Here is a 72,089-nt window from a genome sequence, read left to right on the forward strand (position 1 = left end):
CTGATGTGAGATCACAACCTGAGCTGAAATAAAAAATTGGATGCATAACCAAGTTTCTTGCTCTTTAAAACAGCTGGCTTCTTGGGATCCCATGGTGGCTCAGTTGGTTAAGCATCCATCCAGCCCTTGATTTCTCCCTAGGTCATGACCTCGTGGCTATGGAACTGAGCCCTGCATCTGGCTCCATGCTGAGTGTGAAGTCTACTTAAGATTCTCTCTCTCTCCCTCTGTCTCTCTTCCCTATGTGCTCTCTTTCTCTCTCTCTAAAATAAAAAAAATAAAAACTAAAAATAAATAAACAGCTGGCTTCTCATCTTTATAAAAAGAGCATGGTATAAAGATCATGGCATATATTTACAATGGAATACCATGCAACTGTTTTTAAAATATGAGCTAAATCTATATTTACCAATATGGAAAAATATTCAGTGTATTTTAGATTGCTAAGTGAAAAAAAAGCAAGTTGCAGAATATCATGTTAAAAGAATATGGATAGCATGATTCCATGCATTTTGTAAAAAAAAAATCTATCAAAGGTCTAAATGTTTATATGCTAAATTTTTAAGTGGGAGAGAGTGAGGGGTGAAACTGGGAAAGAAAGGGGTAGGGGAAACCGGAATTTTCACTTTTTACATTGCACACTTATGATTTGAGGGTTTTTTTTTTTTTAATCTTCAGCCTGTATTGTTTATATAATAAGAATTCTAAGACAGAGGCGCCTGCATGGTTCAGTCAGTTAAGCATCCAACTTCCACTCAGGTCATGATCTCATGGTTCATGAGTTCGAGCTTGGGATTCTCTCTCTCCCTCTCCTTCTGTCCCTCCACTACTCACACACGTGTGCTCTCTTACTCTCTCTCAAAAATAAAAAATACACATAAAAAAAGAATTCTAATACAAACATTTTCTTTGTATGTTAAATGTCTGAGTTCTAAATTTTGTTATTTTGGTATTCTAATTTTTGCTACCTTTATTTCTTTCCCAGATTTCTCTAGATAGCTGGAGAAGGTCTCTAATTATTTTATTTTTTAAGCTGACTTTTTGTTTAGTGCTCAGGACACTCCAAAGTGATTGGTTACTTCACCACAGTTATTTATATTATACAGCCATAGTCATCACAGTAAGTGTTTCGTAATTTCCTCTCAGTTCTAAACTGGTTCATGAAAATCTGCCTTAACTAAGTCTCCAAGTTTTGACTTGCACATTCATGTTTCTAAGCAACAGACAGGCGTTGAGTCATTTAATCTACTATTAGTTCTCCGAGGACATCCCCACATCACTCCTTTAAGGATCTTGCTTATTCAATGTAAGTTTTCTGTGACCATCGCTATACTGGTAATTCCAGGTCTGTATATTCTACCCAGATCTCCTCTGAGTCCCAGGTTGCTATAACCAGTACTCACTGGGCATCTTTGTTTGGATGTCCCAGCAATACCTCATTTTCTACATGTCTCAAACTGAACTCATCATTCTGCCCACTTGACCTTATTTTCCTTCCTAATGACACCATTGTCCTTCCACCTTGTCACCCACGCTAAACCTAAAAGTTGGTGTAGCTTTTCTCTTGCCTTCACTTCCACGCCCCAGCAGAATTTTAGGGGACCACTCCTGGGAGCACTTCTGAATCAGTCAGGGTCTAATGAGGAGATATAAACCACATGGTAACATGAACAGGGAATTTTTTGTTTGTGTGTGGTTCTCAAACAACTTTTAATGACCAGAGTCACTCTCTAGTAGGTGTTCATTTCCTAGAAGGACGGTCTTTGTCCAGCAATACGGCCATGATATCCATCTGGCTACATCTGACCTTCTTCCTGATACAAGAATAAGGCAATTTCAAACATTTCCCATGGAATTGTATGCTGTGTTTTTCTTCTTTATAGGGAATTTATCTTTTCTGATTATAAAAGCTTTTGGGTTTTGTAAACTTCCCAGTTTCAGATACATGCAAGTGAGACCAGTAAGAATTCCTGAGTCACACTCCAGGGCAGACTTTCCACAGTTTGTGCCCCTGAGTCACGCCGAGCCCTGAAACCATGGGGTTTGAGGTAGGAAAGCAGCAAGCCTTACTTGCTGACTTCCTATCTGTTCGAGAAGATTCTTTTCCAGTTCTAGAGGCCACTCATGTTCCTTGGCTTATGGCCCCTTCCTCCATCTACAAAGCCAGCAGGATGACATCTTCTGACACCATTTCACTCTGATCTCAAACTTTTAATATAAATAATTATTAACTATAACTGGGGATAGAGGCAATGAGAAAATAACTAGTAAGAAGTAAAGGGATCTCTGAAGAACATAGGAACAGCAGATATAAGGAGAAGCCTTACCCCTAGGTCTGTCAGAGTCCCCTCAAAAGACCCTCTTCTCCTCAAGAGCTGAAGTCCAGACTGTTTCACAGAGAGCACAGCTGTGGCTCACTGGATGTCAGAGAAGTTGCTGAGGTGCCATCCTGGCAGAACTTAACAGAAATTTGCCCTCTAGAATTTTTCAGAAATTGGCTCTCTAATGCCAGAGAAAGCTGTTCAGGGGACAGTGTCTCACCCACAAAACCACCTGATGGTGGTGCCAGGGCAAGCCACCAGCTTCTGGAAGCCTCTGGGTGCTGCTGTGTGCTATGTACTATGGAGGCAGGGCACTGGAGAAGCTGCAAATGCTGCAGGAGCCAGAGGCCTCTGCTACAAGACCTGCTTAGGGGTGGGAGTGGGTGCTTGAAAGGAAGCTGCTGGCTGCTACGAGCTGCTTAAAGCCATGCACTGCAGGAGCTGGGATCTGGAGACGCTGCCAACACACTGCAGAAATTCAGGGCTGAAGAGAGCTGAATGTCTGTAGGAGCTGGTCACCAGGGAAGCTTCATGTGCTGCAGGAGCCTGCGGAACACTCTAGAACATAGTAAACCCTTTCCTCCTATAACACCTGCATAATGCCTTATACTGACAAAGCTTCAGTGCCAGCTGGCAAAAAGAATATATATATTTAAAGGGCCCATATCTATTTTCACGGGAGCAGGCAAGAAGGATGAATTTGGGGCAACTAGTACAGGAAGGCATGTCCATTCTTTCTTCTCTAACACCATTACCACCGCTTTGGTTCAGGTTTACTCACTTTCTCACTCTTTTTATTCCTCATCTGGAACATTGGAAGAGTCTAGAAACTGGTCTCCTGGCTTGGCTGCCCCTGGCCAAAATGATGATGTTGTGTGAATTTGCAAAAGTAGGGCCTTCCTTTGGGTGAACAAAGCACACTGCCTGGGTCTCAGCTTTCACAGACCCTTGCTAGGTATGCCCTGCACAGCTGACAGCAGAGATCTTGTTCCTCATCTGTCCCTAGACTCCAGTCTTTCTTGGCCACATCACTCCTCAAATCCATGCTCCAAACTGCCAACATTTTTCTAGAACCTAACCATGACAATATAACTCACCTCTTAACACTTCAATACTTCCCTATTCCCTACTAAATAAAATCTAAACTCCTTAAAAAGGCATACAAGGTCCTGTGTGATCTGCCCCTTGCTTTCTTCTCTAGTTTACTGAATGACTAAACGAATAAAAACAAAACAATAAATCAAAGAAAGAATGAATGCATGAATTCCAGGACAGAAGTTGAATATCAACAACAACAAAAAAATATGTTGAGGAAGAGGGTCTAGTCTCTAAGGAGAAACAATAATCAAATTTGGGGGCAGCTTCTTGCTTTTCTCTATGCTATGAGATTAAGCCTCAGTTAAGAGGGCACCCCCAAGCAGGCACATTATTTCCTCTTGCATGTACTTCCCCTACCGAGACAAAGTTTTTATGGTCATTTTCCCCATCTCTTTGTCTTTTCTCCACATATTCCCATCATCAAGACCAGTCAGGTCTACCGTCTCAGTCTACTCACTTACTGTTTCCTCTCTGTTCTTTCTGTCACTGGAGTCCAGTCCTTTCCACCTTGTATTTGCAGTACAGGAACCACATCCCACAGGGCCCCTCATTCAACAGCCTGGCCCTTTACTAGATGCTGGAGATATAGACATGAATGGCACATAAGCCCTCCATTGACTGACCTCAATGTCTTTGCCAGGACAATATTCCCCCCTTTCAGTAAGTCAGTCCCATGCTCAGGGACCTAAAAAGATATTCGTTGCCTTCCCAATCATTTCTAAATTCACACTTTGCTGTCTTTCATTCACTCAACAAGGGTTACTAAAGGCTTACTACATGCCAAGTGCTGGTACTAGGTATAAAGCAGGGGATAATATAGGCATAGGCCTTGTCCTCAAGGAATCTAGTCTAATGAAGAAGAGATATAAAAGCCAAAATCACAAAAGTAATTATATAATTGTTGTTTAATTGCAACTGCTATGAATGATATGAGGGGTGCTTATAAGCGTATGTAAACAAGAGATCTAATCTAATCTAAACCAGGAAGCAAGGCAAGGTCTGAGATCTGAGTAGGAGCCCAGCTTTAGGGGAGTGTTGGGAGAAAGAGCTGTTGTTGAATGTCCCAGGAAGGACATTCAAAGGTCTAAGATTGAGAATACAAAGAGTGTGAGAAACTGTGTCTACAGCATAGCAAACAAGGGGGAGAGTGGCAGATAAGGAACAGATCTTGAGAGAATTGCAACTTGTATTAAGGTTTTTGGAAGTTAAGAGAATCCATTGATAGTTCCAGAACATGTGGTTACCATGACCTGACTTACTTTTTTTCCCCTCAACATTTTATTATGAAAATGTTCAAACATAGTGAAGAGAATTGTACAATGAACACTTATAACATTTTGCTACTGACCTAATTTTTAAGTTACATCACAGTGACAAGTATCTAGGTGTTAAAAAAGGGAGAAAGAAATTTAACCTCTTCCTCCCAGGGAGAATACAGGAAGTTTAGAAATGGTATAGGCTAGCCAATAAAATGACTAGAAATTAATAACTGCACAAAAACACAAGGGCTATCTGCAAAATTTGAAATAATTATTGGGGGGAAATGTACTAGAATTTTTTTCTCAGGTACACCCTATATCATTTCAAATTGGTGAACTATGACTCCAGCTCCAAGGTAATGGTTGGAATCTTTTTGTAACTCTTTTCTCTTATTAGAATTAGAAATAAAGTGTTTAAAGCTGTGAAAACGCCCAAACACCAACTCACTTTTAAGATAATTAGAAATTCTCCGGGCACTTGAGTGGCTCAGTTGGTTGGGCGTCCGACTTCGGCTCAAGTCATGATCTCACGGTCTGTGAGTTTGAGCCCCGCGTTGGGCTCTGTGCTGACAGCTCAGAGCCTGGAGCCTGTTTCAGATTCTGTGTCTCCCTCTCTCTCTGCCCCTCCCCTACTCATGCTCTGTCTCTGTCTCTCTTAAAAATAAATAAACATTTAAAAAAATTAAAAAAAAAACAAACTCTCTAGCTAACTGAGTTGATGAGGCCCTGATAAATGGTGGCAAGGGACCTGGAGAAGAAAAGAAAATTTTTTAAATTATACAGGAAGTAGAATTGACAAACTATGTTAACTAAATAAGGAGGGGAAGAGAGAAGAAAGTTTTAGCAGGGACATTTAGATGGCAGAGGAGGAACAGATTATTAAAATGATTAGTTTTGGGCATGGTAATTTTTATAAGCTTCTGAAATATCCAGGTAAAAATTCAAGCAGGCAACAAGAATTTAAGCACAAGACTGAGGAGGGCGTTCAAAGGTGTAAATTTAAAATCGGAAACCATCAGCATGTAGGTCGCCAATTGAAACTATGAAAGCAGATGAGGGTGACCCTGGAGACTATGTAAAAAGAGGACAATTGTCACCTTGAGTCATCACCAAACCCCTGGGTCTCAGGTGCCTTAAATACTGATGCTGTACCAAGCAAGAATCAAATTGCCAATTCTTACAACTCAATAACAAAAATATTAATAATCCAACTAAAAAAACGGGCAAGGTATATGAATAGACACTTCTCCAGAGACAATCTACACATGATTGATAAACACATGAAAAGATGCTTAACGTCATAATTAGGGAAATGCGAATCAAAACCATAAAGAGATACCATTTCACACTCATTAGAGTGGCTAGAATTAAATGGCATCTTCCTTTCCACCCTCCTCCTGCATCCCTCCCAGCTCTAAGGAATCTGAAATCTACTTTGTCTCTATACTTTTGCTTATTCTGGACACTTCATATAAATAGAACCATATAATATGAAGTCTTTTGTGACTGGCTTCCTTAACTTAGTGTAATGTTTTCAAGGTTCATCCATGTTGTAGCTCAAAAAGTTAAACATAGAGTTACCATACAACCTAGCAATTCCACCCCTAGGTGTATTCCCCAAATAATTGAAAATTATGTTCGGACAAAACTTGTACATGAATATTCATAGCAGCAGCTATTACTATTCACAATGGCTAAAAAGTGGAAAAGTGCACTTTTGGATGCAAAAGTCTATCAAATGATGAATGGATAAAAAAAACATGATTATGTCTATATAATAAAATATTATTCACTAATAAAAAGGAATGAAATACTGATATGCTACAACATGGATGAACCTTGAAAACATTACACTAAGTTAAGGAAGCCAGTCACAAAGGACTTCATATTATATGGTTCTATTTATATGAAATGTCCAGAATAAACAAATGTATAGAGGCAAAATAGATTTCAGATTCCTTAGAGCTGGGAGGGATGCAGGAGGATGGAGAGGAAGATGTGCAATGACTATTAGTGAGTACAGGTTTTTTTCCAGGGGTGATGAAACTGTTCTAAAATTGTGGTGATGATTGCACAGTTCTGTAAATACAATAAAAAACATTTGAATTGTGCACAGGTCTTACAGGTATCAAAATGCATCACCAGCCAGGTACCATACTTCTTTTTTAATGGGTGGGGAAATGACAGGTGCAGTGAGTAAGGTCTGAACAGTACAGTACTGTTTATATTTATATTTATACTTACTTATATTTATATGCACTTGGGTGGCTCAGTTAGTTAAGCGTTGGACCATAGCTCAGGTGATGATCTCATGGTTCATGGGTTCCAGCCCTGCTTAGGGCTCTGTGCTGACAGCTCAGAGCCTGGAGCCTGCTCTGGATTCTGTCTCTCTCTCTCTCTCTCTCTCTCTGCCCCTCCCCTGTCCATGCTCTGTCTCTCTCTCTCTCTCAAAAAAGAATATTTAAAAAAATTAAAAAAACAAAATCCCAGTTAGGAGTGCACCCGAGCAGTTCAAACCCATGTTGTTCAAGAATTAACTGTAGGAATTAGCTGAGCACCGGGTGGCTCAGTCAGTTAATTGTCAGTCCCTTGGTCTCAGCTCAGGTCATGGTCTCATGGTTTGAGAATTCAAGGCCCACATCTGACTCTTCACTAGCATCACAGAGCCTGCTTGGGATTCTCTGTCTCTCTCTCTGCCCCTCCTCTGCTCCCTCTCTCTCAAAACAAATAAACGTAGGGTTTTTTTTTTTTAAAGTTTATTCATTTTGAGACAGAGAGAGCAAGTGGGGGAGGGGCAGAGAGAGAATCCCAAGCAGGCTCCGCACTGTCAGCATGGAGCTCAATGCCTGCTGGAACTCATGAAACATGAGCTCGTGACCTGAGCTGAAACCAAGAGTCACTTAAACCATTGAGCCACCCAGGCACCCTAAGACGAATAAACTTAAAAAAAAAAAAAAAAAAAAAAAGAATCAACTGTAGATCATGCTGTTGGGGGGTAGCAGAATTAATCTTCCCTCCTGTTACATCATTATAGCAGTACATGCTTCTAGCACTTAAAATCATAGTTTACAAACGTGTTTAACGGTTCTCCCTCACTAGACCACTAACTTCTGCAGAATAGAGAGATTGTGCCTGATTTCATCACATCAAGATGTGATAAAGTCCTTTGGCATTTAATAGGTGCTCAAATGAAAGTTTACTCAGGAAGAAAACATCTACAATTGAAGCTAAATAAATGCAAAGTAAAGCAAGGAACCTAGCATACGGATATCCACCCTCTCCAACCAAAGGAAGGCAGAATAAAAGACAAAAACTCATAAAGCAGAAGAAAGGACTCAAGGATGGGCGAAAAGGAGGGCATCTCCTCCCTCCCACCGCCACGACAGTTTCCCTGGTAGGTTCCAGAACATTCAGGCGTGGCTGGTGTCACTGCGCCCCTTGGCGACCACCTCTTGGTCAGACCATCCAGCGCGCTCACTTTCCCGCCTCATTGAGACCCAAAGATAGGGGTAGGGCCGCGCGAGGTGCGGGACTTACGTCACGTCCGATTCCGGACGCGGCACGCTAGAAAGAGGAGGCAGAGCGCGGAGGGGCGGAGCCAAGAAAGCGCGCGTTCTGAAAGGGGGAGGGGCCGGGTTAAGGAGCGCCGCGTCACGTCCGGCAGGCTTAGAGCCCGTGCGGAGGCGGTGCGGAGCGCTTCGATACTCAGCGGCTCGGGAACTTGTGCGTTCTACGAGGCTGCGGCGGAGCCTCTATATAGAAGGCGCAAGAGGTTGGCAGCTTCGATTGAAGCACGTCGAGCGGCGATAGCAGCTAGGAGTCATGAGCGACAGCGGCGAGCAGAATTACGGCGAGCGGGTACGTAGAGATGGTGCAGGGGGCGGCTGTGTGGTCCCAGCTTGCTTCTCTTCCAGGCCCGTCGGCCTCAGACCTGGAGACAGAGGCGATTTAGGCTCCGAAGTCTGAGGCTGGGGAGGAAGGGAGTTGGGTCTAAAAAACCCTTGCGGGGAGTGTCTTTAGTCGTGAAGGAGGCCGCCGTGGGGGGTTATGTAGCTCCTTACCCAAGACGGCGGTTTTTTTCCGTTACGAGAGGGGGAAAGCTTAAAAATGGCCGCTGCGTCCCCTCGGTGTTGGGGGAGGGGAGCGGTATCTCATTTCGCCGTTGCTCTCCTGCGAAGCCTCGCTGCCGCCATCTTGGGCTGGCGGGCCGGGCGGGCTGCCAGAGGCACAAAATGGCGGAGAAGCCGCGCGTCCAAGGCGGGCCCGCGCCTCAGTGGGCCGTGTGGGGCGGGGAGAAAGAGGGGCAACCTACTCAGAGGGTTTTCGCCCGGCGTTTAGGTTAAGAAAGGATCGTCTGTGGACCCCGAAGTGATGGAATCTAGGAAGTTCTTGGGACCTCTCTTACGGTGGGGGAAACTAATCCGAGGTAGTCAAGTTCTGGGCCCGATAGAGGTGGTTTCGCGCGCGCTTTGTGTTCGGCCTAAATGGAGTGTTTCTCTTTGATACCGAAAGTGCTTTCAAACGAAAAGTCGTTATCGGAGTATCCGAATAGACTAGACCCCGAGGCCGCTGAGATTTTCTTCTTAAATGGAGTAGGTATTTTTCACGGGATTGTGTAGGAGAAACTGGCGGGCAACTTGCGGCGCCGTTATTTCCTTTTGTTTTGAGGCATTCTAAATCTGTGAACCACTACTCTGTTGGTACACTTTTTTTTTCTTTTTCTTTTTTTTTTTTTTAAAGCCTCCACCTCTCATGTGGAGTTGGGTGAATGTTAACTGGAGGAGTAAGACCGTTTCCGGGCTTAAAAAACGTGATGTAAAGCTGGTTGCGAGGCTGTGGGTACTAACAATGATGCAAAAATAGAAAACTTGCCAGAATCTTAACGTTCGAGGTTGTGGAGAACTTTATTGAAGAAGGAAGTTGATTTTTTACTTGGTAGGAATACGTGGGGGTGCTTTTACAGTTTGGTAGGTTTTCTTTTTCTTCTAGGGCCATCGTAAGACCTCCGTAACAGTCGTCAGGTAAATCTATTCAAGTATCTTAGCAAACTCTTGTAAAAAGATTTGGGGCCTTTCATTAGAAAGGCATTTCTAGAAACCTCTATCATAGCTCCTGGAACGTTGTCGAAATTACTGTTTAACTTGGGAGCTAAATCTGATTGATTTTGGTCTGAGATAATCAGGCTTGACCCCCTATTCAGAGGAATATTAGCTTTTTTCATTTTTCCCTAAGGCTTTTGATCCCAACATTACCAAAACGTGTACGATTATTTTTATACCTTTGCTTTCTTATGGTTAGAAAGTTTGGAGTGAGCGCACAAAGGGTTAAAGCTGTGATTTCTGATTTCTGCCGGTTGACTACACTGTTGAACTGTATTTGGACTGGAAAGCAAATGATGACTTTAAGTCTTTTGTTTTCTGAACAATTATTGGGTACTATTTGCACTATTGAGAGGATGCAAAATGGCCGGTTTCTGAGAAGAGCTCTCAGTTGAACATACCTTAATGTTACTTGTAATCATGTGCTTGTGAAGACGAAACTTGCCCCAAAATAATATTTGAGCATATTTTACATATGGGAGGAAACAATTGTTGGAAGTAGGTTCCTGGCTTGAGACCGTTCAAGAGAGGTTGTCATCCAAATAATTTGACATTTTTGAACATCTGTTTTCTTCCATAATCTTATTTATGTAGATTTATTCACCAAAATCTTATGGAAGGAAAGTTACAAAATAATTTCAAGCTGTATGTTAGAAATTGATGTATTTCTTACGTAAGAGTCTTGGATCCTGGAAAGGTTTCTAAACTTTCAAGTTGTGGCATACTTCTATGTTGTTTTGTTTGGCATTTGTTTTGTGTGTAGATTGCTTTGCAATTGGTGAATTGGAAACTGAAGAGGTTAGAATAGGCCTAAAAAAAAAGTTTGGATTCGTAGAGTGCCTGGCAAAAACCCTGAAGCTTAATGGAACAGATTAGATATAATGCTGTAAAAATGATGATGTATATAGTAGGTCTGACTGGCTATAAAAAAAAAACAAAAAACCCTTCTTTTGACAGTGCCTGAAAGCAGTGAAAAAGTTGCATTCAGGGTAATAATCTTGGACATGTTTGGTATGAATAGCTTCTCTGAAGCCTGAAAAATTAATTCAGCTCTAGGCCCTCAAACATTTCAAACTGTTAATGTAAATCATTAAAACAAGCCTAATCTGTATTGTTAATGTAATCGCTTAAAATACAAATCTCTTCAGTTTGGCTGGAACCCCACCCATCCCCAGCCTGTCCCTTCATTTAGCTATCCAGAATCCAGACACTCCCATATCCCCAGCATAATTCTGGAAGTTTTTTTTCCCCCAGTCCTTTAGACTTCAGAAGTTTCTTTCCTAAACAGACTGTAGGCGTGTGATAAATTGTCCTCCATCTGGTCACCCATAGGGTTTTACTTCTTGGGTGAATGAATATACGAACAGAACTGTTGTTCAGTGTGTCCTTTTATCTTCTTTTAAATGCATAGTTAGGGTATGTTGCAGAATTTTTGTGGTTCATGTCACACTATTATAGCAGAGTGGCTTTTACCTTTATTGTGAGATTTTTTTCATGTGATCGATTTAACTCAAAGTCTGTTTCTATCTAGAGTTAACTTATTTGATGTAGGCAAACCCGTGCAAAATAAAATACTTTTCATCTCCAAATTCACTTCTCCCAGTACTTTCCAAAAGTTGCTGGCAAATATTTTTGGGAAAAGGGTTGACCAGTCAGCCCCTTTGCAAAAAGTCCTAGCAGTTATGTCATAATATGGACAAATAACATAAAAAGAGTTGTTGGTGGCTAGTTTGTAGGTGCATAGCAATATTGAGGCGGGTAATCTTTAAGGCCTGGTAATGGTCATAGTATTCTATTTAGAGTATGCGATGTTTGTGTGTTTGGTCTTGACACTGGTTTAATGCTCTGCCTTCCTAATGAATGTAATTTCTTTAGTTTCTACAAATAAGTCTATACTTAGAGAATCCAGAAACTAAATAAGGAAACACTATTATATGAACAGGTGGTTTTAATTTCTGCCTTGCTGTCAAGATTACAATAGCAAGCAGTTCAAGAACATATTCTGGTAGAATATTGGCTATAGTTACTGTAGAAATAATGTTTGCACTGTAGGTACATTATCTAGTCTTACTCTTTATGGAGATGAGTAGTATCCAGATACCATCCCATCAAACTGCCTTTCAGCTTTCTGCAGTTTTTCTCTTCTGCTTAATCTTGGGTTGTCTTTCTGTAGTCTTTGTTTTTGGCCCCTAACTCTGAATTCTGATTTCCAAAAACTGAACCATCTGAATCTATTTCTTTCTAAAGAATTGGCAGCCATTGCACCACATTCCTTTAATAAAGGATTGAATTAATGTCAAGTGAAAGGAAATAGTTTGCATTGTTTCACTGCGAGTCTGGTTAGGTATGAGTCTCTTGAAAAAACCAGGTTGAAGAATATTTTTCTTGGTTTTAACTAAGAATGTTTTTAATGTTGTTTGGAACTAGAAGGTGGCATTTTCAAACTGAAATTACAAGTGATAACAAGGTAAGTACTACGGTTTTTTTAAAGAGGAATTCAGATGGTGAGATGTTAATTAATAGCATTCACCTTTCCCCTTTATCTCTAACAAAGCCCAAAACCTAATTGATAAATATTAACATTTTCATAGTTAACATTTTGCCCAAGAGAAGTATTTTTAGAGCCTTAGCATTCTGTGTTATGTTCAGTTTTCATACATAATTGTATGTCATTATTTTTTCTAGAAGGGATAGTGATTAGTGTTTAGGAATTTTAAGTGTTTTATCCAGTTTAGTTTTTTGGGGTATGGATTACATCGAATTTTAGATCTTGTTTTCATTTAGTCTTGTTTTTAAGCAAGCCAAAAAAAGTTGTTCACTATAGCAAATTTGAGTTTCTAAATTCTCAAAAATCTTTTTGGATTGGGTGTGGAGGTTATTTTCAGATTTCTACTTTGATTAATATAGACTGCCCAATACTGCAGAATGCATGAGCCCCTTCTTAGAGTTAATATTATTGATGCAAGAGATGGGCTTAAAACTGATATAGGTAAGTCAGATTTTTTTTTCCCCCTTCCAGAAAATATTCTGTCTTTGGAGTATTTTTCTCCACCCAACCTTCTGGTAGAGTTTACAGAAAAATAAAAACAGTCCATTAGTATGAGCATTAACCTTTATATAGCAGGATCAACCAATTTTTCTTTGTCTCATCCCAATTTTTTAAATATTACCTTGTTAGCAACCTACTGAATTTGTACATGTTTTTAATGTTATTTGAATTCAGTTGTAGTCCCTAGAGTCGTTCTAACAAAAAATTATGTTGATGATGTAAGTTTCTGCTTATTTCTTCACCAAATGGGCAATAACATTAGCCCAGTAGTTGGTTGTCTGGTTTTATTAAAGTGGCCACTTGAGCTCAGTAATTGAGTTAAAATAAACCTAATATTTACATTATCTAGCAACATGTTTTTTGGTCTTTGAATATAAAAGGAGGAAGATGGTTTGGAAGAGGTAATAAAATATAAAAGCAGGAAGGCATCCATATTGAAAAGTTCCAATACATAGAGCTTTGGCCTCCATTCCAGTATTTCGTGCATCTAAAGCCCTGTTTCTGTATGTTATCTTTAGGAGGCCCCAAGAGGAAACCTGCTTGGGCATTCTGATTCCACGATTACATTTGTGCTGCCAGCAAACATATCCCATTACATTTTAGTGATGGATATTAAAAGGAAATCAATTACTGTGATTCCCTTAAAAAGCTATTTAAAATTTTTCCTGGGTTAAACAATAATTGACTTTCAGCGACAAAAAAACTGAAGATTATGCTTACTTTCTCAGGAAAGGCATCACAACACTTGCCACTATAGCCATGGTTGTCTTCATGCCCACATAAGTTATAAAGACTTTGTTTCCTCTCCCTCTCCCTCCCTCCCTCCCTCCCTCCCTCCCTCCCTCCCTCCCTCCCTCCGTCTCTCTCTCTCTTTTTAAAGGAAGCTTTAGCCCCAATCACCCCCAAAGAAAATAAACTAGTAAATTGTTGACAAGTGAGGTACAGGTGAGGTACAGGATAACAGGGAGAAGTAGAATGTTTTTTGAGGCAGTATTTATTTTGTTTAGGGTGTTGAACAGACACTATTACATTTTATTGATCTGTTAAGTGATGATTGAGTTTTTTGGTTTTTGGGTTTGGTTTTTTTTTTTTTTAATAATTTTAGGAGGTGAGCTATAATTTTTTCCTAATATTGCCACCTTAAAAAGTAGGATTTCTCCTTTGGACTGCATAAGATTTTAATACGTTTGTTCATTGAGGGGGAATTCACAAAAAAATTCTTTGAAAACCTCACTGTTGGATTCAAGTTCGTTTGCTTTCTTTCATAACTACTTGGATACAGTAGTTGGTTGATCTGATTTTGTCTTTTTATGGTTCTAGTGCTAAATTTAGTAGTCGGACCATTCATATTTAAAATTTCACTAGAGCAGCTTTCTAGGGGTGGGTTTTGAGCACTTTAGTCCAAATTTTCTGATTCCCTGATACTGTCTTCTACGGAGCTCTTTATGCAGTACAAAAATGTGTGACATTATATATCTTTACCTTATCTATTATCTAGACAAGTCACAATTTGTAAACCTGTCCAGCCCTGAGCTTTGTCATCATTGTACAAATGAATTGTCCGTGCTTTCCTTTCTTGCACTTTTGTATTAATGTGTCACTTTTTGACTAGAGTTGTGCTTTTGACACTTAACATTCTCTTGATGAATACAATAAGTAAGAAGTGTGAAATGTAATTAAAGTTCTTAAATGTTAGATGAACAGCAAATGTTCAGTTGCGCACTTCGCATTCAACTTAAGCATGATAAATCTATCTGAAGTAGACAATGAGAATGAGGTTGGTTACCTAGTATATTTTAGAACCAACAGGAAGCTAGTTCCAGTTTTTTGAGCTGCATATTCTAGGGTTTTTTTGTTTTTGTTTTTTTTTAATCCAAAAAGAGGGATTTTTTTTTTCTAGTTTCAGTTTTGGCACTGGATTTTATCCTGGAGTTTTAAAATATTCTTCATCCTGTTCTTTTTCTATTAAGGTTAATGTTGAAGAAGGAAAATGCGGAAGTCGTCATTTGACAAGTTTTATAAATGAGTATTTGAAGCTCAGGAATAAGTGAAGCTGAAATTTGAAAAAATAAAAGAAAGAATGCATGCTAATTATCAGACCAGAAGTCCCACTTGTAGAATATTGAGCAATTTGTGTGAAGTGGGGAAGATGAAAGAAGTCAGAATTTGAAACGGAAGAATGAAGAAAAGAAATAAAAATGAAGTTAAGATAAGAAGTAATCTGGAATCAGAAAGCACTACGCTAAGTAATTACTAGTCTGTTTATGTGTCCCTGTATATTTTGCTAAACATGCATGCATTATTTGTTTAATAGAAGAAAATATATACAGGGCAAAGAAGTGCCTTCCAGGGGAAACGTTTAAATTAGGTAATTCTAATTTTAACTTCTTAGTCAAATGATTGAAATGCAATTTTAAAAAATAACCCTTTGTAGTCAAATATGAGGCAGGAATGAGCTCTCCAGCATGGGTAACAGTTGGCTTCATGTTGTCTCTCTAGATTTTTTTGTATAATGCTGCTGGTCCTGGGCCATGAGTGAGTACCTCCAGAGTTGGGATTGGTGGTCTGTGCCACCTCCATGGACTCTTAAAATTCATTGACCCCTATCTTTTAGTACTGAGCAATATATAGTAGAATGTTTTCTAAGTTTGTCGTAGTTTTCCCAAAGAATGTCACCAGGATGGTTATAGAAGCAAACCAGTGAAGAGGATAGTTCCTTTTGGCATTTATGAAAATTCTTTCTAGATGGCATAGGGGAAACCTATGACCAATTAGGCCCTAACTTTTAAGATGCAGGTTCTAAATTCACAAGGATGATTCTTTTCTTCTGTTTAATGCCTGTTCCAGTTGAATGACTAGGATTACTGCTAAAAATATATTAGCTTCCCTTACAATGAGGTGGGTCACATAAGTGAACAGGATCTCTAACTCAAAGTGGCAATAGTGGTAGTTCAGAAAACTGCTCTATTTCCTTTTTCTCATTTGCTGCTGTTAAAGTTTAACTGTTACAATGACGTGAGAGGTATAGATTATAAAGTAACTTAGTTTTGGTTCCTCACTCCCACCACTTACTTTGAAAAATAAACCCTAAAGGTCTGTCCTTTCCCCTTCCGTGTGTTTTGTTTTAGTTGAATAAAAGAATACGATGGTTAGCGAAATGTTACTTTCTATTGGATAGGACAAGTGAACTGTCAAAATAATACCCAGTGGTAGCTAACCAGTAGTTGTTTTCTGTTGGGAAAGCCAAGGGTATCACTTCTTCCTGAAATGAAGACAACCTAAAAAAACAGAGTTGTCAGGTCTTCTAGCTCTTGGAAAAAGTGGTTTAAATTACATATCTAAAAGGATCTATCTTCTAGGATTTTAGGGCCAGTTGTCAATATGAAATTTGTGCTTTTTATAATTATTTCTGCCTTGCAAGGAGAAGAAAATTATTCTCAATTCATAGTAGTTTCTAGCATTTGCTTTACTGGTTTGTAAATTTTGCCACGTATAAACTAATAACGTTAATTTTGCGCTCTGAATTACAGATTAGGCAGAGAGCTGAGGTAAAAAAGAGGTGAATTGATACTTTCTGTTCAAGTCCATGAATTCCTGAAAGGCCCTTGGGGTCTAAAAGAGGAAAAACCTATTAATCCTCTAAATGGAAAGAAAGCACTTTGGAATTTGATTATATGGCCTAAGCTTGGATAGATGTATGGCAAAAATAAACGCTGATGCCCATAGACCATTGCATCCATTCAGGGTTTTCTTCTCTTCCCACCCCACCCATCCCCCCCCCTGACCAAGGCATCTTTGAGTCTGACAGTGCCTCCTCTCAGCCCTGCTCTGCCTATTGGGGAAGTAAGAGGGAGACAGGCCTCTTGTCCTGGGGCTGGTGGAGCAGAGAAAATGAGAGAAACAAGGTTCCACGAAGATAATTTCACCAAGAGAAATCAGTAGGTAGGAAGCCTAAAATTTCTGAAATTGAGTAAATCAATGAGACTTAGCATTAAAAACATGTATGGTGCTTTTAACAAATGTAGAAGATGAACTCCAAAGTTATTAGAATAAGCTCTAGTTTAGGGACTTGTATTTTTAAATGCTGTGTAGGTTTACTGTATACCTCTAAGAGCCACTGTTCAAAATCTAATTTACAGCATCCAGTTTCTAATACAGGAGAAACCTAATGATTTGCTGGTTCCAGATCTTCTGGTTTCCTTCATCTCTTTCAAAAGGTTTTTCTAAGATACTGTCATGCTCAGAATAGGAAGATGCAGAAAAAGGTATTTTGTTGAAAGGCTGAGTTAGTTTTTGTGACATGTTCCCTTTAAGTTGTATATTAGAATATGACTAAGATCCAGTCTACAGAAATGATTCCCTGAGCAGAAATTTAGGGAATTTTTTGGCTTTGTTATTTATGCTAATTGTAAGTTCATGATCCTTTTTCTTGAGGTATTGATGTCCAGAGAAGTGTTTTTGGTACGGTTTAAATGTGCTGACACTTAAAACTTTTTAGCCCTAAGAGTGGACTTCAAGTTTTCCTTGTGTGGAGGTTTTCCCAGCTGGGTTTGCAGATTTGCCTGTGGATTAAGGTTTAAAGTTAACTTTGTTTTTAGATTTGGCTAATAATTTTAGGTCTCATTTTTTTTTCTCGAGCTAAATTTCCTTGAATATGTATTTCCAAAATAGCTAATGGCTAACATAACCGTAAAGGGGTTTAAATTCTTTAAGAAATATTCCTGACCAGAAAGGGAGGAGGAGGCATTATTTAGGTGTTAGCCTAACCAGATGTTAGTGTACAAGGGGAAATCTTTGGATTCTGGCTGGTGTTTCCCCTATTCCTGGTCTAAGAAATGATTGCTTACAAAATATGTCTGCAGATAGTTAATTTTAGAGGTTGAGAGAAAAAGCTCATAATTTCGTAGATACTGTATCTTTGACCCTAGAGATTACTAGAAATTCATGAGAAGCTTCATAAGGCTTATGACCTAGGCTAAAAGTGCTGTCTTTTCTCTCAGTGGACCGACTGGTAACGCAGGTTAGAATAAGGCTTTTCTGCTTAATGAAGCCAGAGGCTTAAAAAGAGATCTTGACTTTCCACTCTTTTTTCCTTTGTATTTTGATTCCTAGGCTGATGGATTTAACTATTTGATTGATAATCTTTTAACTGTTACTGTGAGCTATTTGAGCACTCTGCTCTCCTTTCCAGGGTAAATTGTTTTCTTTTGGTTTCCACTAAAAGCTATATAATCATTCCATGAAGTAATTTTTCTAGCATTGAGATAAACAAAGACAGTTAATTTAGGGGGTCTCAATTTATCTCTTTGCTTCTAGATTAGTTTTTGCCTGTGGTAAAGATGTCAGAAACCACACCACTATTTTTGAGAACTTTGTCCAAGAAGAGGAGGGAGGTGGAGTGTCTCTGTGCAGAGTATTAAATGTCTCTCTGCCAGAGAACCCCAAGAGATTAATTGGGGTCGCCTAAGATGCAGTGCACCCTTTAACCATTCCTTGTTAAAGGCAGCTGTTCTCATTAATAACAGTATCCTCTTTTTCCTTGAATTTCTTTATAGTCACTCCAGGGGAAGGAGAGGACGCTGTCACATTCCATGTCCCTTCCATGTTTTATATTGACTAAAGTCTTAACTAGGGAAGTTTCTAGAGTTGTCAGGCCTAATGACCAGAACTCCTTTTACTGGCAAGTTACTCTCTTTCCTGTTCTAAACTTCAAACTCAGTTTCTTCTGTATTGCATATAAATTTTTTCCCATTATGCTGTAGACCACAGAACATATTCCAAAAAGGTTTGATGAACTGTAATTTAAAATAATCCTATTCTATCCTTTCAAGAATGGCCAGAATATTCTGAAAGTCTACCACACAGGGAGGTCTCTGTGATCATTTTTATCCAGTAGCTTCGACATAGATTATTACCCCTATAGTAATGTTGGGTCCTCTTGAATCTGGCCATTTCTGCTCTGTCTTGGGTGGAAAGACTCACCAGACTTTATGCCTTTTAATTTGCATTAAATTGGATAACCTAAAATGAGGGTTGTCTTGCTAGCTGCTGATACCTTAGTTAGCTATCAGACTGAGTGGCTTTGTTCTCTCTCCTCTGAATCCACTGGGTTTTTTTGTCTGTTTCGGTGCGTTGGCAGAACACCTCCTTGGTTCAGTTACTTTAAATGTATGCTTTTTATACTGATAAGTTGGCTGTGCTTTTGCTCATTGATGAGCTAGTCAACCCTTTTTATCCATTCTCTTTGCTGCTTTCTTTAGAGATCTTCCTTACTGTGTCACTTAACTATCAGCTAGTCTAGTTTTGATTGGGAACACTATGGCTATACAGTATATACTTACTTAGACTTTGGTTTTTTCACATACAATTCTGAACTCTCCCTTCCTTAGCCTAGATAGGAGCCCCTGATTTAATATGTTAACTTTCCTAGCTACTTACTCCCTAATCCCCATCAGTTTGCCATGGTTCATCTCCATTTAGCTGAGGAGGCTCTAGATCTCTGGCACTATCTACTCTTCCTTCTGCACAGTTCACTGCCTTTTCTGCTGTGGCTCCATCTGGTTGCTTTATTTGAGCTTCTTAAGGGCCTCCTACCATGGTTAGGTGGAATTAGGGTCTAGTATCTTTCAAGCTGGTCCTTTCTACTAGGTTTCTACCTTTTGCTAGGACTTGAAACTGATCGTCCTTGCCTCTTTTCCCACTCAATAAATATAACTTGAGAAGTGAGGTCTTCTGAAAAAAATCAAAAGCATTTTAAAGTAAGTTTTATGATTTTCATAGGGTTTTGTTTTATTGATGGCAACTTGATTGAAAATAGGTATAAGATATAGGTGTCATAGTTAATAAGATTCTTTCTTACCCTAGTCTTTATGGAGTAACAATCCCAAAACACAATCCTTGGACAGTTCCCTTAACTGCTTGGCTTTGGCACCCCTTTCTGAGGAGAGTGGGGTCAGTTAATTCTTATCCCTGCTCCAGGAAAGGTGGAAGTTCAAGTAAATTGGCTTATGTCAGTTGGAGCAATGTAAATATATGAGGTATATTCAGTTCCTGCCCTTACCTATGTTTTCTTATCTTGGAAGGGGATTGCTTTCCCTCACCATTTATCTCACAGCAGCTTATTTGTTTTTAAAGTTGCCCAGAAAGTATACAAATTAAACTTTTGACATCTACGTGTAGGAATCCCGTTCTGCTTCCAGAAGTGGAAGTGCTCATGGATCTGGGAAATCTGCAAGGCATACCCCTGCAAGGTCTCGCTCCAAGGAAGATTCCAGGCGTTCCAGATCAAAGTCCAGGTCCAGATCTGAATCTAGGTAAGAAAGACTGTCTTGGGATTTTCTTCTGTTACTCTTAGCTTTGAAATTGGTGTGTGCTTTGTAAATTAGGAAGATAGAGAGGGTTGGATCATTTGTTGGCTTATTTAATATTGGTACTAGTAATGAACTTAATCATAAGTTCTGGGATAGAAGACTAAGTGGTTAAGAACCTGGGCTTTTGGCGTTAGGGTTCAAATCTTACCTCTATTTTTTCTGGCTTGGGCAGATTACTTAACCTTTTTCCACCTTAGCTTCCTTATCTTTAAAAGGCAAGTTAGTAATACTAGTTCTTGAGAATTGTGAGGATTCACTAGGAGTTTAAGTATGACAGACTGCAGGACATTGGCTTTCATAACTAATTCTTGATAAGTAGGTGTAGTCTAATATTATATACATGTGTATAAAACAAAAATAATACCTTAACACAGCGCACTTTTTTTTTTTTTTTTTTAATGTTGGTCAAGAGTAGGCTACACATCCTTGTTTGCCCAGGACAGCCCCAGTTTATGCCTATTGTCAGGCATAATTAACTGCACCTCTTTTCTCTCTTACAATGTGTCCTGTCTGGTTTAGATGACAGTTCATATGATCACTCCAGTTAGGAGCAATTGATTGGTTTTAAAACACTGCTGGAGAAAACTTAACGGTGATGGTGATTTTATCTTAAGTGAATGGTGGGCATAAGTGGGAGAAGCCGGAAAAAAAACAGGGTGGTATTCTGAGGGGGAAGGTGGGCACAAATTAAGCTAGTGTGAAGTGCTGCATGTTTTATGATTATCAAGGTTTTTTTTTTGAGTATGTTAATTGATCTTGAGTATGTAATTTTGATCTCCTTTATCTTAATTATCTTAAGAAATGGAAGAGAGCAAGTAGTGGTTTTGGAGCTCTTCCTAGTAGAGTTGAGATGACTGTAGATACAGCAGAAAAGTCTTGATCCCATGTCTGGATTATGTTTCGCCTTTTGGACTTTAACCCTAGAATAGATTATTAGAAGAATTGGAAACTATCTTATTGTCAGCTAATTAGTTATACTCTTGAAACCTTTGTCTTAACAGGTCTAGATCCAGAAGAAGTTCACGAAGGCATTACACAAGATCAAGATCTCGGTCCCGCTCCCATAGACGATCCCGTAGCAGGTCTTATAGTCGAGATTATCGAAGACGGCATAGCCACAGTCATTCTCCCATGTCTACTCGCAGGCGTCATGTTGGGAATCGGGTAAGATGACAAAATTGTTGTTAAAGCAATGGACTTTGTCTCTTCTGTTTTGAAATTAGAACTGATTATATTTGACACTGGACTTTCAGCAGTGAACACATGAGTTCCTTAGAGTCTCCTTGTGTTCTGAGTAATGTCTCTTTAAAAGGTATTTTCTGGGGCGCCTGGGTGGCTCAGTCGGTTAAGCATCCGACTTCAGCTCAGGTCACGATCTCACAGTTCGTGAGTTCGAGCCCCGCATTGGGCTCTGTGCTGACAGTTCAGAGCCTGGAGCCTGTTTCAGATTCTGTGTCTCCCTCTCTCTGACCCTCCCCCGTTCATGCTCTGTCTCTGTCTCAAAAATAAACGTTTAAAAATTTTTTTTTTTTAAAAAAACAAAAGGTATTTTCTATGTTAGGGCTGTCAGTCACATGTAAGCAAAATATTGGGACGGTGTAACTCATCAAAACACTCTTGGTTATTCCATTTAATTTTAAGTGAGTTTATTTTGGGTACTAAGGCTTTTTCCCTGACTTTTTTTTCCTCTGGCTTATAGAGATAATGCTATTCTAATTATTCTTATGTGTAGAATAAATCTTAGGTGACTCCCTTGGGCTACTTGCCCTTTAATATCCCCTCACAAAACTGCCAGTTTGGTATTCACAAATAGAAGTCACTGTTCCCGCCCCCCTTGTTTAATTCTGAGATTGAAGTTGTTTTTGGAGTCTTTTCTGCCCATTCTTAATGCTTGTGGCTATTGCTATAATATACTAGTTATTAATTTTAATTACTTATTCCCTACTTTCACTGTTAGTGACATTTCTTAGCTTCGGTTTATAAGTTTTAAAGTGTAAAATTCATCTTTCCATTTCTAGGCAAATCCTGATCCCAACTGTTGTCTTGGAGTGTTTGGATTGAGCTTGTACACTACAGAAAGAGATCTCAGAGAAGTGTTCTCGAAATATGGCCCCATTGCAGATGTGTCTATTGTATATGACCAGCAGTCTAGACGGTCAAGAGGATTTGCCTTTGTGTATTTTGAAAATGTAGATGATGCCAAGGAAGTAAGTAAAAATTTACCTGTATCCTTGTAAAATAAGTCCTGTTGTTAACTTCCAACTACTAATGAACTTGAATAAGGATAATTTTTGCTTTTACATTGTAAATAGGGTATATTTATAGTTCTTTATAAATCTTATTTCTAAGTATTCATAAAAGTATATCTTACTGTTATTGGACAGTTTGTGGCTTTGTCCAGGGTGTATATAATAACTTTCAATACATCTTTCGAAGGCAAAGGAGCGTGCCAATGGAATGGAGCTTGATGGACGTAGGATCAGAGTTGATTTCTCTATAACAAAAAGACCACATACCCCAACACCGGGAATTTACATGGGAAGACCTACCTAGTAAGTTTAAGATTGATAGCTGAGTTCGTTTCCTCTAACAACTACGTGTACTAGGGGGAATCTTTGGCATTTCATCCAGTCCTGACACAGTATAAATCATTTTCCCTGTGTTTTTAAGTTTATATCTTGAGAGAGTGGGGAGAGAGAGAATCCCAAGCAGCCTCCATGCTGTCAGCACAGAGCCTACCCCACAAATGGTGAAATCATGACCTGAGCCAAAATCAGCATACACTTAACTGAGTCACCCAGGCACCCCATCTTATGTGTTTTGTTTTGTTTTAACTAGCTAAAACTGTATTAAATAGAACATATTCAGTGGGAACATTGTGTTTGTGCTGCAGACTGAGAGAGGACATCCCACCATATCATACAGAAATGCCATATATCTGGCTTTGCTTGGTAATTAATGTTCTTGATTAGACCATTTTTCCCATAAGGAAATCTTAAGTATTCTATGTAAAGTCAGGTATGGAACAAATCCTACTCAAGTGCATTTTTTAGCTTTGTTAAACAGTGGAAAACAGTAGACTTCAGTTTATGCATTGGACTATGATAGGCTGCTTCTCTCTTGTCCTCCTCGGTGTTTAAATTGACAAAAATCTGTGTTGGTCTCCCCTTTTTATTTTCCCCCTCAAATCACATTCTCCAAATAATGATTTTACTTTCTCTTCCTCTAGGGAAATATATGGGCTTTATTAGCAAATGACTTTTAGTTGGAAGCAAGTTAGCAGAATGTGTATTCCAAAAGATTTTTAAAATACATTTATGTATATTGTAAGGGCAGAGAAAGGACAGTGTTTATCCGATATCTGTGAAAATTTAAACCGGAATAATGCTACTTGCCTAGTTAACGTCTCTGTTAGAAAAGGCCTGTCTGTGAATTAATAATTAGGGAATTAGTAGATACCTTCATTTTTGCCCAATAGACGAGAGTAAAGAGGTTATAACTCGAAGCAGTTGCCCAGTTATGTCCTTAGAGCTCAGCTGTGTGGCTCACAAGACCCAAATAAGCCATGCTGCTGCTATTGTCTGAACAGTTTAAACAGTAAAAGTCATATGTACGAAGATAAGACCACATGGTATTTTATGAAGCTATATCATTTATTCATAGTGGAAGTTCACGCCGTCGGGATTACTATGACCGAGGATATGATCGAGGCTATGATGACCGAGACTACTATAGCAGATCATACAGGTAAGTTTACCACAATATGAGGTTTAAGTTGTTAAAATTTTGAAGGAAATACGTATTCTCTCCTCTCCTGAATCAATTGCAACATAATTTAAGGCAGCGCTATATGTAAATTTTAGTCTTTGATAAAATCACTTTTTATACTAAGAAATCTAGGACTAGAGTTTAAACTAGATTTTAAGGTTATGTGTCTTGTTAATTTAACTTAACATGTATATTTCTTTTTAAACGTCAAGTTGTAAACCAACTGAAATCCCTGGTTTGAACATGACAATAGAATCAAAATTTTAGACCATAGTTTAGATTTTCCACTTTTTTGTGCTTGTTTTGTTTTTAAGACAAGTTCCATATGCTACATTTTTAAAGTTACTGCTTTAGCAAGTGGTTTTTTTCTTTGGGTTTTTGTTTTTGTTTTTTGTTTTTTTTGTGTGTCTATAATGTGTGATGCACTAGGGAGACAGGGAAAACTAAGTCTTAGAAGAATCCAAAGAAGTAACTACTGAAGGACGATAATTTAATGTAACAATGGTTGGTGTGTGTGTGTGTATTGTAAGTTTTATTTATTTTGAGAGAGCCTGCACAAACTGGGGAGAGGTAGAGGAGGGATTCTCTGATAGTGTGGAGCCTGACGCAGAGCTCAAACTCAAAAACTGTGAGATCATGATGACCTTAGTGGAAACCAAGATGCTTAACTGACTGAGCCACCCAGGCACCCCTAGATAGGTGGTGGTGGGTTTTGTTTTTAAGTTTGAGAGTGAGTGAGCACAAGCAGAGGAGAGGCAGAAAGAAAATCCCAAGCAGGCTCTGCACTGTCAGCCCAGAGTCCAGTGTGGGGCTTGATCCCAGGAACGGTGAGATCACAACCTGAGCTAAGATCAGGGAATCAGATGCATAACTGACTGAGCCACACAGGAACCCCCCCTGGAGTTTATTAAATATTGGTGACTTTTTTTAGGGGGTTAGGGAAATACCTATCATACTGAGAATACTTTTGAGGGTAAAAATGAAGTAAAATTCTTCAGTTCAGCAGCACCAGGTAATTTAGACCCTGTATTGCTTGTGAAAATGGAAATTGTGCAATAAGTATTGACCACAACAGCTAACCATGATTCCTTAACCTTGTTTTGGGGTGTGGTATTGAGATGTAAATGTCTTTTTTTTTTTTTTTTTTTTTATGCTGTTTGGAATATTTAAAGAAGTTGAATGTGGAAGTGAGTCCTAAAGCGTGCAATTGTCCAGGATTTTATCCCTGGCAAAATCTCTCTTGGAGAGAACATATTTTTAGTTTATTTTGAGAGTGCAAGGCAAGGAGGGGCAGAGAGAGTCTCAAGCATGCTCCACATTGTCAGTGCAGTGCCAGACACGGGGGCTTGAACCCACAAAATGAGGTTATCACCTGAGCCAAAGTCCAACGCTTAACTGACTCAGCCACCTAGGCGCCCAATTATATGGGACTTTAAGAGATTGATTGCAGAGGATGGGAAGATTAAGGTCTTAGGTTTGATTTTTATTCAGATGAGCATTTACTTTAGAAATGTTTGTTCTGATACTCAGTTTAGCCACCAGAGAGAGCTCTATGTCAGTTTGTTAAAAGGGTGGCAAATGTAGCCCCTTAATTACTACCAGAAAACTACCTTTCACTTCTCTGTGGGAGTTCTAACTTTACTACATTAGTAATACATTGTTTTTAAAACTTAAAAAATGAGTATGTGTTACTTTTCTGCCTTCACAGAGGAGGAGGTGGAGGAGGAGGAGGATGGAGAGCTGCTCAAGACAGGGATCAGATTTACAGGTATGGCAGGAGAGGATTTTAAATCTACACAACAGTAAGATGGCTCACATAAAAGATTTAGTTACAAGTATTTTGATGGTTAATTATAAGTTGCGTCACACAAATTAGATTGTATGAAATACAAAAATTCTGTAACTGAAACCAGGGACTGTATACGACTCCATGTGTGTGTTTACAGACGTGAATTAGGCTTACACTAGGGTATCTTCTTGTACTGTTGAGGTTTTGTTAGCTTTTAATGATCATCTCAGGATAAGCAAGTGAATATTCAAGTCACTCTGTCTTTGACAAAACAAAACCACTTTGAAGTACTAGTAAAATTTGTTCGGGTGTTGGTTCATGATGGTGTGGTTAGGAATAGTGGTTTTATTATCAGGACTAAAACGGACTTTGAAATACCATGACTGTTGAAAGTTGTATATGTCATCTAGTCTAACTTTGTGGAGTGAGTCTTAGACGGTCTTGACATTTGTTTACAGAAGGCGGTCACCTTCTCCTTACTATAGTCGTGGAGGATACAGATCACGTTCTAGGTCTCGATCATACTCACCTCGTAAGTTTTTAACTTGATTTTTTTGTTTATCAAACCACAGCAGATAATGGGTTAATTCAAGTAGTTTTATCTGTATTTATAGTCTCTCCTGCCCCTCAGTTGTGTGAGGGTTCAAGAAAGTATATGCAAACAATTCCTTGGAATCTCTCATTCTTGTTACTAATTGAAATATAAACATATTCTGGTCACCATTTGTAGCTTTTCTTCCTAGGAGTGCTTGCAAGTTTTGTATAGCAAGGAAAATTTGAGTGACTTTAAAACCTTAGCTCTTGAGTTAGACTTCCCAGCTATTTCTATTGTTTAACATTTGTTCTTTGATTTCTAATGTAACTCTTGTGTGAAAGGGGTCTTTCTCTAGTTTCCCTGTAGAGAATCTGGTGCATAGAATTTTCTAATGGTAGAATAGTCTAAAAGTCTCAACATTAAAATATGTTTGATAAATGTACTTCATTACTGAAACACTATTATTTCTTCCTAGGTCGCTATTAAAGCATGAAGTTGAAGACTTTCTGAAATTTACCCTAGAGTTGGGATATTGTTTGTGGACAATATTTTTATTGTCTCCTGTTTAAAAAGTGAACAGTGCCTAGTGAAGTTAGGTGACTTTTACACCTTTTATGATGACTACTTTTGGTGGAGTTGAAATGCTGTTTTCATTCTGCATTTGTGTAGTTCGGTGCTTTGTTCAAAGTTAAGTGTTTTCAGAAAAGTATGTTTTGCATGTATTTTTTTACAGTCTAAATTTTGACTGCTGAGAAGTTTCTATTGTACAAAACTTCATTTAAAAGGTTTTTCTACTGAATCCAGGGTATTCTGAAGATCGAAGCCTGTGTGTAAAATGCTACCATATGGTAAAAAGCAACAATAAAGTTTGGTTTTTACTTTTCTTTCTAACATTAATGCTTAGCAGAACTGTTCAGATTAGGTTGTCAGTAGCAAATTTCAAGACAAAAATACCCATTTTCCTCCAATCCATGAAACATACTATACTTAATATACCTGCAACTAAGTGTTAAAAATTATGCTCTGTAACCCTGTACTGCTAGTGTTAGAACTAAGGAACTTTCAATACAGCAAATGCTTAATGCTTATATAAATGTGGATTTGTCAGCCTTTATGTAATCTGTATTATATAAAGCAGGGAATAAGAAAAGAGGTACATAATGTATGCCTTTAAAAGGCTATTTCTTAAAGCTGTTACAAGGGGATAATGGTATTTCAACTAGTTATCAGCAAGTGACAATACATTCCACCACAAATGTACTCTTGTTCTTCTAGCTTTTAGACTATGGAAAAAACTGAGTGCTTCAGAGTTCTGGAAAAGAGAAGGGAACACTACACCTGTGTTGTGGATGAACTGAAGACTGCCTGTTCATTTTTTAAATATTATTTTCAGGTCCTTTGCTTACCAAAGGAAGTCCAATTTCACTCAAATGTTTTGAGAACTGTGTTTAAATAAATGCAAATGAAAAGAGTAAAAGGCTGGTACAACTCAGTTTACAGAAAAGATTTTATTTTAACCTTGTTACTTATAGTGGGTTTTTTTTTTAAATAATTTTTAGTCCCTTGTACAGTATCCCTTGGGCTAAAATGTATTCTTCTTTACTGTTTTTTGATTTTTTGGTTTTTTTTTTTTAATAGCTGTACATTTCCTGGGAAACCTATTTAAGAGGGGAGTAGGTACATGAGTGGTCGTCTTCATTTGGATGGTGTTTACATTAAATAAGTCTAGTCTCCATACTTACCCTGAGGGTGACAAATTCAAGGGAAATTGTTACAGGTAATTTATTGAAATTAGTATGTCCCAGGTACTTTGTAAAGCACTTTACATATATCAGTTCCTTTAGTCTGTAGCAGTCATCAGATAGAACTTAACAGCTATTAAAATGGCAATGCCAAGAACTGAATGTGGGCAGATTGCAATCCTCATTCTGTACTCAGTCATGATGCCATTCTGCTGCCAGTTTGGGTAACCAGATGATTCAAGATATTGGTAATGGTGATAAGGGTGCCTGGCTGGCTCAGTTGGTAGAACATGTGACTCAGTCTCAGGGTTGTAAGTTCAAGCTCCATGTTGGGCATGGAGCCTGCTTAAAAACTATAGCTAATGTGCACAGGCAGTATTTGCAGGCCTTAATTTGTTACACAGGGTGCTGTCACACTTGCATGCCTCTCTCATACTTTGGAAACTGTCAAATGCATAGAATATTACTCCTGCATGTTTGTGGGGTTTTTGTCAGTGGGTTTGTTTTTTTTTTTGAGAGGACCGTGTGTGTGAGCAGGGAAGGGGCAGAGAGAGAGAGGGAGACACAAAATCTGAAGCAAGCTCCAGCCTCCGAGCTGACAGCACAGAGCCCAGTGTGGGGCTTAAACTCACGAACCCCACAAGATCATGACCCTGAGCTGAAGTCGGATGCTACCAACTGAGCCACCAAAGTGCCCTTCATGCTTGTGTTTCTCATAAGCATCTGGCACTGACTTGTACCTCCTACATTGTTTCAAATCTATTCTCAACCAGTTTTAGACTAACAGTTGGTCCCTAAGATGTAGAATGTGGTCCAGAAAGGGTTGGATTGTATAGTTTTGTAGTGATAGAATGTATATGAAGGAACATGCATGGTACCACTTCCAGCTGTCTTCCTAGGTGGAAGGGTAGGTAGGCCAGCACCAAAACGGTGTGAGAATAGTGGGTATCTAGTGCAGGGCTCACTGACTGAGCTGCCCTACTCAAACTCTTAAGTCTTGTACTCTTACCTCTTGTTACAGAATGTGGGGTAAGAAATACAAAGATTTCCCAGCTCTCTAGCCCCAGGTCTAGAGCAACTTTGGAATGCAACCAGGCCTAATTGATGCATCCCAGAAGGTGTTGGCTTGCAATTAATTCATCTAAACCACCTATTATCCTGCCAGTAAGGTGTTTTTTTAAACTTAGTGATCAGTTGGACCTTTGGATCTGGAAGCATTTTGACTATAATAAATTGCTACCAGCAGGCAGAACTTGAAAATTTAGAACTCACCGGGTTTGATGGGCTAAAGAGTGGAGACTCCTTTCGTATTCTGGGATACAAAACACATCTGTTCATCATGTGCTGTGATGGTGGTCATCTGGTCAGTCCTTTGGGTTAACTGTTGCCATACAACAATTTCAAGACCAAATCTAGAACCATAGGAGAAACCTTGGATAATTTAGGGATAGGATAAGTCAATGTCTTAAAATTCTTGCCTTAAGCAAAAATAACCCAGGCTTTTATATGCCAGTACTAATAATATATTGTTTACAGCTGTAGGCCTGAGATGATTGAAACCAAATGTAAAGTCAATTTGGAGGACTGCTGAATTAAAACAGTTAAAGTTCATAATCCTGCTAGGGTCTTGTGAAAGCAAACATTACTCAGGAAATAAGTCAGATCCCAACAATTGGCATAAGTTTTTGGGTTTTGTTGTGTTTATTTGGAGGCCTTTGAGAACCTCCAAGCCCTCCAAAATGTTAAGTTGATTCCCTTACATAAGGAAAGTATGCCTCAGGGGGTGCCTGGGCTTCTCAATTAAGCCTCCCAACTTTGGCCCAGGTCAGGATCTTGCCATTTGTGAGTTCAAGCCCTGCATCAGGCAGGCTCTGTGCTGACATTTCTAAGCCTGGAGCCTGCTTTGGATTCTGTGTCTCCCTCACTGTCTCTGCCCTTCCCCCGCTCACGTTCTCTCTCTCTCTCTCAAAATAAACATTAAACTTTTTTGAGTATGCTTCAGGATTAAACTAACAATTCTCAACCTTCATTTCCTGCTGAGTATTTCAACTCTGCAAAGGCTCAAGGGGAGAAACAGTGAATTAGACTAGGGGAAAAATTTTCACCCAGGATTTCATTTACAGTATCAGAATTTGATAAATTTTATGGAGATTGTTTGCTATAAGAGTATGCACACTAGCAGTTTTGCTTCAGACAACAGACTGAGGTCTTAGGTAAGACACTAAACTCTTTGAAGAAGAGGCCAGAAATCTGAAATAACCACCTGTGCATATGAACCTTCTCAGTTTGGCCAAGGGGTTGTACAATCTTTTGTACACTGTACTGGAAAAAAAACAAACTTACCAGAAATACTGGATACTGGTTTGCAGTTAAACTACTTGGGAACCAAGGATAGACACTTGTGATCAAAAGTCAAAACTGGGGCTTGCAGCTAGGTGAGGCATAGGATTCTGTTTGAATTACTCCTGTTAAGGCTAGGAAAACCTCAGTTTGTTTTTGTGGGGATTTACTAGGAGGGATCCTCTTTGGGATAAAGGCCAAATGGAAGCCATTTAGGACTGCATAATAAAAGTCATACCTGTCTCAGGATTGCAGAGGAGTAGTTGCTCTGGAAATAGAGAATGCAGACATGATTTTCTGTCACTTACTCAATTCTGCCAGTGTGGAGACCTGAGCATGTTAAGTGGTGGTTTTAAACACGCATGCTAATTAGACACTTTGTACCTGAAATTTAAAAAGGTTTTATTATTATTACAGTGAACATTTTTGAAGCAATCTTCCTACGTGTGCATCTTAACAGTTTTTGAATTCCTTTTTTTTTTTTTTTTTTAATTTTTTTTTCAACGTTTTTTATTTATTTTTGGGACAGAGAGAGACAGAGCATGAACGGGGGAGGGGCAGAAAGAGAGGGAGACACAGAATCAGAAACAGGCTCCAGGCTCCGAGCCATCAGCCCAGAGCCCGACGCGGGGCTCGAACTCACGGACCGCGAGATCGTGACCTGGCTGAAGTCGGACGCTTAACCGACTGCGCCACCCAGGCGCCCCAACAGTTTTTGAATTCCTAAAGGTAGGCAAGCTACACCACCTCTGGACTAAATCCGGCCAGTGTCCTATTTCTAGTTTTTACAGCCTTGACCATTCGTTTCCGCATTGTATAGGACTGCCTTCCTATTTTAATGGCAGCATCAAGTATTTGTGACAGACTACATGACCCACAAAATTTACAAATAATTAACAGCTCTTCTAAGAAAAGCTTGCTGATAACTAATTTTAGCCCACAGGTACCCATCACCTCCCCATCCTACTGAGCCTGGTTTGTAGAGGTGGCTCCCTCACTTCTATACCAGAATCAGACTAATATTCAAGACCCACTCAGGTGACTGATGAACAGCAGTTTTCCCAGTGAGAACTAAGAGTAGTGTTTATCTCGACTGTTGGTCTAAAACAGTTTGTGGGCGACTGCTTGGCAGTAGCGGAATAGCAAGGTTAGTAATACAGCAAATGCTTTATCAAATTATCAAATTTGAGTATTCATGTAGGCTAAACATCACTTCACTTCCAAGAGCCTGTCTTGCTGGTAATAATGACCCAACTCAGCTCCAATGTGAACTAATAACTTGGAGAGGAAAAGAGTCCTTTGTGCCTTTTTAATTCTTTCACTGCCTCCAAGGACAAGTGACATTGGGAATAGAGCACAAGGGTCCTCCATTATTCATTCCATTCGTTGCTGCTTAATTCCCCACTATGAGATGTGATGATGGAATTACACCCTAAATCTTGGCATTTTGTAGGAAAACGATTATTGGGCTAGAATGAGTTTAGAGCCCTAAGCAATGATCACAGGTGCCATCTTTTTTAACCTTATATTCAGTTTATGCGTTCAATTTTATAAAGGTCAGGGAAGACCACATTTAATATGACATTTGAGTAGAGAGATGAAAGTGAGTCATGGATGTTTGGGGAAGGAATATTGGTGGACTAGTAAGTTCCTTGGCTTGTTCAAATCTAACACCAGGGAGGCCAGTGTGGATAAAGGAATAAGATCACGTGGATAAGCAAAGAACCATATCAATTCATGATTTTTGTAGACAATGAGGAAAATTTGGCTTTTACTTGTGATGGCATGGGGAAACATTAGGTGTTCACTGGAAGAGTGAGATGTTCACAAAAGCTCAACTATGGAGTGCCAAGCAATGTGTAATGAATAAAATGAGCTCTCCATTTGGAAGGACCAGCATACGTAGAGGTGATTTTCATTATAAAATGGAAGAACCGTTAGATAGAACTTGGGGTGCTATTGAAATCCTAGTGGAGGGACCCTGGGCAAGACGTGGGTCAAATGACCACAGTACTCGGGGATTAATGATCATGTTTGCAAAAGTGCTTTATAAGCCATAAAACCATATAAATGAAGAGAATTTTGAAAACCATCCATACATATGGAGGCTGAATGGTCACTCAGCAGACTTTAGTACAGACAGGTCTCTTAACTAACCCACAATCTCTAACATTTCTTGTTCCCATAATTAAAGTGTTTTTATTTGCCAACTTTTTCAACCTTGTAGAGCTCCTCCAGATACTTCCAAGGGAAATTGGTCAACTATTGCTGTGTAATAAACCATAAAAACTCAGAGGCATACAGTAAGTATTTAGCTGCTGATGTCAACTAGGCTCCCCATCTGCAGGACAGGTGGTGTCTTAACCTAGACTGCACTGGCAGAGACCAGTTGACTTCACACTGCAGGTGTGTGGGTCTGCTCTCCATGTCTCAGCCTCCTTGGAAGAGTGGTCAGGCCAGCACATGTTCCTTTTATCATGGTGGCAGAAACAATTGCCCAAGTACATTTCAAGCTTCTGCTTGTCTATTAACATTCCATAGGTAAAAGCAAGTCACGTGGCCAAGGGGAAAAAAAAGAAACAGGGTGAGGAAATACACTACCTGTAATTAGTTGGGGAGATCACAGATTACATGGCAAAGAGCATAGACACAGAGAAGGATCAGTAAAATCTACCAGGTTTCCCACTTGCTGGTATTGAATGTCATTTTCTCACCTTCCTAGTGTGCAGACCTGTCAGATATTCCCCAGTGAGTTTTGCTGGAGGCCTGCCTAACACCAAAGGTGGAGAAAATCCTAGATACTCTTTACCCCAGCCTCCTGATTCTAAAGCCTGTGTGTGTGACCTAGGCTTGGTCAATCAGATGTATCCAAATTTCAAATCAGTAACCAACAGCCCCAAGAAGTAGGGACACTAGAAATAATCTATTCAAGTGGGTAGTTCCTCACAGAGGTAGGGAGGAAGAGGAGGAGTGAAGCTGGGGGTGCGGTGCTTCTAGGTTTAATAGCCAGACTGCTTGTCCTGCTTGTCTGTCAGCAGTGGGGCAAGCTGTAGTGACCAGGGTTTTGCAGTGGTGATGACCACACTGAACTAACTTCCACGGCTGGCTGTTAAACTTCCTTCCACGACTGGTTCTCCCCTCTCCCTGCAGAGTCCACAAACTACCAAATGGTCTTATTTAAAAAAAAAAAAAAAAAAATCTATCTATATATATATGTATATGTATATTTTATGAATATATGTATATTTTATAAATATGTATATATAATCTTTTCTGCTTAATTCAACTGGCATCATTTTCTATTTTTTACAGCCAAGAATTTTCACTGATAATACTCCATTGTGACACCTAATTGGTAGCCATCTCTAGTCTTAATTCCTAGCCCTTCTAATCTAATCCATTCTTCACTTAGCAGTGAAGATCTTAAGATATAAATGTAAATCAGATCATAACACTCCTTTACTTTGAAACATGCTCCTCTCTCAAACCTTGTTACAAACTCAATACATTGCCTGTCTGATGTAAAAAGAAAAAAAATAAAATCCTTTAATGGCTTCCTGTTGCATTTAGACATAAATCCAAACTCCTAGAAGCCTTCAAGAACATTATTTAGCCAACCCCCTAACCAACCAGGTCTCCAACCTCATCTTGCAACTGTCTTTTGAATACTAGAAGCTGAAACTTCCTCAGTTCTAGTAACATGGAGCCAAGCCACTTGGGAAGAGGAGAGAAAAATAAGGTAAGATGGAGACCTTTTGGAACTGGGTGCCTCACAATGGTACTTTGGCTTGAAACTATTACTTCCCTAATGCTTATTTTGCTTACCACCTGCTTGGCCTTAGCAATTAATTTTCCCAACCAGTAAAGGCCTATGGTCTTGATTATGTTTACTTGTTTTTTAGAACACTAGCAGGGGAGATGGGCAGAGTGACAGAGAATCTTAAAAGCAGGCACCATGCTCCCTGCAGAGAGCCCCATGCAGGGCTCAATCCCAGGACCTTGGGAGCATGGCCTGAGCCAAAATCAAGAATTGGCTGCTCAACTGACTCAGCCACCAAGGCACCCCAAGGATTATCTTGTTTAAATTATTATCTCAATGTAGTGGGTATATTTTCTATTAAATCCAAAATGTTAATGGACTCATAATCACATACTATCTTCTCCCTCCACCAAAGAACATTATCTCATTAAATATAAAGAGAATTGCAACAGTGTTTGTATTATTATGAAAATTCTCTGCTTTAGTCTGTGTGTTATTTGAATGAAAAGTTATCAAATGACTTAGGGCTTCCAGACCAGGTATACAGGAGCTTGGAAGCCACCACTCCATCCTAACAAGTAAAAAGCTGAACAAACTGAAAAATTAGCCTATTTTAGATCCCTTAAGAGGTAAGGTCACAGGGCAAATCACTGCTCCCAAAATTGGGAACAGGCAAGCAGATACAGAGAATCACAACTTAGATGGAGAAGCCCACAAGTAGAAATCTCAAAAAGAGCCAGTGTCAGGGTAGGAAACCCTGGACTGTAAGTGCTGGATTGCTGGAGGCTCGATGCAAACAAAGTCTAAGATTCAAAAACTCTTAAGGGGACCGGGCCAAAGGGGAATCCTCACACTTCTGTTGACTTTTGCCTCCAAAGGCTCAACTAGTTTTTTCACAGTGAAGTTTTTCACTCACTAGTTTTTCACAGTGAAGTCCCTTTGTGCTTCTGTCGGTGGGGAGGGGAAAAGAAACCACTATGAAGTTTGCCATAGCATTCGGTACTTCTCAACAAGGTTTGCCCCCAGGAAAAACTAACCAGACCTTAACCTGCTGGGGTTTTATCAGAGGCTAATGATCTGGGTAAGGGAAATAACCCAATCCCAGCCCCCTCTAACCATCCTAGCCCACCCTAAAGGGTCTCAGGTAGTGGGGGAGAGGCTTGTGGGGAATGGGGACACAAGCATTTGTGAAACTTACGGTGCAGAGGCACAGACATGCTAAAAGACTGAAACCTGGTCACGGGACTAGAGACCACTTTTCCTCCACCCGCATCTTACCACCATATTACTAAAGGCCTGCAGCAATCCTTTTACCCAGTACATCATGTCTATCAAAAAAAAAATTACAAGGCCAAATGCACAGTTTAAAGAGATAATAAGCATTAGAACCAGATTCAGATATGGCAGGTATGTAGAATGAACAGATTGAACTAAAACAATTATGATTAATATACTAAGCTATAATGGACAAAATAGATCGCATATAGGAAGAGATAGGCAATGTGAAGAGAGACGGAACTTCTAAGAATCAAAAAGAAATGCTAGATTCTTCACAGAGCCAGAACAAACAGTCCTAAAATCTGTATGGAACCAGGAAAGACCCCAAAGAGCTAAAGCAAGCCTGAAAAAAAACCAGCTGGAGGCATCACAATCCTGGACTTCAAGCTGTAATAATCAAGACAGTATGGTACTGGCACAAAAACACTTAGATCGATGGAACAGAATAGAGAACCCAGAACTGGACCAACAGACATATGGCCAACTAATCTTTGACAAAGCAGAAAAGAATATGTAATGGAATAAAGACAGTCTTTTCAGCAAATGGTGTTGGGAAAACTGGACAGCGACATGCAGAAGATCGAACCTGGAGCACTTTCTTATACCATACACAAAAATAAACTCAAAATGGATGAAAGACCTAAACACAAGATAGGCAAGGCAAAGGAAACAAAAGCAAAACAACTATTGCAACCTCATCAAGACTCAAAGCTTCTGAACAGCAAAGGAAACAACAAAACTAAAAGGCAAGTGACAGAATGGGAGAAGATATTTGCAAATGACGTATCAGATAAAGGGCTAGTATCCAAAAATAAAGAACTTGGCAAACTCAACATCCAAAAAAACATAATCCAGTAAAGAAATGGGCGTAGGACATGAACAGACACTTTTCCAAAGAAAACATCCAGTTGGCTAACAGACACATAAAAGATGCTCAACATCACTCATCAGGGAAATACAAATCAAAATCAGTGATGGTGATGCAAGTTGGTGCAGCCACTCTGGAAAACAGTATGGAGGTTCCTCAAAAAACTAAAAATAGAACTACCCTACGACCCAGCAGTTGCACTACTAGGCATTTATCCTAGGGATACAGGTGTGCTGTTTCGAAGGGACACATGCACCCCCACGTTTGTAGCAGCACTATCAAGAATAGTCAAAGTATGGAAAGAGCCCAAATGTCCATCAATGGATGAATGGATAAAGAGGATGTGGTATATATATAATGCAGTATTACTCGGCAATCAAAAAGAATGAAATCTTGCCATTTGCAACTACGTGGATGGAACTGGCGGGTATTATGCTAAGTGAAATTAGAGAAAGACAAAAATCATGTGACTTCACTCACATGAGGACTTTAAGAAACAAAACAGATGAACATAAGGGAAGGGAAACAAAAATAATATAAAAACAGGGAGGGGGACAAAACAGAAGAGACTCATAAATATGGAGAACAAACAGGGTTAAGAGAGGGGGATGGGCTGAATGGGTAAGGGGCACAAAGGAATCTACTCCTGAAACCATTGTTGCACTTTATGCTAATTTAGATGTAAATTTAAAAAAATAAAAAATTAGAAGTTAAAATTATTTTAAAAAACAGTGAGATACAACCTCACCAGTCAGAATGGCTAAAATTAACTCAGGCAACAACAGAAGTTAACAAGGATGCAGAGAAAGAGGAAGCCCTTTGCACTGCTGGTGGGAATGCAAACTGGTGCAGTCACTCTGGAAAACAGTATGGAGGTTCCTCAAAAAACAACTGCCCTATTACCCAGCAATTGCACTACTAGGTATTAATCCAAAGGATATAGCTGTGCTGTTTCAAAGGTGCACATGCACCCCAATGTTTATAACAGCGTTATTGGCATTAAATAGCCAAATTATGGAAAAGACCGAAATGTCCATTTACAGATGAATGAATAAAGATGTGGTATATATACACAATGGAGTATTACTCGGCAATCAAAAGGAATGAAATCTTGCCATTTGTAACAACATGGATGGAACTAGAGTATTCTGCTAAGTGAAATTAGTCAGGAAAAGACAAATATATGACTTCACTCATATGTGGAGTTTAAGATAAAAAACATACATAAGGGAAAGCAAGCAAAAATAATATAAAAACAGGAAGTGGGACAAAACATGAGACTCTTAAATATAGACAACAAAGTGAAGGTTGCTGGAGGGGTTGTGGGTGGGGGATGGGGTAAATGGGCAAGGGGCATTAAGGGAGACACTTGTTGGGATGAGCACTGGGTGTTATATGTAGGGGCTGAGTCACTGGATTCTACTCCTGAAGTCATTTTTGCACTTGGATGTAAATTTTTAAAAATTAAAAAATTTTTTAAGGAAAAAATGCTAGAGATCAAAAACACCAACAGAAATGAATTTCTTTAATGAACTTATTCATAGGACATAGCTGAGGAAACTGAGCTTAAGAAATGCTCAAGTCGGTGGAGATAAAAGAAGTAAAAACTAGTCAGGATGAAATAAAAATGCTATAACTGAGCTGCAATCACAAATGGATGCTGCAACAGCAAGGATGGATGAGGCAGAACAGAGAATCAGCGATATAGTGGACAAACTTACAGAGAATAATGAAGCAGAAAAAAAAGAGGAAGATGAAGGCAAAAGAGCACGATTTAAGAATTAGAGAAATCAGTGACTCACTAAAAAGGAACAACATCAGAATCTTAGGGGTCCCAGGAGAGGAAAAGAGAGAAATAGGGGTAGAAGGGTTATGTGAGCAAATCATAGCAGAAAAGTTTCCTAACCTGGGGAAAGACACAGACATCAAAATCCAGGAAGCACAGAGGACTCCCACTAGATTCAACAAAACCCGACCATCAACAAGGCATATTGTAGTCAAATTCACAAAATACTCAGGCAAGGAGAGAATCATGAAAGCAACAGGGAAAAAAGTCCTTAGCCTACAAGGGAAGACAGATCAGATTTGCAGCAGACCTATCCACAGAAACTTGGCAGGACAGAAATGAGTGGCAGGATATATTCAATGTGCTGAATCAGAAAATATGCAGCCAAGAATTCTCTATCCAGCCAGGCTGTCATTCAAAATGGAGAGATAAAAAAAGTTTTCCAGACAAACAAAACTTAAAGGAGTTTGTGACCACTAAACCAGGCCTGCAAGAAATTTTAAGGGAGACTCTCTGAGGGGAGAAAAGATGAAAACATACATACATACATACATACATACATACATACATACCAAAAGCAACAAAGACTAGAAAGGACCAGAAAACACCACCAGAAACTTCAACTCTACAAGCAACATAATGGCAATAAATTCATATCTTTCAGTACTCACTCTAAACGTCAATGGACTCAATGCTCCAATCAAAAGACATAGGGTAACAGAATGGATAAGAAAATAAGATCTATCTATATGCTGTTTACAAAAGACCCACTTTAGACCTAAAGACACTTTCAGATTGGAAGTAAGGGGATGGAGAACCATCTATCATGCTAATGGTCAACAAAAGAAAGCCGGAGTAGCCATACTTATATCAGACAATCTAGACTTTAATAAAGACTGTATTAAGAGATGCAGAAGGGCATTCTATCACAATTAAGGGGTCTATCCACCAAGAAAACTTAACAATTGTAAATATTTATGCTCGAATTGTGGAAGCACCCAAAGTAGGGGACTTCAACACCCCACTTACAGCAATGGACAGATCATCTAAACAGAAAATCAATAAGGAAATAATGACTTTGGATGACACACTGGACCAGACGGACCTAACAGATATATTCAGAACATTTCATCCTAAAGCAGTGGATTATACATTCTTCTCCAGTGCACATGGAATGTTCTTCAGAAAAGATCACATACTGGGACACAAATCATCCCTCAACAAATACAAAAAGATCGAGATCATACCATGCATATTTTCAGACCACAACACTATGAAACTCGAAATCAACCACACGAAAAAATTTGGAAAGGTAACAAATACTTGGAGACTGAAGAACATCCTACTAAAGAATGGGCTAACCAAGAAGTTAAAGAGGAAATTAAAAAGTATATGGAAGCCAATGAAAATTATAACACCATAATCCAAAACCTCTGGGACGCAGCAAAGGCGCTCATAAGAGGAAATTATATAGCAATCCAGGCCTTCCTAAAGAAGGAAGAAAGATCTCAGATACACAACCTAACCCTACGCCTTAAAGAGCTGGAAAAAGAACAGCAAATAAAACCCCAAACCAGCAGAAGACAGGAAATAACAAAGATTAGAGCAGAAATTAATGCTATTGAAACCCAAAAAACAGTAGAACAGATCAATGAAACCAGAAGCTGGTTCTTTGAAAGAATTAACAAAATTGATAAACCACTAGCCAGTACGATCAAAAAGAAAAAGGAAAGGACCCAAATAAGTTAAAATCAAGAATGAAAGAGAGATCACAACCAACACAGCACAAATAAAAACAATAATAAGAGAATATTATGAGCAATTATATGCCAATAAAATGGGCAATCTGGAAGAAATGGACAAATTCCTAGAAACATACACTACCAAACCTGAAACAGGAAGAAATAGAAGATTTGAACAGACGCATAACCAGTAAGGAAATCGAATTAGTAATAAAAAATCTCCCAAAAAACAAGAATCCAGGGTCAGATGACTTTCCAGGGGAATTCTACCAAACATTTAAGGAAGAGTTAACACCTAGTCTCTTGAAGCTGTTCCAAAAAATAGAAATGGAAGGAAAACTTCCAAACTCTTTCTATGAAGCCAGCATTACCTTGATTCCAAAACCAGACAGAGACCCCACTAAAAAAGAGAACTATAGACAAATTTCCCTGATGAACATGGATGCAAAAATCCTCAACAAGATATTAGCCAACAATACATTAAAAAAATTATTCACCACGACCAAGAGGGATTTACCTGAGACGCAAGGCTGGTTCAATATCCACAAAACAATCTATGTGATTCATCACATCAATAAAAGGACAAGAACCAAATGATCCTCTCAATAGTTGCAGAGAAAGCATTTGACAAAATACAGCATCCTTTCTTGATAAAAACGCTCAAGAACATAGGGATAGACGGATCATACCTTGAGATCATAAAAACCATATACGAAAGACCCAACACCAGTATCATCCTCAATAGGGAAAAACTGAGAGCTTTCCCCCTAAGGTCAGGAACAAGACAGGGATGTCCACTCTCGCCACTGTTATTCAACATAGTATTGGAAGTCTTAGCCTCAGCAATCAGACAACACAAAGAAATAAAAGGCATCCAAATAGTCCAGGAGGATGTCAAACTTTCACTCTTCACAGATGACATGATACTCTATATGGAAAACCCTAAAGATTCCACCAAAAAACTGCTAGAACTGATTCATGAATTCAACAAAGTTGTAGGATATAAAATCAACGCACAGAAATCGGTTGCATTCCTATACACCAACAATGAAGCAACAGAAAGAGAAATCAAAGAATCGATGCCATTTACAATTGCACCAAAAACCATAAAACACCTAGGAATTAATCTAACCAAAGACGTGAAAAATCTATACACTGAAAACTACAGAAAGCTTATGAAAGAAATTGAAGAAGACACCAAAAAATGGAAAAAGATTCCATGCTCCTGGATAAGAACAAATATTGTTAAAATGTCGATACTACCCAAAGCAATCAACATATTCAATGCAATCCCTATCAAAATAACACCAGCATTCTTCAAAGAGCTAGAACAAATAATCCTAAAATTTGTATGGAACCAGAAAAGATCCGGAATAGCCTAAGCAATCCTGAAAAAGAAAACCAAAGCAGGAGGCATCACAATCCCAGACTTCAAGCTATACTACAAAGCTGTAATCATTAAGACAGTATGATACTGGCACAAGAACAGACACTCAGAACAATGGAACAGAATAGAGAACCCAGAAATGGACCCACAAACATATGGCCAACTAATCTTTGACAAAGCAGGAAAGAATATCCAATGGAATAAGACAGTCTCTTCAGCAAGTGGTGCTGGGAAAACTGGACAGCGACATGCAGAAGAATGAACCTGGATCTCTTTCTTACACCATACACAAAAATTAACTCAAAATGGATGAAAGACCTAAATATAAGACAGGAAGCCATCAAAATCCTTGAGGAGAAAGCAAGCAAAAACCTCTTTGACCTTGGCCGCAGCAACTTCTTACTCAACATGTCTCCAGAGGCAAGGGAAACAAAAGCAAAAATGAACTATTGGAACCTCATCAAAATAAAAATCTTCTGCACAGTGAAGGAAACAATCAGCAAAATTAAAAGGCAACCGACAGAATGGGAGAAGATTTTTGCAAATGACGTATCAGATAAAGGGTTAGTATCCAAAATCTATAAAGAACTTATCAAACAACACCCAAAAAACAAATAATCCAGTGAAGAAATGGGCAAAAGACATGAATAGACACTTCTCCAAAGAAGACATTCAGATGGCCAACCAACACATGAAAAAATGCTCAACATCACTCATCATCGGAAACACAAATCAAAACCACAATAAGATACCACCTCACACCTGCCAGAATGGCTAACATTAACAACTCAGACAGCAACAGATGTTGGCGAGGATGCGGAGAAAGAGGATCTCTTTAGCATTGTTGGTGGGAATGCAAGCTGGTGCAGCCACTCTGGAAAACAGTATGGAGTTTCCTCAAAAAATTAAAAATAGATCTACCCTACAACCCAGCAATTGCACTACTACTTATTTATCCAAGGGATACAGGTATGCTGTTTCGAAGGGACACATGCACCCCAATGTTTATAGCAGCACTATCAACAACAGCCAAAATATAGAAAGAGCCCAAATGTCCATCGATGGATGAATGGATAAAATATTTAAATACACATATATATCCATATATATAGATACATAGATATAGATATATATAGAGAGAGACATAGATATAGATACACACACACAATGGAGTATTACTTGGCAATCAAAAAGGATGAAATCTTGCCATTTGCAACTACGTGGATGGAACTAGAGGGTATTATGCTAAGTGAAATTAGAGAAAGACAAATATCATGACTTCACTAGTATGAGGACTTTAAGACACAGAACAGATGAACATAAGGGAAGGGAAGTAAAACAGGGTGGGGGACAAAACATAAAAGACTCTTAAATACAGAGAACAAACAGGGTTACTGGAGGGGTTGTGAGAGGGGGGATAGGCTAAATGGGTAAAGGGCATTAAGGAATCTACTCCTGAAATCATTGTTGCACTATATGCTAACTACTTTGGATGTAAATTTAAAAAATAAAATAAAAAAATAAAAATAGAATACAAAACTATAAATTCCCTAGAAGATAACATAGGAGAAAATCTAGATGATCTTAGATATGGTGATGATTATTTAGAATTAACACCCCAGGAGCAATCCATGACAAAACTAACTGATAAGGTAGATTTCATTATATTTAAAAGCTTCTACTTGATTAAAGACAATGTCAAGAGAATGAGAAGACAAGCTACAGACTGGGAGAAAATATTTGTAAAAGACATATGATAAAAGACTGCTATTCAAAGTATACAAAGAACTCCTTTTTAAAAATTTTTATTTATTTTTAGAGAGAAAGAGAGAGAGCGAGGGGAGGGAGAGGGAAAGTCCTAGCAAGCCCAGCGCTGTCAGCGCAGAGCCCAATGCAGGGCTCACACTCAAGAACCATGAGATCATGACCTGACCCGAAACCAAGAGTCAGACGCTCAGCCGACTGAACCAGCCAAGTACCCCTGCAAAGAACTAGTAAAACTCAGCAATACAAAAATTAACAACCCAATTAAAACATGAGCCAAAGACTTCAGCAGACACTTTCACCAAAGAGATAAACAGCAGGTAAGTGGGTGTATGAAAAAAAGGCATATGAAAAGATTTCCACATCGTATGTCATCAGGATATGCAAATTGAAACAAAAATGAGATTACCTATTAGACTGTGCAAAATGCAGAACACTGACAATATCAAAAACTGATGAGAATGTGAAGGAACAGAAAGTATCCTTCACTGCTGGTGATAATGAAAAATGGAACAGCCACTTTGGAAAACAGTTTGGCAGCTTCTTAGAAAAATAGACATATTCTTACCATATGATCTAGCAATCACAATCCTTGGTCTTTATCCAAAGAAGCTGAAAACTTATGTCCACACAAAAGCCTGCACACAGATGTTTATGGCAGCTTTATTCATAATTGCCAAAACTTAGAATCAACCAAGATGTTCCTCATTGGGTGAATGGATAAACCAGGGTACATGCAGAAAATAGAATATTACTCAGCACTAAAATAGCCAAGGTATCAAGCCTTGAAAAGATATGAAAGAAACTTAAATGGATATTTCTAAGTGAAAGAAGCCAATTTGAAAAGGCTAGATACTGCACTATGTCAACTATATGACATTCTGGGAAAGGTAAACTGTGGAGGCAGTAAAAATGTCAGTGATTGTCAGGGTTTGGGGATGGGGGAGAGGGATGAATAGGCTGAGTACAGAGGAGTTTTAGGCCAGAGGAAGTATGCTATGTGACAGATAATGAATACATGACTTTATACATTTTTCTAAACCTACGGAGTGTATAACACCAACAGTGAACCCTAATGTAAACTAAGGACTTTGGGTGATAATAATGTCTCAATGTAGATTTATTAATTGTAACAAATATACTACTCTGGTAGGTAAGGGATGTTAATAATGGGAGAGCCTATGCATGTGTGAAGACATCGTGTATATAGGAAATCTTGGTACTTTCCTCTCGATTTTGCTGTGAACCTAAAACTAGTCTTAAAAAAAAAAAAGAAGAAGAAGAAGGTCTTGGGGCACCTGGATGGCTCAGTAGGTTGAGCACTCCACTCTTGATTTCAGCTCAGGTCATGCATGATCTTATGATTTGTGTGTTCAAGCCCTGCATCAGGCTCTGGGCTGACAGAGTGGAGCCTGCTTGGGATTCTCCCTCTCCCTCTCTGCCTCTGCCCCTGCCCCACTTATGATCTCTCTCTCTATCTCTGTCTCAAAGTATATAAATAAACATTTAAAAAATAAGGTCTTAAAATAAAAAGATAGAGTTATACAAAACCCAACAATTCCACTTCTATTTACCCAAGGTAACTGAAACCATAGATTTATACAAAAACTTATACATGAATGTTGATAGTAGCACTATCCAACAACCCAAATGACCCTTCAACTCTTGAATGGATAAACGTGATATTATTGTTCATATAACAGAATATTATTTGACAATAAAAAAGAATAAAATACTATCATATGCTACATATGTATAAACTTACTATACATTTTGCTAAGTGAAATAAGCCAGTCAAAAAAAGAACATATGTTGTACGATTTAATTTACATGAAATGTGCAGGACAGGCAATTTTATATACAGAAAAAGTAGATTAGTGGTTGTCTAGGGCTTGGGGTTTGCAGAAGGAATAGGGAGTCACTGGTAATAGGTGTCCTTTAAGGATGATGAAAAAAATTCTAAAACTGATTGTGGTGATGGTTGTATAACTTTGTGAATATACTAAAGGTATTGAATTGCAATTTAAGTGGACAGATTTTATCTTAATAAAACTGTTAAATTCTAGTCACCAAAAGGCAGTATTAAGAGAGTGAAAAGGCAAGTCACTGTGACAGAGTTGCCACATCTGATAGAGAACTTCTAACCAGAATATGTAGAAAGGGAAGACAACCTGTGGAAGCCAGCTCCCCAAACAGTTCCCTTTGGTCTTTGCATCAGGAAGCAAAACACCCTTGTTTAGTTTGTCCTCTTCCATATTGAACTAGAAAGAATGCTGCAAGCAGGAGTGTTACAGACATGACAAAATGTAGCCTCAAATGATAGGTCAAAAAAGACATGGAAGCTTCTGCCTTGCTCTCACCTGGGTCACTTGCTCTGGGCAAGGTCAGCAACAATGTTGTGAGAAAATTCAAGCCATGCCATGAAGAGTCCACATGCCAAGGAACTGTGGTCTCCTGCCAACCACCAGCACCAACTTGCCAGCCATGTAAGTAAGCCATCTTGGAAGTGGATCCTCCATACCTACTCAAGCCTGGAGATGACTGCAGCCCTAGTTAACCTCTTTGGCTTTTTAAAAAATGTTTATTTTTGAGAGAGAGAGAGAGCCAGCGCATGAGTGGGGGAGGGGCAAAGAGAGAGGGGGACAGAGGATCTGAAGTGGGCTCTGCACTGACAGCAGTGAGCCCAATGTAGGGCTCAAACTCATGAACCATGAGATCATGACCTGAGCCGATGTTGGATGCTCAACTGACTGTGCCACCTAGGTGCCCAGTCCTAGTCAACCTCTTGACCGCAACTTCTAAGAAACCCTAGCCAGAAGCATCCATCTAAGCTACTCCAGAATTCCTGACCCACAGAAACCAAGATAATAAATGTTCGCTGGGGTTTTAAGCCAGAATGTCTTGAGGCAATTTATTACTCAGAATAGATAATATACAACACAATTTTCTAAAAAATGGACAGGGGCGCCTGGGTGGCTCAGTCGGTTGGGCGGCCGTCTTCGGCTCAGGTCATGATCTCACGGTCCGTGAGTTCAAGCCCCGCGTCGGGCTCTGAGCTGACAGCTCGGAGCCTGGAGCCTGTTTCGGATTCTGTGTCTCCCTCTCTCTCTGCCCCTCCCCCGCTCATGCTCTGTCTCTCTCTGTCTCAAAAATAAATAAACATTAAAAAAAAATACTTTAAAAAATGGACAAAACCTTGAACAGAAATTTCATGTAACAAAAAAAGATATGCAAATAGCTAATAAGCTTAGCAGGGAAATTCATATTAAAGCTTCAATGAAATATTACTATATACCCACAAGAATTCCTAACTTTTTTAAAAAAAATTTTTAATGGTTATTTATATTTGAGAGAGAGAGAGAGAGAGACCAAGCATGAGCGGGGGAGGGGCAGAGAAAGGGAGATGCAGAATCTGAAGCAGGCTCCAGGCTCTGAACTGTCAGCACAGAGCTTGATGTGGGGCTCAAACTCACAAACTGTGAGATCATGACCTGAGCTGAAGTCAGATGCTTAACTGACTGAGTCACCCAGGCGCCCCTAGAATTCCTAACATTTTTAAGTTGACATTAACAAGTGCTGATGAGTATGTAGAACAACTGGAACTTTCATATATTTTGCAGGCATAAGTTTACATTGGTACAGCCACTTTGAAAAACTATTTGGCAATGTATTTTAAAGCTAAATATTTCTAAACCTGATGACCTAAGAATTTCACTCCTGAACATATACCTCTGAGAACTGTATGCTTACATCTATAATAAACATGTACAAGAGGGATGCCTGGGTGGCTCAGTTGGTGAAGCATCTGACTCTTGATCTCAGCTCAGATCTTGATCTCAGGGTTGTGAGGTTAGGGTCCACATTGGGCTCTACACTGGGCATGAAACCTACTTTAAAAAAAATGTACAGGAATATTCATAGTAGATTTATTCATAATAGACCCAAACTGGAAACAACTCAAAAGCCTTTCAAGAGTTAATAAATAAATTAATATAGTTATACAAAAATAAACCATACTGGTTATACAATGGAATACTTGGAATACTATACAGCAATAAAAAAAATTAACAACTACTACATTGATTATGTGGATGATTCAAACAGGCTTAATGTTGTTGAATGAAATAAACCAGACACAGAAGACCACATACTGGATGATTCCATTGATATGAAGAGGTTCAAGAACAAATAAAACAAACTGTTGTTGATAGAAATCAGAAGAGTGATTACTTCTTAGGGGGTTATATTGCCTGGGAAGAATCATGAGGGAGGATTTTGTGTTACTAGAATATTCTATATCTTGATCTGGGTATCATTACAGGAGTGTATTCATATGCAAAATTCATCAAGCTGTATAATCAAATTCTATATACATTTCAGTAAGTTATACCTCAATTAAGAAGTTAAACTAGGGGCACCTGGGTGGCTCGGTCTGGTAAGCGTCTGACTTTAGCTCAGGTCATGATCTCACGGTTTGTGAGTTTGAGCCCTGCATCAGGGGCACCTGGAGGGGCTCCAGCATCTGGAGCCTGCTTTGGATTCTGTGTCTCCCTTTCTCTCTGACCCTCCCCCACTCACACTCTGTCTCTCTCTCTCAAATATAAACAAACATTAAGAAGAAAAAATTTAAACTAAAAGGGAGGATTTACATAAAAGATGAACCACACAGGGGATGGAAGAAAATATTTTAAAATTATCTTTAACATGTTAATGTTGTATTAAAGTATTACATATATGGATAAGAATATTATACCTAAAACCAAGAACAATTAGACAACAAGACAAAACTCCTCAAAATTAAAAACATGATGGGTTGGCGGCACCTGGGTAGCTCAGCTGGTTGAGCATCCAGCTCTAGATTTCAGCTCAGGTCACCATCTCACGGTTTGTGGACTTGAACCTCACGTCAGGCTCAGCACTGGCAGTGTGGAGTCTGCTTGGGATTCTCAATCTCTCTCTCTCTCTCTCTCTCTCTCTCTCTCTCTCTCTCTCTCCCTCCCTCCCTCCCTCCCTCCCTCTCTGCCCCTCCCCTGCTCACGCATGCACTCTTTCTCTGTCTCTCAAAATAAATAAAATTTAAAAAATTTATATAAAAAACATGACAGGTGGAATAGTAAACAGTTCAATAAAAGGGTGAAAGGTAAAGATGAAGAAAATCCCCAGAAAGTATAATACAAAAGCAAAAGGTAGAAAGTATGAGTAAAAGAAATTAAGAGCATTCTAGGAGATGGGGAAAAATAGAATTTGCAGAAAGAAAGACCAAAGAATATGGAAGGGAGAAAATTGTTTAAGATCGAGTACAGATACTTCTCTATATTGAAAATGTCTGCTAAGTACCCCGCATACAAATCCATGTCATGAAAGTTAAAGAATACTAAAGAAAATATCATAAAAAGCTTGGAGTGAGGCAGGAGATGGAAGGAGAGAAGCAGAGGGGGAAGGGATAGAGACAGAAATAGAGAAAACACAGGTCTCATTCAATGAACCAGATAACAGGGGTGCCTCACTGCTTAATTGGTAGAGCACGTGATTTTTTTTAAAAAATAATTTATTGCATGGCCCCTGCGCAAGGATGACACGCAAATTCGTGAAGCGTTCCATATTTTTTTGAGGAGGGCACTTTTTGGGATGAGCACTGGGTGTTGTATGGAAACCAATTTGACAGTAAATTTCATATATTAAAAAATAAAAAAAAATAAAAAATTAAAAAAATAAATAAATAAATAAAATAAAAAATAATTTATTGACAAGTTAGCTAACATACAGTGTATATGGTGTGTTCTTGGCTTTGGGAGTAGGTTCCCATGATTCACCTCTTACATAAAACACCCAGTGCTCATCCCAACAAGTGCCCTCCTCATTGCCCATCACCAATTTTCCCCACTCCTTTCCACCGTCAGTTTGTTCTCTGTATTTAAAAGTCTCTTATGGTTTCCCCGCCCCCCAGAGCATGTGACTCTTGATCATGGGGTCTTGAGTTTGACCCATGTTGGGTGTAGAGATTATTTAAAAATAATTGCAGTCAAATGCTCTACCACTGAGCTATACCCGTGAGTTCGAGCCCCGCGTCAGGCTCTGGGCTGATGGCTCGGAGCCTGGAGCCTGTTTCCGATTCTGTGTCTCCCTCTCTCTCTGCCCCTCCCCCGTTCATGCTCTGTCTCTCTCTGTCCCAAAAATAAATAAAAAACGTTGAAAAAAAAATTTTTTTAAATAATTGAAAAGCCGGGGCGCCTGGGTGGCTCAGTCGGTTGGGCGGCCGACTTCGGCTCAGGTCATGATCTTGCGGTCCGTGAGTTCTGGCCCCGTGTCGGGCTCTGTGCTGACAGCTCAGAGCCTGGAGCCTGCTTCAGATTCTGTGTCTCCCTCTCTCTGACCCTCCCCTGTTCATGCTCTGTCTCTCCCTGTCTCAAAAATAAATAAACGTTAAAAAAAATAATAATAATTAAAAAAAAATAATAATTGAAAAGCCAAAAAACTCCAAAGAACCAGATAACAGAATCAGAATAACATGGGTCTTTGCAAAAGTGACACTGGATGCTAGAAAAGAGTGAAGAAATACCTTTACTATTCTGAGGAAAAATTATTTTCAACCAAAAATTCTATACTCAAACTTAAATATGAGGATTGAATAAAAATATATTCAAGCATGCAAAGACTTTCCTTCTTTAAAACATATATTTTTCCTACAGGATTTTTAAGGATTCTCCTAGAAGGTGTACTTCAGCAAAATTAGGCATAACTCAGGAAAGCAGAAGGAATAGGATCCAAGAGACTGAGAATCCCAGCCAGAAAAGCAGCCAAGGGAAGCCCAGTATGACAGTTGTGCCTTGTCTAGGGATGCCCAAGTCTACATTGGAGAGAAATCTCTATAGGAAAAATGAAATTATATTTTTTACATTCAGAAAAATATTGAGTTTTAACAGATTTGTTATTTTCCCAAATAGTTGGAGGAAGTTTAATTATATGCACATGAAGACCTTAGAAAATGAAAAGATAAAATGATTTTCACCTTCATGATAAAAAACAAAATTTGCAAGAGATAAGAAAGCCATTCACCCATTCATCAAGAGGATGTAACAATTGCATATATATGCACCTAACATCAGAGCACCTAAATTAAGGACATATTAATAGAACTGAAGGGAGAATAAATACAATAATAGTAGGGGAGTTCAATTATCTATGTTTAACAATGCATAGATCATCCAGACAGAAAATCAATAAAGAAACATTGGACTTGAACCATACTTTAAACCAAATGAACATAACAGAACATCCCATGCAATAGCACCAGAATATATATTCTTCCTTTTTTTTTTATGTTTATTTTTGAGAGAGAGATACAGAATACAAGTGGGGGAGGGGCAGAGAGAGAGAGGGAGACACAGAATCTGAAGCAGGCTCCAGGCTCTGAGCTCTCAGCACAGAGTCCTACACAGGGCTCAAACTCACAAACTGTGACATCATGACTGGGGCTGAAGTTGGACACTTAACCAACGGAGCCACCAGATGCCCCAGAATATATATTCCTCTAAAGTACACATCAAACATTCTCCAGTACAGATCTTATGTTAGGAAACAAAACAAATCTTTTTTTTTTTTTAAGTTTATTTATTTATTTTGAGAAAGAGAGAGAGAGAGAGAGAGAGAGAGCAAATGAGGGAGGGGCAGAGACAGTGGGAGAATCTCAAGCAGGCTCAGCACTGTCAGTGCAGAGCCTATGTGCGGCTCAAACTCATGAAACCATGAGATCATGATGTAGGCTGAAATCAAGAGTCAGATGCTTAACTGACTGAGTCACCCAGGCCCCCTGGACACAAAACACATCCTGACAAATTTTGCTTACTTATTTATTAATTTATTTGAAGATTTTATTTTTTTTATTTTAAGTTTATTTGTTTATTTTGAGAAAAGGGGGAGAGCAGGGAAGGGGCAGAGAGAGGGAGACAGAAAGAATCCCAAGCAGGCTTCATACCAGCAGCACTGAGCCCAATGCAGGGGTTGAACTCATGAACTGTGAGATCATGACCTGAGCTGAAACCAAGAGTTGGATGCTCAACTGACTGAACAACCCAGGCACCCCTAAAGATTTTAAGTAATCTCTACACTCAGTGTGGGGCTCAAACTTACAATGCTGAGATTCGAGAGTTGCATGTTCTACTAACTGAGCTAGCCAGGCACCCCAAGTCTTGACAAATTTTAAAAGACTGAAATGCATATCAAGTGTCTTTCTAAACACAACTGGTATGTAACTAAAAATCAGTAACTGGAGGAAAAGTGGACATTTTAAAAATATGTAAAAATTAGGGTCCCCTGAGTGGCTCAGTTGGTTGAGCATCTGACTCTTGATTTTAGCTCAGGTCATGATCCCAGGGTCGGGGAATTGAGCCCTGCATGGGGCTCCATGCTGAGCATGGAGCCTGCTTAAGATTCTCTCTCTACCACCTATACCTGCCAAAATGGCTAGAATTAACAACTCAGGAAGCAACAGATGTTGGGAGGATGTGAAGAAAGGGGAACACTTTTGCTCTGTTGGGGAGAATGCAAACTGGTACAGCCACTCTGGAAAACAGTATGGAGGTTCCTCAAAAGGTTAAAAGTAGAACTACCCTATAACTCAGCAATTGCACTACTAGGTATTTTTTAGAGAGTTCTTTAGAGAATACCAAAATGCTGATTTTAAGGAGCACATGTACCCCAACGTTTATAGCAGCACTATCAACAACAGTCAAATTATGAGAAGAGCTCAAATGTCCATTGACTGATGAATGGATAAAGAAGATGTGGTGTATATATACAATGGAATATTACTGGGTGATTAATAAGAATGAAATCTTGCCATTTGTAACAATCTGAATGGAACTAGAGTATATTATGCTAAGTGAAATAATTCAATCAGAGAAAGACAAATATCATATGATTTCACTCCTATGTGGAATTTAAGAAACAAAACAGATGAACATAGGGGAAGGAAAGGAGAAATAAAATAAGGTAAAAACACAGAGGGAGGCAAACCATAAGAGGCTATTAAAAATAGAGAACAAACAGTGTTGATAGAGGGAGGTGGGCTGGGGAATGGGTTAAATGAGTGATGGGTATTAAGGAGGGCACTTGTTGGGTAGCACTGGGTATTATATATAAGTGATGAATCACTAAATTCTACTTCTGAAACCAAACTACACTGTGTATTAAGTTAACTTTAATCTAAATTAAAAAAAAATTCTCTCTCTCCCTCTGCCCCTCTCCCCTACTCACACACTATCTCTCTAAAATAATTTTTTTAAAGCAGAAATTAAACAGCACACTCCTGAACAGCCCGTGGTCAAATAAGAAATCACAAAGAAAATAAAAAATAAAATAAAAATGGAAACACGATATATCAAAACTTATGGGATGCAGAAAAATTAGTTCTAAGATGGAATTTTTAGCAATAAACACCTAACATTAAGAAAGAAGAAACATCTCAAATATATAATGTAACTTTACATCTCAAAGAATTAGAAAAGAAGAACAAACTAACCCAAAGTAAGCAAAAGGAAGGAAATAACAAAGGCCAGAGCATAAATAAATGAAATAGGGACCACAAAAACAATAGAAAAGACTGATAAAACCAAGAGGATGGCTTTTGGAAAAGATAAAATTGGCAAACCTTTACCTAGACTAAGGGAAAAAAAAAAGAGAGTGAAGACTTAAATAAATGAAATCAGAAATGAAAGATGAGACACTACAACTGATACCACATAAATCCAAAGGATAAGAAACTACTAGGCCAACAAATTGGATAGCCTAGAAGAAATGAATACATTCCTAGAAACATACAACCTACCAAGACCGAACCATGAATAAATAGAAAATCTGAACAGACCAATAATGAATAAAGAGACTGGATCAGGAAACAAAAACCTCCCCCCAAAAGAAAAGCCCAGGAACATATGGTTTCACTGGTGAATTATAACAAACATTTAAAGAATTAAAGTTAATCTTTCTCAAACCCCTCCAAAAAACTGAAGAGGAGGAAACACTGCCAAACTGCCTTCATGAAGCCACAATTACTTTAACAGCAAAGCCAGATAAGGACACTAGAAGAAAAGGAAACTACAGGAAATATTCCTCATGAATAGAGATGCAAAAATTCTCAACAAAATATTAGCAAACAGAATTCAACAATACACTGAAATGATTACACACTATGATGAAATGAAATTTATCCCTGGGATGCAAAAATGGCTCAACATATGCACATCAATAAATATGATACACCACAGTAATAGGATGAATGATAAAAATCATATGATTATCAGGTGTGCCTGGCTGGCTCAGTGAGTTAGGCATCAGACTTTGGCTCATGTCATGATCTTGCAGTTTGCGAGTTCGAGCCCCGCTTGGGGCTCTGTGTTGACAGCTCAGAGCCTGGAGCCTGCTTTGGATTCTCTGTCTCCCTCTCTCTCTACCCCTCCCCTGCTCACGCTCTGTCTCTGTCTCTGCCTCTGTCTGTCTGTCTCTCTCTCTTTCTCTCTCAAAAATAAACATTTTAAACAATCATAAGACTATCCAATAAATGCAGAAAAGGCATTTGATGAAACATCTTTTCATGATAAAAAATCAACAAATTGGGTATAGAAGGAATATACTTCAGCATAATAAAGGCCACATACAACAAATCTACAGTTAATATTACACTAAAAAATGAAAAATTGTAAGTTTCCCTTCTAAGATCAGGAACAAAACAAAGATGCCCACTGTCATCACTTGTACTCAACATCATATTGTTAGTCCTAGCCAGAACAGTTAGGCAAATAAAAGAAATAAAAGGTATTTAAATAAAAACCAAAAACATAAAAGTGTTGTTATTTGTAGATGACACGATTTTATGTATAGAAATCCTAGGGGTCCCTGGCTGGCTCAGTTGGGTCTCAGAGTCATGAGTTCAAGCCCCACATTAGGTGTAGAGATTACTTAAACAAACAAACAAACAAACTTAAAAAAAAATCCCAAAGACTCAACCAAAAAACTACTGGAAGTAATCAAGGAATTCAGTGAAGTTGCAGGATATAAAATCAACATATAAATATCAGTTGTATTTCTATACACTAACAATAACAATAAACTATCTGGAAAAGAAATAGGAAAACTGTCTCATTCATAATAGCATCAAAAAGAAAATAAAATACTTGGGAATAAATTTAACCAAATAATTGGAAGATGAGTACAATGAAAACTACAAGACCTTGAGGAAAGAAACTGAAGAAGATACAAATAAATGAAAAAATGTCCCATGTTCACAAATTGGAAAAATTAACACTGATAAAATATACTATCTGAAGCTAACTATAGATTCAACACAACCTCTGCCAAAATTCCAATGGCATTTTTCACAGAAATATAAAAAACAATCCTAAAATTTGTATGGAACCATAAAAGACTTAAATAGCCAAAGCAACAATAAGAAAGAAGAACAAAGTGGAGGGCATCATACTTCTTGATTTCAAAATATGCTACAAAGCTACAGTAATTAGGGGCGCTTGGTTGGCTCAGTTGGTTAAGCATTCAACTCTTGATCTCAGCTCATGTCTTGATCTCAGAATAAACCCCAGCATATATGGTTCGTTGATATTTGACAAGAACACCCATTGGGGAAAGAATAGCTTCTCCAACAAATGATGCTGGTAAAACAGGATAGCTAACATTCAAAAACTTGGAAAGATTGGAACTCAATCTTATACCACTGAAACAAATTAACTCAAAATAAAGACTTAACTATAAGACCTGATACCATGAAATTCCTAGAAGAAAACACTAGTCTGGGCAATAATTTTTTGGATATGACTCCAAAAGCACAAGCAACAAAAGCAAAAATCAACAAATGGGACTACCTCAAAGTAAAAAGCTTCTGCACAGCAAAGGAAACAATAAAAAAATGAAAAGGCACATTGTGGTAGGGGAAGATATGTGGAAACCACCTATGTGATAAGGGGATAACATCCAAAATATAGAAAGAACTATAACTCAGTAACAAACAAAAAAATCTAATTTTAAAATAGACAGGGGAATTAATAGACATTTTCCCAAAAGGAAGACATCTAAAAGGCCAACTATACATGAAAAGATGCTCAAGTATTCATCAGGGAAATGCAAACCACAGTGAGAGATCATCTCATATCTGTTGGAATGGCTATCATCAAGAAGATAACAGATAAGAAATTCTGGCAAGGATGTGGAGAAAAGGGAACCCTCATTTACTATTGGTGGGAATGTAAATTGGTTTAGCCACTATGGAAAACAATACGGAGTTTTCTCAAAAAATTAAAAATAGAACTACCACCTGATCCAGCAATCCTACTTCTGGGTATATACCCAAAGGAAACAAAACAGGATATTAAAGCGATATATGCACTCCCATGTATATTAAAACAGTATTCACAATGTGCAACATATGGAAACAACCTAAGCTTCTGTCAACAGATGAATGAATAAAGAGAATATCATGTAAAAATATACAATGGAATGTTATTCACCCATGAAAACAAAGGACATCCTGCCATTTGCAACATGGATGAAACTTGAAAACACTATGCTAAGTGAGATAAATCAGAGAAATACAAATATTGCATAGTATCATTTATATGTAGAATCTAAAAGAGCTAAACTTCTAAAAACAGACAGTAGACCAGTGGTTACCAGGGTTGCAGGGTGGGGGGACTTAGGGATATATTGTTTAAGGGTACAAACTTGCAACTATTAGATAAATAAGTTGTGGAGAGCTAATGTATAGCATAGTGATTATAGATAGCAATACTGTATCATAAACTTCAAAGTTTCTAAGAGAGCAGATCTTAATTCTTCTCACCACAAAAAAGAAATAATTATGTGACATGACAAAGGGATTAGCTAATGCTATGGTAGTTATCACATTGCAATATATAAATGTATCAAATCAATGCATTGTACATCTTAAATTCACACAATATTATGTGTCAATTATATCTTAATTTTTTTAAAGTCACAATTTGGGGGCACCTGAGTGGCTCAGTTGGTTGAGCGTCCGACTTTGGCTCAGGTTATGATCTCATGGTTTGTGAGTTTGAGCCCCGCGTCGGGCTCTGGGCTGATAGCTCAGAGCCTGGAGCCCACTTTGGATTCTGTGTCTCCCTCTGTCTGCCCCTCCACTGCTTGCACTCTGTCTCTCACGTTGTCTCAAAAATAAATAAACATTAAAAAAAATTTTTTTTAAAAAGTCACATTTGAAAACCTAGCAAAAGAAATCATGATCATTTCAATAGATGCAAAAATGCAAGACAAGGGTACCCACTCTCTCTGTTCCTATTTAGTATACTAGACATCCTAACCAAAAAAATTAGGCAAGAAAAAGAAATAAATGTGTCCAAATCAGAAAGGAAGAAGTATACCATCTAGTGTTTGCAGGTGATGTGGCATTCTACAGAAAATTCTCAAGACTTCACCAAAAATGTGTTACAACTAATAAATGAATTCAGTAAAGTTGCAGGATATAAAATCAACATACAAAACTCTGTTGTGTTTCTATCCACTAATAAGGAACTATGTAAAAAAAAAAAAAAAAAAAAAAAAGAAAGAAAAGAAAAGCATCCTATTCATAATAGCATCAAAATCAATAAATCCTTGAAAACAAGTTTATCCGTGGGGTGCCTGGGTGGCTCTGCCGGTTAAGCATCTGACTTAGGCTCAGATCATAATCTCACAGCTTGTGAGTTCAAGCCCCATGTGGGACTCTGTGCTGACAGCTTGGAGCCTACAGACTCCTTTGGATTCTGTGTCTCCCTCTCTCTGTCCCTCTCCTGCTCGCACTCTGTCTCTCTCAAAAATAAATAAACATTAAAAAAACACAAGTTTGGCAAACCATAAGAGACTCTTAAATGCTGAGAACTGAGGGTTGATGGGGGTGGGGGAAAGTGGGTGATGGGCATTGAGGAGGGCACCTGTTGGGATGAGCACTGGGTGTTGCATGGAAACCAAATTGAAAATAAATTATATTTAATAAAAAAAAAATCAAAAAAACAAGTTTATCCAGGGATGTGAATGCTTTGTATACTGAAAACTGTAACACAGTGATGAAAGAAACTGAAAAAGACACAAATGTAAAGATATCATGTGTTCATGGATCAAAATAATTAATATTGTTAAAATGTCCATACTACCCAAATTACTACCAAGTGGTCGACAGATTTCAAGCAATCTCTACACCAAGATTCTAATGGCATTTTCTACTGAAATAGAAAAAACAAAACCTAAGCTTCATATGAAACCACAAAGGATCCCAAATAGCTAAAACAATCTTGAGCAAGAACAAAGCTGGAAGCATCATACTTCTTCTTGATTTAAAACATATTACAAAATGACAGTAACCAAAACAATATGGTACTGGTATAAAACCAGAAACATGTGCCAATGGAACAGAACAGAGAGTCCAGAAATAAGCCCACACATATACAGTCAACTAATCTTGGTGCCAAGAATACACAACAATACCAAGTCAACTAACAATAGTGCCAAGAATGCACAACGGAGAAAGAATGGTCTCTTCAAAAAATGGTGCTGGGAAAACTGGATATGCACATGCAGAAAAATGAAATCGGACCCTCAGTTTACACCATACACCAAAATCAACTCAAAATGAATTAAAGGCTTACTTAAACATAAGACCTGAGATCATATCACTCCTGGGGGTGGGGGGGCGGAAGGATTTATGACATTGGTCTTGGCAATGATTTTTCGATTTGACACCAAAAGCACAAGCAACAAAAGCAAAAATCAACAAGTGGGAAGACATCAAACTAAAAAGTTTATGCATAGCAAAGGAAACAATCAACAAAATGAAAAGACAATCTACAGAATAGGTTAAAATATTTGCAAACTCTATATCCAATAAGGGGTTAATAATCAAAATATATAGGGGCGCCTGGGTGGCTCAGTCGGTTGAGTGTCCGACTTCAGCTCAGGTCACAATCTCGCGGTCCGTGAGTTCGAGCCCCGCGTCGGGCTCTGGGCTGATGGCTCAGAGCCTGGAGCCTGCTTCCGATTCTGTGTCTCCCTCTCTCTCTGCCCCTCCCCCATTCATGCTCTGTCTCTCTCTGTCTCAAAAGTAAATAAACATTAAAAAAAAAGAGAAAAATAATCAAAATATATAAAGAACTCATACAACTTAATTGCAAAAGTCAGATAACCCAATTAAAAAATGGGCAAAAGATCTGAAAATGTGTTTTTTCCAAAGATGATGTTTAAATGGTCAATATGTATATGAAAACATACTTAACATCACACTAAGCAGCAGCAGCATGCAAAGCACAATGAGATATCACCTCTCTTCTGTCAGGAGAGCTGTTATGGAAAAGTCCAGAAATAACAAGTTTTGGTGAGGATGTTGAGAAAAGGGAACACTTGTACACTGCTGTTAATAATGTAAATTGGTGCAGCCACTATGGAAAACATATAAAAGTTTCTCAAAACAAGTAAAAATAGAACTACCATCTGCTCCAGCAATGCTACCTTTGGGTATATATCCAAAGGACATGAAATCACTATCTCAAAGAGATATCTGCACTTCCATGTTCACTGAAACATCATTAATAGTAGCCAAAATACAGAAATAATCTAAATGTCCAACACATGAAAGATTTTTTAAAACGTGGTGTATACGTGTATACACACACACACACACACACACACACACACACACACAACATTTAAAATATTTAAGTATATTTATTTAGTTCGAGAGAGAAAGAACCAGCAGGGAAGGGGCAGATATATTAAGTAGGCCTCACACCCAGCATGGAGCCCAATGTGGAACTTAAACTCATGAATGACCCTGAGATGAGATCAAGAGTCAGATGCTTCACCAACTGAGCCACCCAGGCGTCCCAAAATGGAATATGATTCAGCCTTGAGAAAGAAGGAAATCCTGCCATTTGTGACAACATGGACGAACCTGAAGGACATTATGCTAAATGAAATAAGCTAGACACAAAAAGACATACCGCATGGTATCATTCCTGTGTGGAATCTTAAAATGTTAAGCTCATAGTAATGTAGTAACGGAGAGTGGAATGGTGGTTACCAGGGGCTGGGGATGGGGGAAAGGGGAGATGCTGATCAAAGGGTACAAACATTCACTTACAAGATGAATAAGTTCTGGAGCATTGCCTGGGTGGCTCAGTCACTTAAGCATCCAACTCTCGATTTTAGTTCAGGTCATGATCTCATGGTTTGTGAGAGGAAGCCCCACACTGGGCTCTGCACTGACAGCATGGAGCCTGCTTGAGATTCTCTCTCTCCCTTTTTCTCTGCCCTTCCTCTGCTAGTGCTCTCTCTCTCAAAATAAATAAAATTAAATTTAAAAAAAGTTCTGGAGGGGCACCTGGGTGGCTCAGTCAGTTAAGTGTCCGACTTCAACTCAGGTCACGATCTCGCAGTCCGTGAGTTCGAGCCCCGCATCAGGCTCTGGACTGATGGCTCGGAGCCTGGAGCCTGCTTCAGAGTCTGTGTCTCCCTCTCTCTCTGCCCCTCCCCCGTTCATGCTCTGTCTCTGTCTCAAAAATAAATAAACGTTAAAAAAAAATTTTTTTTTAAAAGTTCTGGAGACCTAACGTAGAGCATGATGACTATAGTTAATATTAATGTACTATATACTTGAAATTTTCTAAGACGATAAATCTCAGTTGTTTTCATCACACAAAAGAAAGGTAAACTTTATGAGGCGCTGAATATACTAAATTAGCTTGACTGTGGTAATCATTTTACAATGAATACATATAACAAAACATCACATAGTGCATCTTAAACACATACAACGTTTATTTGTCAGTTACGCCTCAGTAAAGCTGGAAAAAAAACAGGACAATATAAAAGCCATTCACAATATATTATAGTACTTGACTCAGAGGTGAACAATACTGACATCATTATAGTAAGGTAAATACTGCATATTAATATACTGAAAATTGTGATATGCCTGCATACTGAGAGGATGGGGAAGAAGAAAAGGATGGATGTACAAGCAAAGAGTGCTAAGATCTCAACTTCGGTAACAAGAAATGGATAATGTCTAAAACTGAGAAAGTAAGAAACAACAATATAAGCACAATATTTAGAAATAGAGGTAGATACTAGAAGAAATACTAGAACAAAAAGGCAAAATGGGTGTGGGTGGCTGTCTCTGAGAACAAGAACTGAGAGAGGAAGAAAGGGATAGAGTTTCCTGAATTTTTATTTATTAAATATGGTTTTTAAAATATTTTAACAAAAATACCTTTCATAAAATAAATTATAAACAAGTTAATGCTCTTCCTCCCTTATTTACTTATTAATGGGAATTCCACACATTCCATCTGAAGAAACAGATTTCACCAAATGATAAAGAAATGTATTGTGTTTGGCTTGAAGCAAAAAGAAAAGTAAATAGGCAAAAGTGAGTGCATGTGTATGTGTGGTAATGTGTGCATGTGTGCTAACGTAGACATGCTTTTCATCACTTTCCCTGATTAAAATTTTCCTTAACCGACAAAGAGGTTATTTAATGCTTCCAAATTTCATGTGGTCTGGGAACTTTGAAAACAGCCTCTTCTGTTTGATGTCCCTCTTGTTTCTGTTGAGAATTTTTGGCTCAGCTGTGTGGCATTTCAGGAAATTTAACCACCCTGCTAGTGATCAAAACTGACCTGTTGGGAAATCAAGAAATGGACAAAGGAGGGGCTTGTTATAGCTAGAAAGAACAATGAAAAAGAAAATGAAACTCTACTTAGAATAAGCAAAGGTTATGAGAAAATAAAACTTATTCTGGAGGATCTTGCTGTGTTTAGGAGCTGTGGTCTTGCTGGTGATTGCAGTGATTGGCTTCTCTTGAGGAGTTACATGAACCAAAAGTGTGGAATTATAGATTAAACTAGAGAATACAAATGTTATGCTGTAAACAGAGTCGTTTTGGGAGCGAAGGGTTTCTGTTGTTTTAAGTTTGGTATGATAAACTGAAACAAAATAGGAGTATCTGTTACAGTCAATCATTCATTTACTCAATAACCAGGTACTGTGTTATTAGATCTTTTACTAGGCACTGAGAGTGAGGGTAAGAGGCAGAGGCAGAGGCAAGTGAATGGACAGGATTCAAAGAGAAACTGGCATATGTAGGTGTCCAGCTTTAATAGAGGAAACAAGACAGGTACTGAAAGAAATATGGCACATGTAGAAAATGATAAAAGAGGGACAGATAAAAGCTGAAAGTAGCAGCCATCATTTTGAATTAGGGGAATCAGACCTGGTATGAGGAAGGAGATGCCTTTTGAGCCTGTGCCTTGGAGAATGGGTAGTGCATGGGGGGCTAGACCTCATAAAATAGAGTCACTTGGGGAGGGAATTACAGATACTTCTGACCCTTATTAAGGGATTAATAGTATTTACAGAGTTAATGGTCCAGCCTGGATCTGAGGGCTGGAATCAAAGTTTCTGAGACACTTACTTCCATTTAGCAGAAAGTAGGAGGGTGTCCAGCAAGTCACTCTCTGACCGGAAACTGCTGACACCAGGCACCAGCAGGCCTGCTGACTCAGGGCAATGGGAGCAGCCAACCCCTTGTCACCCCTGGGCGCATGAGTCTTTACTACAGCTGTTGGAACATGGCCAGGATTGCAAATTGCCTTTCATGCCACTTGCCAAGAGTGAGTGTTCACTAATTTTTTTCTCCCTACTCTGGGCAGAGGAATAAATGGTAGTGATTTCCTTGGCTTTCTCTCCTGAAAGAATGGCAGTTGTTTCAAAATGTATAGTCTGGTAAACTTTGTGTATTTCAGACCGAAGTATAAACTTCAGACCTAAGGCTAGAAGTTATAAAAGTATAATTATGTTTGTGCATATGCCTATTTATTATCACAGCATTTAAAAATAGCTAGATGGATGAAACATTTATGTCAAATTTAAAAGTAGGGAAAACAAGATATTTTTCAAGATATACACATATAAAGTAAGATGATACATATCCATGTAGTAAGATGATAAAAACAAGCATTAGGATAATAAACACAGAGTTCAGCATAGTGGTTAACTCTGCAAGGGAGGGAGGGATACACAGGGAGCTTCTGGTTCTATCTGTATTATCTTATTTTGTAATCTGAGTGATAACCATAAGAGCATTTCCTATACTATTCTCTACACTTATTTGTGTGCCTGAAAAATCTAAAATATCACTTGATCTCAAAAGTCTTTATTTTGCCTTTTTATGAGCATTATTGAGGTATAATTTACATACAATAAAGTTTACCAATTTTTCGTACGCAATTGTGTACCAAAGGGTCAATGTGTTCTGACAAGTATATGGTTATGTATCAACCACTAAAATTGTAACTTAGAACATTTCTATCACCTCCCCAAATCAAGAATATAAATTCACCAAGAGGCAAAATCTTATGGTTTTAGCTATGAGAGAAATTGATATTCAACCAGTCTTCCCACTATAGCAATAAAAGTGGATAAAATACATGAAATAACTTGTTTTCAGATGTTACATAATAGGTAATATAGTACCATGATCCTTGAGAGAGGGGAAAAAATGAGGTGAGCCTCATAGTCCCTGACTTTCTGTCTGGAGTCAATTTCTGAATGGTGGTTTAAGGAAGGCTAACCTAAAGAGAGCACAGCATTCTCCTTGATTTAACAAGATAGGAAGCAGAGTCTGAGGCTACTTAGTTATCTGGAATTTGTGGGCAAAGTAACAAAGATAAAGGAGCAGTACCAAGAAGCTACTCCAGACATGTTACATATGGACCCTCTTGAGTCTGGCCAAATATTAAACTGTATGTACAAGACAAGGCTGTGAGCTAATAACTACTGAATATCATACAGGGTAGGAAATGTTCAACTTTAAACTAGCCAGAGTGAAAATACTTTACAAAGATGATACCTCAGTAGAGGCTTCAGAAAGATCACATGTTAGGAGAAAAACTAATCTAGACCAAAAGTAAATGTTTCTCTAGATCCACCCTAACAAATCTTAAAAATAAGTCTCAAGAGGTTGAGCTAATTGCCAAGTCAATAACTATGACAGAACAAAATCTCAATCTAGGTACTCATTGAGGTACATTCATAATGCCCAGCATATACAAAAAAAATTACTAGACAAAGCAGGAAAGTATAATTCATAACTGGGACAAAAAGTAATCAATATAAATATACCCACAAATGATGGAAATGATGTTATTATCAACAAAAGCTTTAAAATAGACATTTTTCCAGGGCACCTGGTTGACTCAGGCAGAAGAGCATGCGACTCTTGATCTTGGGGTCATGAGTTCAAGTCCCATGTTGAATGTACAGGTTACTTAAAAATAAAATAAATGAACTTCAAAGAAATAGACATTTTTCCAAGCAAGACATACGATTGGCCAATAAACACATGAAAAGGTGCTGAATGTAACTAAGCATCAGGGAAATGCAAATTAAAACCACAGTGAAATATTGCCTTACACCTGTCAGAATGGCTAAAAACAAAAACACAAGAAATAATAAGTGTTGACAAGGATGTAGATAGAAAGGAATCCCTGTGCACTGTTGGTGGAAATGTAAATTGATACAGCCACTGTGAAAAACAGTATAGAGGTTCCTCAAAAAATTAAAAATAGAAATACCCTATGATGAAATTACTGAGTTTTTACCCAAAGCAAACGAAAACACTGACTCAAAAAGATGTATGCATCTCTGTTTATTGCAGTATTATTTACAGCAGCCAAGATAAGGAAGCAACCCAAGTGTCCATTGATAGATTAATGGATAAAGAAGAATGGCATACACATACACAATGGAATATTGCACAGCCATAAAATGATGAGATCTTGTCATTTGCAACAACATGGATGGACCCAGAGGGTATTAAACTAAGTGAAATAAGTCAGACCAAAAAAAAGACAAATACCATGTAATTTAACTTAAATGTGGAATCTAAAAAACAAAACAAACAAAAAAGCAGAATTGAACTTATAAATATAGAGAAGAAACTGGTGGTTGCCAGAGGGAAGGGGGTGGAGGGATGGACAAAAAGGAGTGAAGTACTGAAATTACTGTAACATTGTTTACCAACTATGCTCAAATTAAAAACATTGTAAAAACAGTATTAAATACAGGTTCAACCATTTTGAGGCAAAAATAAACAGAATGGAAAAACAATGAGGAAATCTTGATAGAAAATTGGAAAGTACGACAAAGAATCAAATAAAAATTCAGGAATCAAAAATAAAATATATGGATTAAAGATTCCATTGAGTAGGTTTAAAAGCAGACAGAGACACACAGAAAGATCAGTGAACTTAAAGTGAGCTTAAAGCAAAGTCTCAGGGATCAATTGTTGGACAATATATCAGGAGATCTACTATATGAGAAATTCAAGGACCAGAAGAAGAGGCAAGAGAAACTGAGACAGAAAAATATTTGTTGCAATATGGAACTTGAATAATGGCCAAACCTTTTTTTTCAAGGTTTCCAAAATAAAAACTCACAGATCTAAGAAGGTCAAAGAACTCTAAGAAGAATAAAAATTAATGAAAACACACTGAAGAACCATCATAATCAAATTTCTGGAAACCAATGAAGAAAAAGAATCTTTAAGAAGATTTTTTTAATGTTTATTTATTTTTGAGAGAGAGAGAGAGAGAGAGAGAGGGAGAGAGAGAGAGAGAGAGAGAGAGAGAGAGAGAGAGAGAACAAGCAGGGGAGGGGCAGAGAGAGAGGGAGACACAGAATCCGAAGCAGGCTGGAGGCTCTGAACTGTCAGCACAGAGCCCTACATGGGGCGGAATTCATGAACCGCGAGATCATGACCCAGCCAAAGTCAGACGTTCAACCAACTGAGCCGCCCAGGTGCCCCACAAAAAAAGAATCTTAAAAGCAGCCTGAGGGGGAAAAATGCATTACACAGAGGAATAATGATAAGAATTATGCCTGGCTTCTGAAGAGAAAAAAAAAAATGCAAGCCAGAGTACAGTGTAACAGCCGTTTAAAGTGTTGTAAAAAAAAATAAGCAAATAAAACCTGCCAACTAGCATCTACATCAAGCAAAAAAAATCCTTAAAAAATGAAGAGGAAATAAAGCTATTCCCACCAAATAAAGCTCAGAGAATTCATTGCCAGTAGATGTGCTCTATAAGAAATTTTAAATAGGTTCTTCAGGCTGAAAGAAAATGATGCCAGGTGAAAACATGAATTAATAAATGAAGGAATAAAGAACAAAGAGTACTAGAACTGGTAAATATGAAGGTTAAGTCTAAAAGACTGTTTCATTCATTTCTTAATTCATTTGAAAGATAACTACTTGAAGAAACAAGATAACAATGTACTGCAGGGTTTATGATGAAAGTAGAAGTAAAATGAGTGTAAACAACAACACAAAGGATGGAGGAAAATGAAAATGAACTATTATAATTTTCTTAAATTATATATGAATTTGTATTTGAAGGTAGAGTATCATAAGTTAAAGATGAACATTGTAAATCATAGAATAATGACTAAAAATATAAAACAAAGACTATGTATAGCTAATAAGCCAATAGTAAAGATAAACTTGGATACTGGAAAACAAAGAATCTAAAAGTAGGTAGGGAAGAAAGAGGAAAAAAGCAAAGACCAAATGAAAAAAGTAGAAAATAAGTATCAAGATGGTAATTTAAGACTGGTAATATCAAAAATTACATTAAATGTAATTGATTAATATTCTAATTTAAAAAGAGAGGTTATAAAAATGGATTTTTTAAAAAAGCAAGAATCAGGGCACCTGGGTGGCTCAGTTGGTTGAGCATCCAACTTCAGCTCAGGTCATGATCTCATGGTTCATGGTTTCAAGACTTGCATTGGGCTTTCTGGTGACAGCTCAGAGCCTGGAGCCTGCTTCAGATTCTGTGTCTCCCTCTCTCTCTGTCCCTCCCCCGCTCATGCTCTATCTCTTCCAAAAATAAATAAATAAATAAACATTAAAAAAAGCAGCAAGAATCAAGTGTATGTTGTTTAAGAGATTCCCATTAAATAAATGACCTAGAGAGATTAAAAATATAAAGATACAAAGAAGATATGCCACACAAACACCAATCTTATGAAAAGCTGTACAAACACTAATAATCTTATGCAAACACTTATTCTTTTTTTTATGATTTTTTATTTTTAAGTAATCTCTACACCCAACGTGAGATTTAAACTTATAACTCTGAGATCAAGAGTCCCATGCTCCACTAACTGAGCCAGCCAGGCACAAACACTTATTCTTATGAAAGCTGGAATGGTAATCTTAATATCAGACAACAGACTTCAGGACAAGAGGATTACCAGAGATAAAGAGGGGCATTTTATAATGATGGAAGGATCATATCAACAAGAAAATACAGAATCATAATTCATATGTACTTAATAAGAGTTTCAAAATACATGAAACAAACCTTACAGAACCAAAAAAGAAGAAAGAAAAACTTATAATTATACTTAAAGATGTCAACACATCTGTGTCAAGAATAGAAAAAATCAGAATATCAGTAAGAGTACAAAAGACCTGAACAACACCATAAACTAACTTTTTGACATCTATAGAACACTATATTGAATGACTGCAGAATACACATTCTTTTTAAGTGTACATTAAACATTTATCACAAATGGGCCAAGGAATAAGACACAATAAATTTTAAAAGTTGAAATGCATGCCTGAGCAGCTCAGTCAGTTGGGTGTAGGACTCTTGATATCTGCTCAGGTCATGACCTCACTGTACCTGTGTTCAAGCCTTGAAAGGGGCTCCATGTTGTGAGCACAGAACCTTCTTGGAATTCTCTCTCTCTCTCACTCTCTCTCTCTGCCTCTCCCTCTCTCTTGTGCTCTCTCAAAATTGGTAAACTTTAAAAAAAAAGTTGAAATGATATAGACTTTGTTCTCTGAATGCAATTTCACAAAAACAGAATTCAATAACAGATATCTGGAAAATCTCCAAGTATTTAGAAATTAAACAGCATTCTTCAATTAACCCACGGATCAATAAAGAAACTGCAAGGGAAATTAGAAAATTGCAAATTCAATGATAATAAAGATATATCGTATCAAATTTTTCAGGATTCAGCTAAAGCAGTGATTAGGAGAAAATTTCTAAATTAAATGTTTTCTACTAAAAAAGAAGAAAGAATTAGAATCAATAATTTAAGCTTCCATGATTAAGAAGTTAGAAAAAAAAAAGGGGCACTTGGGTGGCTCAGTTGGTTAAACATCTAACTCTTGATTTTGGCTCAGGTTATGATCTCACTGTTTGTGAGACTGAGCCCCACATTGGGCTCTGTGCTGACAGTGCACAGAAACTGCTTGGGATTCTCTCTCTCCCTCTGTCTCTGGCCCTCCCTTGCTTGCTTGTGTGCTCACTTGCTCTCTCTCTCTCTCTCAAAATAAATAAATAAACATTTAAAAAGTTAGAAAAAAATGAGCAAACTAAACCCAAAGGAAAAAGGAAAGAAGGAAGGAAAAACTAAAGAGCTAAGATCAATGAAACAAAAATCAGATAACAGAGGGAAAAAATGAGATTAAAGTTTGGTTTTTGTAAAGAGTGGCAATATCACTAAACTCTAGTTACATTGACCAAGAGGAAAAAAAGAGAGGATACATATTAATATTAGAAGTAAATGAGGAAACATCACTACAGAGCCTACAAACATTGAAAGGTTAATGAAAGAATGTTTTCAACAACTGTATGACAACCAACTTGACTACCTGGATGACCAATTCTTTAAAAGGCACTATTTTTAAAAATGAATTTGTAATTTAAAGTTTCTCCATTAAAAAAAAAAACCACTTCAGACCTAGTTAGTGTTAGCACCACTAGTGAATTATATCAAACATCTAGGAGAGACACAATAAAAATTTTTTTAGTAAATAGAGAATAGAACACTTCTCTGCTCATTTTATAACAGCATCACTCTGATACCAAAACCAGATGAAGATATTGTAATAAAAGAAAACTGTACAGTAAATATTCCTTGTGAACATAAGTACAAGATCTATTCCAAAATAATGATAAATTTAATTCATCAATGTGTAAAAAGTATGCTGCATTACAACTAAATCAATTTTTCTGAAGCATGTTAAGTTTGGATCATCATTCAAAAACCAATTTATGTTATTTGCCACATAAAGAGGGGAAAAAGGAAGAAAAGCTTAATGACCATCTCAATAGATGCAGCAAAGGTATTTGACAAAATTCAATACTCGTTCATGACAAAAACTCAACAAACTAGAAATAGAGGAAAATAATTCTTCAATCAGATAAAGGGCATGTATGACCACACTCAGTGGTTAAAGACCATATATTTTTCTCCTACCATCAAGATCAAGGCAAGGTTGTCCACTCACATCATTTCTTTTTTCTTTTCCTTTAAGAAACTTTTTTAATGTTTATTTTTCAAAGAGAGAGAGAGAGCGCCCGCACACACAAGTGGGGGAGAGGCATAGAGAGAGGGAGACACAGAATCAGAAGCAGGCTCCAGGCTCAGAGCTGTCAGCACAGAGCCCAAAGTGGGGCTCAAACCCACAAACTGTGAGATCATGACCTGACACTTAACCAACTGAACCACCCAGGTGCCCTTTTTCTTTTAAAATTTATATTCAAGTTAGTTAACATAGAGTGTAGTCTTGGCTTCAAGAGTAAAACCCAGTAATTCATCTTTTACATATGACTCCCAGTGCTCACCCCAAAAAGTGCCCTCCTTAATGCTCATCACCCATTTAACCCACCTGCCCTTCCAGAAACCCTCAGTTTGTTCTCTGTATTTAAGAGTCTCACATGGTTTGCCTCCCTCTCTGTTTTTAGCTTATCTTTCCTTCCCTTCCCCTAAGGTCATCTGTTGAGTTTCTCAAATTCCACATATGAGTGAAATCATATGATATCTGTCTTTCTCTGATATAATACCCTCCAGTTCCATCCACATAGTTGCAAATGGCAAAATTTCATTCTTTTTCATTACCGAGTAGTATTCCATTGTATATAAGTACCACATCTTCTTTATCCATTCATCAATTGATGGACATTTGGGCTCTTTCCATAATTTGACTATTATTGATAGTGCTTCTATAAACACTGGGGTGCATGTGCGTCTTCAAATCAGCATTTTTGTATCCTCTGGGATACAATTATTTGGATAAGTTCCTAGCACTGCAATTGCTGGGTCATAGGGTAGTTCTATTTTTAATTTTTTGAGGAACCTCCATACTGTTTTCCAAAGTGGCTACACCAGTTTGAATTCCCACCAACAGTGCAAAAGGGTTCCTCATTCTCCACATCCTTGCCAACATCTATTGCTTCCTGAGTTGTTAATTTTAGCCATTCTGACCAGTGTGAGGTGGTATCTCATTGTGGTTTTTATTTGTATTTCTCTAAGGATGAGTAATTTTGAACATCTTTTCATGTATCTGTTTGCCATCTGAATGTCCTCTTTGGGTGAGTGTCTATTCATGTCTTCTGCCCATTTCTTCACTAGATTATTTGTTTTTGTGTTGAGTTTGGTAAGTTCTTTATAGATTTTGGATACTAACTCTTTATCCGATATGTCATTTGCAAATATCTTCTCCCATTCCTTTGGTTGTCTTTTAGTTTTGTAAATTGTTTCCTTTGCTGTGCAGAAGCTTTTTGATTTTGATAAGGTTCCAATAGTTCATTTTTGCTTTTGTTTCCCTTGCCTCCGGAGACATATTAAGAAGTTGCTGCAGCCTAGGTCGAAAAAGCTGCCACCTGTTTTCTCCTGCAGGATTTTGATGGTTTCCTGTCTCACACTTAGGTCTTTCATCCATTTTGAATTTATTTTTGTATATGGTGTAAGAAAGTGGTCCAGGTTCATTCTTCTGCATGTTACTGTCCAGTTTTCCCAGGACCACTTGCTAAAGAGACTGTCTTATTTCCACTGGATACTCTTTCCTGCTTTGTCAAACATTAGTTGGCCATATATTTGTGGGTCCATTTCTGGGTTCTCTATTCTATTCCACTGATCTATGTGTCTATTTTTGTGCCAGTACCATACTGTCTTGATGCTTACAGCTTTGTAATACAGGCTAAAATCTGGGATTGTGATGCCTTCAGCTTTGGTTTTCTTTTTCAACATTACTTTCACTATTTTCAGTCTTTTGTGGTTCCATACAAATTTTAGGATTGTTTGTTCTAGCTCTGTGAAGAATGCTGGTGTTATTTTGACAGGAATTGCACTGAATATACAGATTGCTTTGAGTAGTATCAACATTTTAACAATATTTGTTCTTCCAATCCATGAGCATGGAATGTTTTTCCACTTCTTTGTGTCTTCTTCAATTTCTTTCATAAGCTTTTGATAGTTTTCAGCGTACAGATCTTTCACCTTTTTGGTTAGGTTTATGTCTAGGTATTTTATGGGTTTTGGTGCAATTGTAAATGGTATTGATTCATTGATCATCTCTTTCTGTCTTCATTATTGGTGTATAAAAATGCAGCCAATTTCTATACATTGATTTTATATCCTGCAACTTTGCTGAATTCGTGTATCAGCTCTAGCAGTTTTTTGGTGGAGTCTTTTGGGCTTTCCATGCAGAGTATCATGTCATCTGCTAACACTGAAAGTTTGACTTCTTCTTTGCCAATCTGGATGCCTTTTATTTCATTTTGTTGTCTGATTGCTGAGGCTAGTACTTCCAATACTGTGTTGAACAATAGCACTCACATCATTTCTATTCAACATTATACTGGAGAGTCTAGCTAACACAATAAAAAAGGAAAAAGAAAGAAAGAAAAGCATACATATTGGAAAGGAAGAAGTAAAACTGTCTTTATTAAGAAGTTACATGATTGTATTAACAGAAAATCTTAAGGAATCTACAAAAAGCTATTATATTTAATAAATAAATTTAGCAAATTTCAGAAAATAAGGTTAATACCTGAGAGTCAACCATATTTCTATACGGTAGCAATGAAAATAAGAAAATTAAATTTTAAAAACATCATTTACAATAGCACCCAAGACATTAAAAATATTTAGGAAAAAACTTCACAGTGTGCAAGATTTTTACACTAATATCTACAAAACACTGCTGAGAAAAGTCAAAGAAGGCTTAAATAAATGGGAAGATATGTTCATGGATTGAAAAAAATCAAGGTAAGATATCAATTCTCCACAAGAAAGATTTTTTTTAGAAATTGAAAACCTGATTCTTAAATTTATATAGAAATATAAATGACTGAAAATAGTCAATACAACCTTGATTAAAAAGTACAAAGTTGGAGGACTTATATATACTTCCTGGTTTCAAGATATACTTCAAAGCTGCAGTAATCACTGATAATATGGCATTGACATAAAAAAAATATGTCAGTAGGAGAGAACATAATTAAAAATAGACCTACTCTTTGGTCAATTGGTTTTTTACCAAGGCACCAAAGGAATTTAATGAGGAAACAAAGTCTTTTCAACAAATGGTGCTGACACAATTGGTTACATATACGGAAAAAGTGAACCTTGACTTTAACCTTGTTTGATACAAAAATTATTTTAAGATGAATTACATAAATTTAAAAAGATAAAGTTATAAAGCTTCTAGAAGAAACCATAAAGTTAAGCATCTAGTTAAGATGAAGTAAGTACACTCTCTCAGCTCTCCCACTGAATGCAACTAACAACACCAGAGAGAATGCATGGTGTGACTGAAGGCTCTGAAAAGTGAACAAAAGCAGACAAACTGGTGAAGAAAACCAAGACTCAAAGCACTACTAATTCAGCAATAAGTTTCCTTATTTTTCTTCTCCTATATCTATTGAACTCAAAGGCAGCCCAAATCACAGAACTGTGCATCAGGTATAAATAGAGAGCACCAGGAGAATCCCTCTCTTTCTGGATCAAGGAATGGAATTACAACTTCTACAGGTCAAAGAGCATGGAGAAAATATCCTTCCGTTTTCTTTTTCTCTTTTCCAAACCCTCAGGCAATCAAGTCTTGGTTGCAATCCTGTGGTGGTAATTAGTGTAGGCAGTGGGAGTCAGGTAGACACCTAAAATCTGAGATAAGGAAATACCTCTCTCTGATTGGAGAAACCGTGGTCTGAAGAGAGAGAGTACAGAAATTCCTGTTGCTTTTTTCTCTATATAT

General features: G+C 38.1%; 1 protein-coding gene and 1 pseudogene across 3 annotated transcripts; both read left to right on the forward strand.

The window, feature by feature from the left end:
* Positions 1–8,324: 8,324 nt before the first annotated feature.
* Positions 8,325–27,181, forward strand: TRA2B (transformer 2 beta homolog). Of its 3 annotated transcripts, none has more exons than XM_060639454.2 (9): positions 8,325–8,536; positions 20,006–20,139; positions 21,198–21,360; positions 22,215–22,403; positions 22,633–22,748; positions 23,860–23,943; positions 25,673–25,732; positions 26,212–26,285; positions 26,764–27,181. In XM_060639454.2, the coding sequence occupies exons 1-9, from the start codon at positions 8,501–8,503 to the stop codon at positions 26,772–26,774; spliced, it is 867 nt and encodes a 288-aa protein (XP_060495437.1). In that variant the 5' UTR covers positions 8,325–8,500; the 3' UTR covers positions 26,775–27,181. The 3 variants fall into 3 exon arrangements, with proteins under 3 accessions (XP_060495437.1, XP_060495438.1, XP_060495439.1); XM_060639455.1 differs by having other exon boundaries at positions 26,215–26,285; XM_060639456.2 differs by lacking the exon at positions 20,006–20,139 and having other exon boundaries at positions 8,326–8,536.
* Positions 27,182–48,463: 21,282 nt separating this feature from the next.
* LOC144612841 (U6 spliceosomal RNA) lies at positions 48,464–48,562 on the forward strand (annotated as a pseudogene).
* Positions 48,563–72,089: the final 23,527 nt, after the last annotated feature.

The sequence above is a fragment of the Panthera onca genome, chromosome C2, assembly GCF_046562875.1.
Source record: "Panthera onca isolate mPanOnc1 chromosome C2, mPanOnc1 haplotype 2, whole genome shotgun sequence".
NCBI classification, from domain to species: Eukaryota; Metazoa; Chordata; class Mammalia; order Carnivora; family Felidae; genus Panthera; species Panthera onca.

Coding starts and splice junctions, on each gene's coding strand:
- TRA2B (XM_060639454.2), top strand. CDS start 8,501: ATGAGCGACAGCGGCGAGCAGAATTACGGCGAGCGG. Junction 21,361..22,214: donor GGCGTCATGTTGGGAATCGG/GTAAGATGACAA, acceptor TTCCATTTCTAG/GCAAATCCTGATCCCAACTG. Junction 22,404..22,632: donor ATGTAGATGATGCCAAGGAA/GTAAGTAAAAAT, acceptor CATCTTTCGAAG/GCAAAGGAGCGTGCCAATGG.